The sequence below is a fragment of the Erpetoichthys calabaricus genome, chromosome 1 (assembly GCF_900747795.2).
Source record: "Erpetoichthys calabaricus chromosome 1, fErpCal1.3, whole genome shotgun sequence".
In the NCBI taxonomy this organism is placed as follows: domain Eukaryota; kingdom Metazoa; phylum Chordata; class Cladistia; order Polypteriformes; family Polypteridae; genus Erpetoichthys; species Erpetoichthys calabaricus.
The window spans coordinates 339,208,691-339,276,000 of NC_041394.2; the positions used below are offsets into that span (position 1 = coordinate 339,208,691).

At 41.6% G+C, this 67,310-nt stretch overlaps 2 protein-coding genes across 2 annotated transcripts; one reads left to right on the forward strand and one right to left on the reverse strand.

The window, feature by feature from the left end:
* Positions 1-2,644: 2,644 nt before the first annotated feature.
* LOC114667283 (tripartite motif-containing protein 16-like) lies at positions 2,645-26,380 on the reverse strand. Its single transcript, XM_028822536.2, has 6 exons — positions 25,750-26,380; positions 8,740-8,835; positions 7,512-7,745; positions 7,262-7,421; positions 7,088-7,147; positions 2,645-3,892 (listed from the first exon to the last, which is right to left on the reverse strand). The coding sequence occupies exons 1-6, from the start codon at positions 26,335-26,337 to the stop codon at positions 3,351-3,353; spliced, it is 1,680 nt and encodes a 559-aa protein (XP_028678369.2). The 5' UTR covers positions 26,338-26,380; the 3' UTR covers positions 2,645-3,350.
* Positions 26,381-40,563: 14,183 nt separating this feature from the next.
* Positions 40,564-60,026, forward strand: LOC114667303 (tripartite motif-containing protein 16-like). Its single transcript, XM_028822563.2, has 6 exons — positions 40,564-41,192; positions 54,246-54,341; positions 54,794-55,036; positions 55,110-55,269; positions 55,364-55,408; positions 58,882-60,026. The coding sequence occupies exons 1-6, from the start codon at positions 40,602-40,604 to the stop codon at positions 59,418-59,420; spliced, it is 1,674 nt and encodes a 557-aa protein (XP_028678396.2). The 5' UTR covers positions 40,564-40,601; the 3' UTR covers positions 59,421-60,026.
* Positions 60,027-67,310: the final 7,284 nt, after the last annotated feature.

Below are 67,310 nucleotides of genomic sequence, written 5' to 3' on the forward strand. Positions count from 1 at the left end.
TTTCCTATTGATGTAGCACCTTTGAAAACTCAAGGTGCTATTTTTTTATTTCTTTATAAAACACAGTGAGAACACAGCAGCAGAGACGCACACCGACTCCATCTGCATGGGTACTGACTCTTTCTTCTCTCTCCTGTTTGTTTTATTTTGTTCTCGCACTCCGTTCCTTGTTCCCTTTTTCTGTCTGCCCCCCTCTTTCTCTGTAGTGGTCTCACATTGATGAGTTTCCACAGACAACCGTACTATCTTGCTGTCTTCTCACATTACCCTCATTCCTTTTTTCTGATTTTTCTTTAGCTTTTAAAATCTTTAGATTTTACCAAGGCAAAAGATTTGCAATCCTCATGTAAATACCTCTCCCTGGACGCTAGATGGCCGGCCCCCTGTGTTGGAGCGGTGCCTCGGTTTCTAGCAGGGCTCCATGGGAATTGGAGTTGGGGGCAGCCCTGTTGGGTTTCGCAGGTGCCTGCAGCTGGAACTCCTGAGCCCTTCTGGGCAGTGTTTTCACCACACCCAGAAGTGCAGCCAGAACTCAGCAATCAAGCTTCTGGAGCACTTCTGGGTGAACTATTAAAGAGGCCAGCAGCCACCACTCGAGGAGCCAGAATCGGGAGATGGAGGACGAGGTTGCCAGGGAGGAGTGGTGGAGGAAGAGAGAGTGCTTTATTGTTTGTTTAATTTGGTGTTTGTGCATGGGACTGTGTACTGCCTGTGGGACACGGGGAAGACGTGCGCCAACAGGTGAAGAAAAAAAAGAAATCGTTTTGTTTATTTTACATGTGCCTCCATTTATCCAGTCTGTGTCGGGTCGGGCTCCTATATAGCACCATTTTGACAATGTGTGTATATATATATATATATATATATATGTATGCGTATATACAGGGTGGTCCAGATCTAATTATGCAATTATTGCATTAAAAGTTGCATAGTTAGATCTGGAGCACCCTAATATATATATATATATATATGATTGTGATCCAGACTACGAAATCAATGAATATAATTACCCCGATCTACATGCTGTCAAATGAACGAACCACACGCTGTAGCACAGCGTTAGGGGCTTCACCTCTGGTGCTGACGTTCGAGGTTCGATTCCCGAGAGGGGATGCAGTGAGTGTGTACGCCTGATGAGCCCAGAATTAGGGCGAAACACGTGTCGCGTACTCTTTGCATTATTTGACAGTAAAACTATTTCAACCATTCTATGATCATCTTCTCGCAAATGAAAGAAGGCACCGTGGCGGATGTTAGCCGACTTGCTGACTAACCACAAGCGTTACCTGGTAGGTAACCACCCATACAATCAGATTGTGATTCAGACTATGAATGCCATGCTTTTATATATATATATATATATATATATATATATATATATATATATATATATATATATATATATATATATATATATATATTTTGTGTATATATATATATATATATATATATATATATATATATATATTTTGTATATATATATTGTATATATACTAGCCGTGCTCCGCAACTCCGCCCGCATAGAAGTGAAACAGGTGATCAAGAATGGCTCTGCCTGGCTCCCAACTCCTGATGTCACGCTTCCCCCTCCCTTTTGGCCCACAATCTCTGTCTCAGTTTAGCGCAAATATATCACTCCTGCAAGCGAGCTACAATTCTTAGCACAATGACAGAAGTCGCAAAATCATCCAGAATGTTCAAGCAAATTATACAAAAAAAACCCAATCTAAATCCGTTAAGTAGTTCTCTCATTCGCTAGTTAAGTGGAGTTAAGGTTACACTCCGAGGTTGGTGCGTGACTGAGGAGGGCCCCTCCCAACTCCTGACATCATGCTTCCCCATCCCCTTGGCCCTCAACCTTTGTCTCATATTCGCACAAATAATTTGGTACCAAAAGCGAACTATGATACTTAGTGCGATGAGAGAAGTTGCAAAATCAATCGGAATGTTCAAGCAAATTCTAGAAAAAAAACTAAATCTAAATCCATCAAGTAGTTCTCTCATGAAAAGCAGACAGACATTACAGACAGACGTTGGATTTTCTATATACAAGGTGAGTCAAAATTATGTTAACACTAATGGTACTGCTATGTATATACTTTATATATATATATATATATATATATATATATATATATATATATATATATATATATATAATAATTTTTTGTGGAGAATTTGTGTGCCACATATAGTACATGTGTTGAACATGATGGTGAACAGGTTGAGACATTCCTGAAAATCATCTTGCACATATGAGGTATGTTTTGTAAATAAATTGTTTCCGCCATTCAAATGTTAACATAAATTGACTCACCCTGTGCATATATATTTACTTTATTAATCCCTGAGGGATTCCTTTGGGAGTCAAAGTGCAGGGTCAGGCCATTGTACAGCACCCCTGGAGCCATTTTCAGGTTAAGTTCCTTGCTTAAGGGCCCAACAGACTAAGCATTCTTCTGGCAATAACAGGATTTAAATCAGCAACCTTCCAGAAACCACTACAGATCTTTAGCCTCAGAGCCACTCTGTGGTGACATTTGTCATGTCATTTTGATGACGATCTTGCCGATGGCAGTGCTAAAGATGCATTGGAGACAGCAATGAAACTCGAGGCTCCAGAGTGCATGGGCCGTGTAGGAAAGGGCAGTTCCTAAGTAACAGAGGTGGTTTGAGGGGGACAAGCAGCTTTCTCGTGTAGTGAGCTTTCATGCTGAGAAACCCCAGTGATGTGCACAGTGGTGCATTTTGGAGAGTCTTCATGAGAAGAACACACAGCATGTCACATTTTAAGAAGAGAAGAGTGTCACTGTAGTGATGTGAATGGCAGGCATAAATAAACATTGAACTTGCTGGTAAGCAGCTAAACATATGAACAAGACTGTAGGGTGCTGTTATTTCTCTCCACCCCAAAAAACATTTCCAACCCCTCAAAAAAATCTATTTTTAGTGAGCTTTGTGTTTTGTGAAATTGCCAGGAAAACACATTTTAGTGTCAGCTTTACAAAACTGTACGTGAATCGAAACTTCCCTGTTTTGATCCTCACTATTCATGAACTCTGAAGCTTTTGGGTTCTCCTCCTGTTGTCTGTAAGCCTGTGTCTCTACGGGACTGAATTTGCACTAAAATGGCTTTGTGTTGTCATGTAACAACAGTGTGTGTTCAGCCACACCTTAAAAGAAGTAAGTACAAAGAGTAGGACTGACTTAGTCTTATCTCTAACTTGAGTCAAGGTGATGTTGTCCCTCCATAATTGCTAATTTTCTCTATACCAACAACCTTGAATTTTCTTCATTCCTAATATCATGAAAAAAATATCTGTGGTAAAGAAATTTTTGAGGGATGCTGGTCACTGGTCAAATGGGTTTTGATTGCAAATTGTGATGCTGGAGTCTGGTCCAACCCAAAACCCTGGATAGAGTGGCTCAGTGAAAGAAGCATTGAAACTGTGCAGGAGGATCATTTTGTATGAGATGCTATAAAATGACAGAAGGCCAGCAGGCCAGTCTAAATACACACCTATCCTGTGACTGCCGTGGGCGCTGAGTTGAATTGCCTTGTTATCGTGCAGCACAATGTAACTGGAATCGGAGCAGAACAAGCACCAGGACTTGTCATTGGATCCAAGAGGACACACGTCACTGTGCCCTTTCCTTTCTATTCCTTTATATGCGACTCCAATCACAGCCCTCTCTCCGCTCCACTGGACCTCCCAGTACCAGCGAGTCCCACTCAGAGCCTCTCTGCACAGAACTTGAGGCCAAAAGTCGAATCTGTCAGGGTGTGTGGGATAGGGGGTCACTGTCCTCTTGTCTGTCACCTTTTTGTTCTTTTCAGACAGGCGAAGGCGTCGATTTGCTGTGTTGGGGTCCAGGGTGAGTGTACAAAAGTCTGAATGGGGACAAGAGAGAAGAAAAGAAAATGAGCAAAAAAATAAATTAAACCTGCTGACATGGTGACTCCTGAGACTTGAACCTGAAGGAAGCAGAACATGAAACACAAAGAATTTCATTTGCTGATTTTGTGATGCGACTGCTCGTATATCACTCACTAAATCAGCGTTTCTCAACCTTTAAGTATTTGCAACCCGAGTTTTCATAACAGTTTTAATCGCGCCCCCCCAAATGTTTTTTTTGAAAGGAGCCCACTAATACCAATTTGTTCTTTTTTAATTAATGATATATCATAGATGCATGTTTTATTATACCTACTTAACTTTTATTGACATTTATCTAACTCTATATTTATTTTTCTAGTATCAGAATGTAGTTTAAGTTAATTTGTTTTGGTTTCAATAGATGTATTTTTCATATTTTCGATTCTTGTTTTCTTTTTTTCACATCTTCGCGCCCCACAGTTTGAGAACCACTGCACTAAATGATTCAGTTATACTGAAAATAGGCAAAACTGTTCGAATAAAGTGATTTATAATCCCTGATGCTTGTATAAATCACCTAATTGAATTAAAGTTCTCAGATTCAACAGTTTGGCTGTTAGAATGTGGAATGCCGTTTGCAGTCCCATTAGCTGTCTGTCAGGGTGTCTAAATAAAGGAATATTGAAGGAAGTTTTTGCTGCATTCCATTTACCTCGGAGGTCGGATATTGGAACTGGGATTGATGTCACACCCGAGTTGACCACGTTCTAGTAAAATGTTCAGGAAATCATTACAGATGCGTGCAGGAAAACCTTAGTTGTGCTTGCTCCATCAGAATAAATAGCAGTGGATAACAACGCCTTATGTGGTATTTTGCATATCTAAGCACTGTGATAACATGTCAGCTGATAGAAGTTGGACAACGCTGTGTGTACGACTGGTTTAATGAGACACAAGTGCTAACAAACAGTATAATACTTCAGTTTTCACCAGAGTTTGAGGTGTACATCATCACGTTAAATTGATGGCATGACCTCAAGTCGGTCAAACTTGGACTTTAGTGTCCGAGTTGGAAATCTGACTTAACTGGGGGTTCCAGTTGAAACTCGGACTTGAAAATTCTGACTTCCCACTTCAAATGGAATGCAGCATTAAAACCATAACAATGGCCATTAGGGGAACTGAACTCGATTACTTGCTGCCAGGACAAATAGATAAGAAAAGAAAAATTGGGTCATCAGCCTCAGGGGTTAGGGTTTAGTGAGTAGTGATGGAGCAGGAGCCATAATTAGAACATAATATCAGGACAAAAACATTTGTTTGTCTCTAGCTAGTACAGGTGCATCTCAATAAATTAGAATATCATTGAAAGGTTAATTTATTTCAGTAATTCAATTCAAAAGTGAAACTCGTATTTTACAGATTTATTACACACGAGTGATATATTTCACGCGTTTATTTCTGTTCATTTTGCTGATTATGACCTACAGGTAATGAAAACCCAAAATCCAGTATCTCAGAAAATTAGAACATTGTGAAAAAGTTCAATATTGTAGACTCGTGGTGTCCCACTCCACTCAGCTAATTAACCCAAAAAACCTGTGAAGGGGTCCTGAGCCGTGAAATGGTCTCTCAGTCTGGTTCAGTAGGCCACACAATCAGACTGCTCACTTGACAGTTGTCCAGAAGACTGTCACTGAGACCCTCCACAAGGAGGGGAAGCTGGGTGTTCACAGAGTGCTGTGTCCAAGAATATTAATGGAAAGATGAGTGGAAGGAAAACATGTGACAGCAGAAAAAGGTGCACAAGAAACAGGGATAACCACAGCCTTGAGAGGATAATGAAGCACAGCCCATTGAAGAATTTGTGGAAGATTCGCAAGGAGTGGACTGCGGCTGGAGTCAGTGCTTCAAGAGCCACCACACACAGACGTATGTATCGGGGACATGAACTACAACTGTCACAGCATTCCTTGTGTCAAGCCACTCCTGAACCAGAGACCACATCAGAAGCATCTTACCTGGGCTAAGAAGAAAACAGACTGGACTATTAACAGCTCAGTGGTCCAAAGTCCTCTTTTCAGATGAAAGTCAATTTTGCATTTCATTTAGAAATCAAGGTCCCAGAGTCTGGAGGAAGAGAGGAGAGGCACAGAATCCAAGTTGCTTGAGGCTCCAGTGTGAAGTCTCCACAGTCAGTGATGATTTGAGGAGCCATGTCATCTGCTGGTGTTGGTCCACTGTGTTTTATCAAGTCCAAACTCAGCACAGCCGCCTACCAGGACATTTTAGAGCATTTCATGCTTCCCTGTGCTGACAAGCTTTATGGAGATGCTGATTTCATTTTCCAGCAGGACTTGGCACCTGCCCACACTGCCAAAAGTACCAATACTTGGTTTAATGACCATGGTGCCAGCAAACTCACCTGACCTAAACCCCATAGAGAATCTAACAAGAGGAAGATGAGAGACACTAGAGCCAACAATGCAGATGAGCTGAAGGCCGCGATCAAAGCATCCTGGGCTTCCATAAGACCTCAGCAGTGCCACAGGCTGATCGCCTCCATGCCACGCCACATTGATGCAGTAATTCATGCAAAAAGAGCTCTGTCCAAGTATTGAGTGCCTACATGGGCATACTTTTCAGTATGCCAACATTTCTGTGTTAAAAATCATTTTTTATTGGTCTTATGTATTATTCTAATTTTCTGAGATACTGCATGTTCAGTTTTCATTAACTGTAGGCCATAATCAGCAAAATGAAAAGAAATAAACACTTGAGACATATCACTCTGTGTGTAATGAATCTATATAATATACGGGTTTCACTTTCCGAATTGCATTACTGAAATAAATTGACTTTTCTATGATATTCTAATTTATTGAGATGCACCTGTAAGACAGAATTCAAGGAGAATGAAATTTGTATGTATTTTCACTTTGACTTCAGCTTTTCGTGTTGGGCTTTGATGTTTTTGCACTGGTTTTTCTCAGATCACGCGTTTTGTTTCTTCTATTGGTTCTTTCCGTCTTTGTGCTTATTGCCAGCTGTTTTTTCCAGCAATGGCAGAACACCTTCATCTGGTCCATTAAGAACATCTGTGATCCGCTAAATACTACAACTCTGCAGAGCCCCAGTCAGGAAATGTAAATCATGAACTCCATTCATTAGCAACATTTTAACAGCGGGGAAAAAAGATTTTGACTTACATTGTAAAAAGTTGTTTCTACCATTCAGATTCGACAGAACATAACGTGGGGTGATAATACCTAAGGGCAGAAAGAAAAAAGGAGAATATCAGTCTCCAGATTTCATAGCAAGCAGGATAGCGCATTATTTCACAGAAAGTCCTCTCTGGATTCGCATGATTACACAACACCCACCGGTTTCATTGGTCTTCACAAACTCCCAGCCAACAATCTCCTCCAGACTTTTTTTCAGGTCTACCACGTCTTTCCTCAGCATCTCAGGCAGTAAATTTCCATTGACTTTGATGTCAGGAGAGTCTTCATCTTCAGGAAGATCAGGGATAGATGGGAACATCTGAAAGAGAAGAAGGAGAACATGAGAGAAAGTGACGTTGCGTGTCTTACAGACCTGCTGAGGTACCGTATTTCAGTTTTGCACTCTCACCTTTAGGAAGTGGATGTGGTCTTCTGTCTGTGAAAGCTCGGCCAGCTCAGCGTCTCTCCTCTTCAGCTCCATGATTTCCATCTCCAGCTGATCGATGACTTTTTCGGCCTTTCTCACTTCCCTAGTCTCGTGATCTCTGATCACCTTGGTGATCTCTGACCTCAGCCTCTCAATGGACTGAAGTACAGACAAGAAGAGGTCTTCGTGTTCCTGCATTTCACTATCTGCAGAACTCTGAATAGTAGACAGTGCCAAATATGAGAGGATTATGAATCTCTTACAAAGACCGGTTTGAGGGTAAGCAGGGGGGATAAGAATATGCATTTCAGTTTCCACTTCCACCCTTCAAGTGAAGGAAAGCTGCTAAGAACAAAATTAATGATATCACTTTTACGCCACAGCTAGCTCCACCTTTTCTGGTCACCAATGATAAAAGAGGACTTTGGGAGGAAGTAGATATCATTTGACAGACCAACATGTTTGAGACAACACTGGTATTCTGACAGGGTGTCATTTGTTATTTTTGTGCAAATATTTTCCATCATTGCCTATGGCAACTAAAAGGAGCTTCCACCTTGGGCCCCAGCTTTCTTCACTTTTTGTTTGTTATATTGTACAACAGTCATGCAAATCATCACTTTAGAAGAGCTCTAAAACAGGAAGACAACGTCATCAACTGTGGTATTAATCGATAACAAGACTAGAATGTCAGTACAGGTGACACAATGCTGCTCATTGGATTATCTTTACAATTTGTTCATTCATTTATTTGCTGAAGCTCACTTCACTCCATAGTCTGTACTTTGGAGATGCAAAGTTTGGTACAGAAACATGAACAATGCTGGAATTTTAACCTAGAGAAACACCTACTGTCCAATGTTGTTGGGTCTACATTTGCACATGCCTTAGTGATTCAGAATCTGGAAAATAGCCAAACAGACAGGGGGACAACATGTGGACTCTGAAGAACACCAACTGAAAGTGTTGTTTAGCTTTGGGCCACATGAAAAGATTTTGGAATTTAAGTTATCATTTTGGATAGAAATTAATCATTTGTGGACCTTTTCATACAGGATAGATGTCGAAATTATTTTGCAGGCCATGCCTTATTAATGTGCTTGAAGAGTATAATTAAATTTGTGTAATAGGGATCTTTTTAATATTTCCTCTTATTTTTTAGCACCTTTGAGCACTAACTCGTTTCTCACCTCTTACTAGGACAACTCACCTGAATCCTTGCTATGGTCTCCTTCGTGCTTTCCAGTTTCTTCTCCTTCTCCTCAATTCTCCTTTTTATTTCAGCCTTCCTGTTGTCCAGCTGATTCTGGGTGAAGAAAAAAGTGGAAGAGAAACAACTGAGGTAATGTGACTTGTGGAAGAAAAAATAGACTTATGGTACATAAAGTCTTATGGTATTCTTTCCATATTAAAATATAGCATCTATCTTAGAAGGTGTATAAAAGGTTAATGAATGTCAGAAACGTGTTCAAGCATATCAGGAAACCAGATAAAGGTCAAGTGAACAACAAAGACAGGGATGCACCAGGAGTAGGTTGATGTCGTACACAGGATGTTCAAGTAGGATTAAGAAATCAGAAGATGTCCTGCACCCAGCAAAGACCGGACAGTTGTCACAGACACAGAAATTTCAAGGGTAAGGGCTGAACCTGGGAGATATGAGAAGAACAAGAAAGTAGTGAAACAAGACTTTTATTTTGGGGGTATTTAAGCTAAGCTCTGCTCTCTGCCCAAAACATCTCATTTCTTTTAATTGGTTTGTTGGCTTACACACCCATCAGAGTAAATGTCAGGATTAATTCAGCACCATTATATAAATTCAATTGTTTATATATTGACCATTCATGATTTTAATGATTACATAATTCATAAATTCCATCCATCCATTTTCCAACCCGCTGAATCCGAACACAGGGTCAGGGGGGTCTGCTGGAGCCAATCCCAGCCAACACAGGGCACAAGGCAGGAATAATTCATAAATTACATATATTTATTACATAATGAATGATTACATCTTGCCTGAAGAAGGGGCCTCAGTTGCCACGAAAGCCTGCGTATTGTAATCTTTTTAATTAGCCAATAAAAGTTACCATTTTGCTTGACTTCTCACTACAAGAAAAATAAAGAAAAGATAAACAAGCAAGTGGGTATCCATCCATCCATCCATTGTCTCCCGCTTATCCGAGGTCGGGTCGCGGGGGCAGCAGCTTGAGCAGAGATGCCCAGACTTCCCTCTCCCCGGCCACTTCTTCTAGCTCTTCCGGGAGAATCCCAAGGCGTTCCCAGGCCAGTCGAGAGACATAGTCCCTCCAGCGTGTCCTGGGTCTTCCCCGGGGCCTCCTCCCGGTTGGACGTGCCCGGAACACCTCACCAGGGAGGTGTCCAGGAGGCATCCTGATCAGATGCCCGAGCCACCTCATCTGACTCCTCTCGATGCGGAGGAGCAGCGGCTCTACTCTGAGCCCCTCCCGGATGACTGAGCTTCTCACCCTATCTTTAAGGGAAAGCCCAGACACCCTGCGGAGGAAACTCATTTCAGCCGCTTGTATTCGCGATCTCGTTCTTTCGGTCACTACCCATAGCTCATGACCATAGGTGAGGGTAGGAACATAGATCGACTGGTAAATTGAGAGCTTCGCCTTGCGGCTCAGCTCCTTTTTCACCACGACAGACCGATGCAACGCCCGCATTACTGCGGATGCCGCACCGATCCGCCCGTCGATCTCACGCTCCATTCTTCCCTCACTCGTGAACAAGACCCCGAGATACTTGAACTCCTCCACTTGGGGCAGGATCTCGCTACCAACCCTGAGAGGGCACTCCACCCTTTTCCGGTTGAGGACCATGGTCTCGGATTTGGAGGTGCTGATTCTCATCCCAGCCGCTTCACACTCGGCTGCGAACCGATCCAGAGAGAGCTGAAGATCACGGCCTGATGAAGCAAACAGGACAACATCATCTGCAAAAAGCAGTGACCCAATCCTGAGCCCACCAAACCGGACCCCCTCAACACCCTGGCTGCGCCTAGAAATTCTGTCCATAAAAGTTATGAACAGAATCGGTGACAAAGGGCAGCCCTGGCGGAGTCCAACTCTCACTGGAAACGGGTTCGACTTACTGCCGGCAATGCGGACCAAGCTCTGGCACTGATCGTACAGGGGACTGAACAGCCCTTATCAGGGGGGCCGGTACCCCATACTCTCGGAGTACCCCCCACAGGATTCCCCGAGGGACACGGTCAAATGCCTTTTCTAAGTCCACAAAACACATGTAGACTGGTTGGGCAAACTCCCATGCACCCTCCAGGACCCTGCTAAGGGTATAGAGCTGGTCCACTGTTCCGCGACCAGGACGAAAACCACACTGTTCCTCCTGAATCCGAGGCTCGACTATCCGACGGACCCTCCTCTCCAGGACCCCCTGAATAGACTTTTCCAGGGAGGCTGAGGAGTGTGATCCCTCTGTAGTTGGAACACACCCTCCGATCCCCCTTCTTAAAGAGGGGGACCACCACCCCGGTCTGCCAATCCAGAGGCACTGTCCCTGATGTCCATGCGATGTTGCAGAGGCGTGTCAGCCAAGACAGTCCTACAACATCCAGAGCCTTGAGGAACTCCGGGCGTATTTCATCCACCCCCGGGGCCCTGCCACCAAGGAGTTTTTTGACCACCTCGGTGACCTCAGTCCCAGAGATGGGGGAGCCCACCTCTGAGTCCCCAGGCTCTGCTTCCTCATTGGAAGGCATGTTAATGGGATTGAGGAGGTCTTTGAAGTACTCCCCCCACCGACCCACAACGTCCCGAGTCGAGGTCAGCAGCGCACCATCCCCACCATATACAGTGTTGACACTGCACTGCTTCCCCTTCCTGAGACGCCGGATGGTGGACCAGAATCTCCTTGAAGCCGTCCGAAAGTCATTCTCCATGGCCTCCCCAAACTCCTCCCACGCCTGAGTTTTTGCCTCAGCAACCACCAAAGCCGCATTCCGCTTGGCCTGCCGGTACCTATCAGCTGCCTCCGGGGTCCCACAGGACAAAAGGGTCCTGTAGGACTCCTTCTTCAGCTTGACGGCATCCTTCACCGGCGGTGTCCACCAGCGGGTTCGGGGATTGCCGCCATGACAGGCACCGACCACCTTACGGCCACAGCTCCGGTCAGCTGCCTCAACAATAGAGGCACGGAACATGGCCCATTCGGACTCAATGTCCCCCACCTCCCTCGGGATGTGGTCGAAGTTCTGCCGGAGGTGGGAGTTGAAGCTACCTCTGACAGGGGACTCTGCCAGATGTTCCCAGCAGACCCTCACAACACGTTTGGGCCTACCACGCCTGACCGGCATCCTCCCCCACCATCGAAGCCAACTCACCACCAGGTGGTGATCAGTTGACAGCTCCGCCCCTCTCTTCACCCGAGTGTCCAAGACATGTGGCCGCAAGTCCGACGACACGACCACAAAGTCGATCATCGAACTGAGGCCTAGGGTGTCCTGGTGCCAAGGTGCACATATGAACACCCCTATGCTTGAACATGGTGTTCGTTATGGACAATCCGTGACGAGCACAGAAGTCCAATAACAAAACACCGCTCGGGCTCAGATCAGGGGGGGCCATTCCTCCCAATCACGCCCTTCCAGGTCTCACTGTCATTGCCCACGTGAGCATTGAAGCCTCCCAGCAGAACGAGGGAGTCCCCAGAAGGTATGCCCTCTAGCACCCCCTCCAGGGACTCCAAAAAGGGTGGGTACTCCGAACTGCTGTTCGGTGCATACGCACAAACAACAGTTAGGACCCGTCCCCCCACCCGAAGGCGAAGGGAGGCTACCCTCTCGTCCACCGGGGTAAACCCCAATGTACAGGCTCCAAGTTGGGGGGCAATAAGTATACCCACACCTGCTCGGGCGCCTCTCACCGGGGGCAAACTCCAGAGTGGTAGAGAGTCCAGCCCCTCTCAAGGAGATTGGTTCCAGAGTCCAAGCTGTGCGTCGAGGTGAGCCCGACTATATCTAGCCGGAACCTCTCAACTTCGCGCACTAGCTCAGGCTCCTTCCCCTTCAGAGAGGTGACATTCCACGTCCCAAGAGCCAGTTTCTGTAGCCGAGGATCGACCGCCAAGGTCCCCGCCTTCGGCCACCACCCAACTCACACTGCACCCGACCTCCTTGGCCCCTCCCATAGGTGGTGAGCCCATGGGAAGGGGGGACCCACGTTGCCTCTTCGGGCTGTGCCCGGCCGAGCCCCCATGGGTGCAGGCCCGGCCACCAGGTGCTCGCCATCGAGCCCCACCTCCAGGCCTGGCTCCAGAGTGGGGCCCCGGTGACCCGCGTCCGGGCAAGGGAAAACACCGTCCAAAATGGTTTTCCTTCATAGGAGGTTTGTTTAACCGCTCTTTGTCTCATCCCTCACCTAGGACCAGTTTGCCTTGGGTGGCCCTACCAGGGGCATAAAGCCCCGGACAACAGAGCTCCTAGGATCATTAGGACACGCAAACCCCTCCACCACGATAAGGTGACGGTTAAAGGAGGGGAGCAAGTGGGTATAAAAGAAGAAATAGATTTTAAGAAATCGAAAAAGACTGAATGACAGACACAAATATCGTATCAGTTTTTCTATCTTATGACAGATGGTGTGGACATTTCACAAATCCATTTTGAATTGGTACCAATCCAGTTCACATTTTTACAGCAAACTCTGTTCCAGATGTCTCAATCAAAATCTCTCTCTCACAAATGTCCTTGACGTATACGTGTTTCAAATTTCAAGGCCAATCTCTTTGACGTGGACAATCAGACAGAGATGACAATGACACACTAGGTGTTTTGCATATTTTGGACAGAGTTTCTCTTCAAGGTTTCAAATTGGTTCCTCCTGTTTGTGTCTTCTGATGGCTTCATGCTGTCCTGAATCTAGACCACCCTGGCCCGCTAGTGAAACCTTGACCTAAAAACCGTACTGGGCAAGACATGGGCTGGAGAGACTCGGATAAACAAAATGTGATAATACACTGTTAATTTGGGAAATTTAAAATTTGGGTCATTTTCTGAACATGAGGGATTTCACTGTCAGTTAAAGACCACACCACCATGTGAACTAAGGGACAAGGGACAGAACTTTTGAACCATTAAATTTTGGAGTAACAGACTGAAGAGAAGTGCCATACCACCAGAGAAGGGAAAGTATAGGGTGGGGCAAAAATTAATCAATGAATGGAAGGATCTAGGCACCAGGGCACAAATTATTTCTTATGTAATCAGAATGAGGTTTGTAATTAAGCAGAAACATAGCGAGGAAACTGTGTCATCGCTACTAAACTGCTGTGAGAATATCCTTTTCGCTTTGTGCCCTCCCCCACTATAACCTATTGTCTATGGAAGAGAAGCAAAAGCTTTAGATTCTTCAGAAATGTTGATCTCCGGTTTTTGATGGATGTCGATGTTTTAGGGTCCCCTGATAACGAAAAAGCATCAATATCTCGAAGAGTGTGTGTTTGCGTGTGTCACAGTTTCTTGAGATCGGTCTAGAGCAAAAATGACTGGATGTAAAAATACCAAACTGATTAGTTTTTGAGCAAAATCATGCAAGAGAAAGAGGCACTCTAGGGGAACCTTCAATTAATTATGAATTCTTCTTGTCAAATGCTATTGTATTGACATATTTTATGATCAGAAACGTCCGCATCGGAGCAGTAAATAATTACTGAAATGTTATAGAATAGTTCAGGTAACTTAGCTCCTAGGGCACAAAGCCTACTGATGCACATGTCCAAATTTTTTTCAAATTCAGTACAATCCCTATTAACCGGCCACCTCAGGACTGGACCCATGGCCGGTTGCCATTTTGGCTGGTTAATCCGACGCGTACCTATTTTCATGTAGAAAAATATTTCACAGGTATGTACTGTACCTCTTCGACGTTCCTGAAGAAACCATATCCACAAGGCTACATCCACGATTTTGCACACGGGTTTTTTTTCTTGTACAACGACTGGACAGTGGGGTGTAGCGGGTCCCCAGCTCAAGTTGAAAAGGCACTTTTTGTGACTTAGCGAGTATGTGTGGCCGATCAGTTCCCAGGGAATTTGTGATGCGGGCTATCCTAGCTTAAGTTCACAGGTGAGGAGTCGTCCGCATCCGTAATCGTTCCCGGGAACTGCTAATTGCCACATCTGATCCACATCCCCATGATAAATAGAAGCGCGAGGTGGATAGGGGGAGATCAGGAAAGAATGGGAGGGTAATGGAGAAGGAAGCAGATAGAGGAAAGCCAGCGCAGGAGAGCGAGCAAGAGAGAGCAGATTCGAAGGAGCAAAGGCAGGCAGCTGGGAGGTGAACCCCTGTTGATGAGTGTTTGGCCAACACTCGGTGGGGCTGAAGAAAGCGGTCGCTCCAACTGAGCGATCACGGAACTGGAGTGACCGATACTGAAGATGACTGGCCGTCGAAAGGCAGCGGCGGTCGTGGAGGCTTTGGGCTGGTTTAGCCCCAGTGTGAGCGCCCTGGCCGCTGGGGAAAGAACCCAAGTCTCGGTCCAGATGGAGCCCGACGTAGCCAGGGATCAGAGGGCTACCGGACCAGTGTGGAAGGCAGCTGCACCTGCAGGTAGGGCGACTCCCCTGTTGCAAAGCCCGATGGGAGAAGCAGGGGAGCCGCCAGGTAGAAAGAAGAAGGCACCGTGGAAAATTCATAAAGGAATATGTAAACAGAAATCACTCTGAAAGTAGGAGCCCTCTCACCTTCAAGAAAGAAGGAAGTGCATACATATAATATAAAGAAGAACTCAGGATTGAAAACATTTGTTTTATTTTATTTTATTTTAACAGGCCGGATAATGCGAGGCCAGTTAAGAGGGATTGTACTGTATTTACATTTTGCATTTAACCTTCTATTTTGTGTTTTATTCTTATGCTCTAAAAAAAACACTAAATGCATTAAATATGAATTTGGTCTAGATCAGGGGTGTCCAACTCCGGTCCTTGTGGCTGCAGGTTTTCATTCTAACTATCTTATTAATTAGTGAGCCATTTTTGCTGCTGATTAGCTTGTTTTGCCATTGGTGGTGGTTAAAGTGGTTCCCCACTCACTGCGTAAAGCACTTTGAATAGTGAGAAAATCGCCATATAAATGTAATAATAAGAAGATTGATTATTATTGACTATTATTAATAGCCAAGGTCTCTATGCTTTTTTATCTTTTTGTTCAGGTTGCTCCTCTTCATTGTCCTCAATAATAATAATAATAGTAATAATATTAATTAGATCGTTATTATTATTATTATTAATAGCCAAGATCTCTATGCTTTTTTATCTTTTTGTTCAGATAGCTCCTCTTCATTGTCCTCAATAATAATAATAATAATAATAACAATAATAGTAATATTAATTAGATCGTTATTATTATTTTTGTTATTACTATTATTATTATTATTAATAGCCAAGATCTCTATGCTTTTTTATCTTTTTGTTCAGATAGTTCCTCTTCATTGTCCTCGATAATAATAATAATAATAGTAATAATATTAATTAGATCGTTATTATTATTATTATTAATAGCCAAGATCTCTATGCTTTTTTATCTTTTTGTTCAGATAGCTCCTCTTCATTGTCCTCAATAATAATAATAAGATTGTTATAATAATAAATAATATTAATAATAATAAGCCAAGTTCTCTGTTTTTTTTATCTTTTTGTTCAGACAGCTCCTCTTCATTGTCCTCAATAATAATAATAGTAGTAGTAATATTAATTAGATCGTTATTATTATTATTATTATTATTATTATTATTAATAAAAAAGCATAGAGATCTTGGCTATTAATAATAATAATAATAGTAATAACAAAAATAATAATAACGATCTAATTAATATTACTATTATTGTTATTATTATTATTATTATTGAGGACAATGAAGAGGAGCTATCTGAACAAAAAGATAAAAAAGCATAGAGATCTTGGCTATTAATAATAATAATAATAACGATCTAATTAATATTATTACTATTATTATTATTATTATTATTATTATTATTGAGGACAATGAAGAGGAACTATCTGAACAAAAAAATAAAAAAGCATAGAGATCTTGGCTATTAATAATAATAACGATCTAATTAATATTATTACTATTATTATTATCGAGGACAATGAAGAGGAACTATCTGAACAAAAAGATAAAAAAAGCATAGAGATCTTGGCTATTAATAATAATAATAATAGTAATAACAAAAATAACAATAACGATCTAATTAATATTACTATTATTGTTATTATTATTATTATTATTGAGGACAATGAAGAGGAGCTATCTGAACAAAAAGATAAAAAAGCATAGAGATCTTGGCTATCTTTTTGTTCAGATAGTTCCTCTTCATTGTCCTCAATAATAATAATAATAGTATTAATACTAATTAGATCGTTATTATTTTTGTTATTATTATTATTATTATTAATAGCCAAGATCTCTGTGCTTTATCTTTTTGTTCAGACAGCTCCTCTTCATTGTCTTCAATAATAATAACAAGATTGTTATTATTATTAATATTATTTATTATTATAAGCCAAGTTTTCTATGTTTTTTTTATCTTTTTGTTCAGACAGCTCCTCTTCATTGTCCTCTTGCCCATTATCTTCAGACAAAATCAGGTGAAGGTCTTCTTGAGCAGAGAATCATGAACTCATTAGCTCAGCAAAAAATGGAATGAGGCCACAGGGATGTCACCTTCATTTAACTTAGGACCTGAGATGAAATACTTTTTGTCAATTAATTCTTGGTAACCTTTTTCCCTTGAATTGAAGCTCAACTCCCACAAGTTCTCTGACACACAGACTCGCGTACACACACAGACACTCATGATTACACAAGCAAAGAGTGAGAAAGACAGACAAATGCAAGCCCGGCCTTAGGCATAGGCGAAGTAGGCGACCGCCTAGGGCCCCGGCGTCTGGGGGGCCCCGGATCGACGGCGGCCAGGCCCCCGGCCCGCCCCTCCCCTCGCAATGCATTCCAAAAGTTTCAAATATCCCAAAAAATAAAAAAGGACAAAAAAACTAAAAAAAGAAAAAATACAAAAAAACTAAGCTGGGCTTAGCTACATACCGCCACGTGGTGCCCAGTGGAAACAGTTCAAACTGGCTAAATTGTAGCAGCTAACTACTCGGGGCGAAAAAGGGACGCAGGGTGATGACCTCGTAACGTTACAAGAAAACGTCTCCTTGGTCTAATTTTCACGCATTTCGCAGAGCTTCCAGGGGGCCCCTGGACCCCCCTTTCGCCTAGGGCCCCATAATAAGACCAGGCCTGACAGATGTTAGGAGTAAGAAATGCTTGTGAGAAACGGAACTCGAGGGAAAGAAAATTAAACGTTTCTCAAAATAGTTTAAATAAGTTATGACCCTGAGTAAATATTGTAATAAAAAAGTAAGAACTAAAAAAATTCATTGTATGACTGCTTAAATAATATATTAGGACTTACCGCCTCCATGAAAATATAGAATTGGAAGAGAAAAAATAATAATGACAAATCATTTCTTTGAGTGCACGCTCGGAAGGTGCGGACTCGCCGCTGCACCACAATAAATAAATAAAGTACTGTATTACAATTAAAAAGAGAAAAATAATAAATGCACACAATGCAAATAATCACGCAATAGAAAGAGTCTCTAACTCAGATTAACGTCTCTAATGATTATAATTAAGGTGCGACATGTGGAGGTCTCATGAGCTTCAGGATCTAAAAATCTGTGGACGCCTTCTGTGATGAAGGAGGGACTGCATGTGTGCTGAATTCAGGAGCGGTGGCGTCAGTCAGAAACACTTGAAGAGGATTGAGAGGACTTGACACAGCAGTTCAGTGGGACTGAAAAAGAATTTACTAGATGGTAGACCAGAAAAACATGTTCATAGATGTTTATATTTATAGAGATATATGCTCTGAAAATAAAATAAAGCATTCGGAATAAAATAAGTCAACTACAAGAAAGTCCACTAGATGTCAGCATTTCACCACAAAAGGTGTAGTTGGTTACGTGCCGGTAAACTGGTCAAGTTAAAGGACCAAGTATTAATTATTCATCACTCGCATGATTTAATGCCAACGAACTCGTGGCTAGGTATTGTGCAAACGTTACAACATTCAGTTACTGCTATTATAAACGTCATTGTTGCCCATAACACTAATGCAGATCTTATTTCTTATTACTGCGTGGAGTTTACCTGTTTTCACGGGTTTCCACCGGGTGCTCCAGTTTCCTCCCACAGTCCAAAAACATGCAGCTTAAGTGGGTTAGTGACGCTAAACCGGCCCCGGTGTGTGTCTGTGTTTACTGTCATGAGCTGGCGCCCTTTCCATATTGTTCATCGCTTGCACCCAATGATTTCTGGGATGGACTTCAGCTGCCCCAAGACCCTGACCTGCAGATAAGCAGGCTAGGGAGATAGGCGGATTACTGAAAGGCTTTAACATTACACTTTAAATAACGTAACCTGTTAAATATCTAATAAATATAAGGCGGCACAATTTCCTACTAAGTCTGTGCAATACAAACCCACACGGTGATGACTGCTACGCGTGCACAGCTCGCTCCTACATCATATAGGCCTACTCTTAAAAAGACTAGTTCTTGAATGGCACTTTAGGGTCCTTCACATGGTGTGTGGTTCCTTGTAGAACTATTATTATAAAACACCATTTAATTCTGGGAAGGATTCATTGCACATGAACCTCCTGATATGTGGAAGGAAAAAAACTGAAATATTCAATGTATGGAAGGCTACCTAGCAGAAGTCTAACAGATCAAGAAAACCTGAACGTAGCCTGTGTTTCTGTGTACAGCGAGAGTCCTTTTAAAATAGGACCCTTTGCATTTCACAAAGCTTTTACTATATTTTCATGGTTATTTACAGATCTAAATAAATTAACGGTTCTTTTGTTCCCCTATGGCATCTCCCGGAAGAACCACTCTGGCACCTTTATTTGTATGACTTTGAGACGTGCACCGTGATTGGTGCTGCCTCTCTAACACCCTTCAGGCTTGAAAATCATGATTGGGGAGTCGCTGAAAAATATTTTTTAAATGTTACATTGCTATAAATCGCTCACTATTCGTTTTTCGGTTTACAAAAAAATATTGTCGTAATTAGAGGCTTTTACGAAACGTTTTACGAACAAAACCTCTCGACGTTTTTCCAGGAGGTGAGCCTGACATGCAAATACGCTTTCTCGGTCAAAGAAACTGCTGAGGTGGAGGCGGAGACTTTCCGGCAGATACTGTGTGTGTGTGTGAGAGAGAGAGAGAGAGAGAGGGAGGGAGGGGGGTGGGGTATGTTGCGTCAGGCAAGACGCTGGTGAAAGCCGCACAGTTAGTGCCCGAGTTCGTCTTTTAAATTAAGAGTATTCTGCAAAATCAGCAGAGTTTCTTAGGAGACAAATACATCATGTCGGCATTCAGCCATTGAACAGTGTGATGCTCGCTGTTTCTTGGCCCCATTTCATATTTGCTGTTTTGTTCTTTCATGTGCCCCGTAAAAATCAGGAATGTGGGGTCTTCCGTCTCTAGACTCCTAGGTTACGGCGTCACGGTGTTACCTTGTATTGTTGTTCAGTGCAGGATGGACCTCTTGCTGAGAGGACTTCAATTCCCAGCAGGAGAGAGTAGGGACCGACGCAGGGATGAGGCATTGAGCCTCACTACCTACAGGAGCGAACTTTGGGAGTTTCTGGGCTTGAAACATTGTTGTTCTGGCATACCTAAGTGTTCTGAGGGAACCAAAAAAAAGTAGTATCACTATTGAGAGTCACCTAAACAAAGGATCAGCAAGAAGTGCAATAGTTGCATGACCTTTGAATCATGAAGACCTTTCAGAGACTGGTCCTGGATTATATGACTCCACTTGTGGTAGACCACCTGGACCCACTGCAGTTTGACTATCAGACAAAGACTGGAGTGGAGGATGCACTTATCTATCTGCACAACAAGGCTTATTCTGACCCTGACAAAGCTGGCAGCACTGTGAGGATTATGTGTTTTGATTTCTCCAGGGACTTTAATACCATCCAGAGGCGTAGCTAGGGTTCTCAGCGCCCGGGGACAACTGAAGATTTTGCGCCCCCTTCCTGTTTGCCAAAATGCAACGGGGAACATCAATTTGCCGCTCCCTGGATGCTGCACCCGGGAACAGATGTCCCCCCTTGCAACCCAATAGCTACGCCACTGATACCGTCCAGCCAACCATGACAAGGAGTAAACTCAGAGATAGGGGGGTGGATGTGGAGTCCTGGATAATGGACTATCTTCTGGGCAGGCTGCAATTTGTGACACTCAAGGACTGTGTGAAAAAACTTCATAAATGTGTCTCTTTTCTTGTACAGTTCTCTAAATTTAATAGGGATAGGGTTTGAGTGTTTTTTGAATTTGTGCCCTCCCCCACCATAACCTATCGTCTATGGGGAAAAGTGAAAGCTATTGATTCGTCAAAAACCTCTAAACCTAGGAGTCTTATCGTGCGCTTTGAAAAATTACAATTTAAATTACGTGTAATGTCACTTCCCAGACGGAAACAAGAGATTATATATGAAAATAACCACATTTGTATTTTCTCGGATTTCTCACCCTCAACAGCTGCTAAGCGTGCTGCTATTTACAGCGTTAAACAGCTCTTATGGAAAGCCAAGATCAGATATAGCCTCTTGTATCCTGCAAAACTGAAAGTGGACATTCAAGGCAAGCTCTACATTTTTACTTATACAGAGGAAGCCGAGAAAGAGCTAAGAAAACTGATCCCGACACTTTTTGAAGTACGATCGCGAGTCACATCCTGTCATGGCATGGCAAAGAAGATCTTGCCCGTTGTTTGATCCACTTGCAATGATACTGGTACTGTAACTATACATCCTTTTCCCTTCTCTGACACTTTTTGTTTATGCTTTAATTACAATTGTATGTGTATATGTATAAATATATCAAAGAAATTAATAATTCTTTTTTTTTTTTAAATTTCTAAAGGAGACTGTTTAACATCATACCTTTGGTTTATTGTTATTGTTATTATCGTATTAGGGTTTATATGCTTATCCAGGACCACTTTTTCACACCATTCCCTGGGCTTACTATTTTACAGTCTCACGATTGCTGAAGATTAAACTTTATGCTTATAGTATTTAGACTTTATCTGCAATCGATAGCTCTATTTTTTAATCCTCATACTCTGCTGCTAGGGTGCTTGTTTTGTTTTGGGCATGTTCTATCTCTAGGTATGTCAGAGGACCGGGACCAGGACAGAAGTGGGGTCCAGCCTCATGTGAGGGGACTAGGGGGAGACAGAAAGAGAGCAAGCTATATCTAATCCAGTGGTTCTCAAACTGTGGGCCGGGCCCCCCTAGGGGGGCGCGAAGTAACAAAAAGGGGGGGAAAAAAGAAAACAAGAATCGAAAATATGAAAAATACATCTATTGAAAGCAAAACAAATGAACTTAAACTACATTCTGATTCTAGAAACATAAATATATCCATCCATCCATCCATTTTCCAACCTGCTGAATTCGAACACAGGGTCACGGGGGTCTGCTGGAGCCAATCCCAGCCAACACAGGGCACAAGGCAGGAACCAATCCCGGACAGGGCGCCAACCCACCTCAGAGAAAAATAAATATAGAGTTAGATAAACTTTAAAGATTAAGATTAAGTAGGTATAACAAAATATGCATCTATGATATATCATTAATTAAAAAAGAACAAATTGGTATTAGTGGGCTCCTTTCAAAAAAACGTTGGGGGGGGGGGCGCAATTAAAACTGTTATGAAAACTCGGGTCGCAAATACTGAAAGGTTGAGAAACGCTGATCTAATCTCTCTTTTTAATCCTTGTAATTATAAATGCCAATGTAACAATAGCCTTCATGGCAGTAACACCTGGGAAAATTGGAAATTAAGGTTAAAGCTGTCTTATTTTCAGTTAAGACTAAAAAATGACAATAATAATCTCGATCTCTGTTTTTCGATCTAATCTTGACATTTTATGGACCCCTGACACCCAAAACATCGATGTCGTCATGATGACTGTGTGTCACAGTTTCTAGAGCTAAAATGGCTTGATGGAAAAATACCAAAGTCGAAATTTAAGCCTGTCATGAGATGGCGATGTGCGGATTAGTCTTTTGAGCCATGAGAAAGAGGCATTGTAGAGGAGCCCTTAAATATCGCAATTCTTCAATTAATTCTGAATTCTTCTCATTATTTCATATCGTAATGACCTTTTTTTATGATCAGAAAAATCAGCATCAGAGCGGTAAATAATTATTGAAATGTTAGAGAAGAGTTTGGGTAACTTAGGGTGGAAAGCCTACTGACGCTCACAGCTGAATTGTTTTTTTTTTTACTGTATTAATTATACAGTTGTATCTTAGACTGAATTGTTTTTATTGTCTTGATTTGTTTTCTTGAAAATACTCATAATTTACAACACAGTCTAAGGCCTGTAGCTGTTTGTACTGTAAGACTGTTGTGCTTCCATCAGAAGGAGGAAGGAGGACAATAGAAGGGACCAGGGGATTGTCATGTGCCAAGGCAGAAAGTCAGAACCTGGAAATCAGTGCTACTGCCATCTGCAATCCAAACAGAAGTCTTAGTCAAGGTGTGTAATGCCAGAAATCACAAAAGAAGCACACACTTAAAACAAGGCTGGTTTTGTTTAAATTATTTGCTAAATTAGAAGACCAGAAAGGTGATTAGGTGATTTAAAGGGTCTGACTCTTAAATAGCAAATCAATTATCCAACCTGCTATATCCTAACTACAGGGTCACGGGAGCCAATCCCAGCCAACACAGGGCACAAGGCAGGAAACAAACACCGGGCGGGGCGCCAACCAACCAAGCTCACACACTAGGGACAATTTAGAATCGCCTACATGCACCTAACCTGCATGTCTGTGGGAGGAAACCCACCCAGACACGGGGAGAACATGCAAACTCCACACAGGGAGTACCCGGGAAGCGAACCCGGGTCTCCTAACTGCGAGGCAGCAGCGCTACCCACTGCGCCACCGTGCCGGCCACAAATCAATTAAATTAAATTAATTATCATCAAAAACTGGTCACTAATTAAGAATATAGTGTGCTGATCAGCCCGGACACAGACAGAGACACACAAATCCCAAAAACACACACAATTTATTTTTCTTTCCACAATACACAGTGCACAAATCACCAGCAATGCTCCGTCCTTTCCTTTTCTCTCTTTCCTTTCTCTTCTGCCGCCTCCACCTCCCAATTCCTTTTTATGTTGCACCCAGATGTGCTCCAGGTGCACCCTGATGATTTTCACTGCAATCCAGGGTTTAATAAATGTCCAGGCGCTCCCTGGCTGTGGCCAAGGGCCCCATCAGGGTTGTGCTTCCAAGCTGTATTCCCATGGCCCCGACGCCAACCAGGATCAGGAGATATTGTTTCTCTGCTAGTCCTTCTCTTCTCCAGGTGTCCCGGCTAAGTAAAGGTCCCAGCCATCCACCACAATGGTTAGTATGAAAATCTGTAGGCACTGTGGACCTCCAAGACTAGATTTGAGTACCCCTGCCATAGAGTCTATGATTGATTAATAAAGTTGCTGTTTGGTGCTCCTCTACCCAAGTGCTGACTGTTAGGTGGATGAAAGTCAAGGAGGTCTACATTAAGGAGATGCTGGCTAATAATTTTATCCATTCATCCATCCATTTTCCAACCTGCTGAATCCAAACACAGGGTCACGGGGGTCTGCTGGAGCCAATCCCAGCCAATACAGGACACAAGGCAGGGAACCAATCCCGGGCAGGATGCCAACCCACCGCAGAATAATTTTATCTTTTTATACTTTTATCAAAGGACATAGTAACACTGGAAAAATAGGCTGATTCCAGGGCTACAGGGGACGAGTTATGAGGAAAGATAAAAAGAGCGGAGCCTTTACAGTTTAAGCAAAAGAAGATTAAGAGGAGACCTGATTGGAGTGTTTAAAATTGTGAAGGGAATTAGTCCAGTGGATCAAAAATGTGACTTTAAAATGAGTTCACCGAGGACACGGGGAGACAGATAGAAACTTGTAAAGGGTAAATTTCACACAGACGTTAGGAAATGTTTCTTTATACAGAGAACCACAGACACTTGGAATAAGCGACCAAGTGGAGTAGTAGACAGTAGGACTTTAAGGACTTTCAAAACTCCAGGTGATGTTATTATGGAAGAATGAAGTCAATAGGACTGGCGAGCTTTGTTTGGCTGAATGGCCTCCTGTTCTTGTCCAGATTGTTCTAATGTTCTTGCCATCTAGAAGATCAGACAGTGCCGGATTGTGATAGGGATTCAGGAAAGTGATGTATGGAAATATTTTTTTTTTATAAAACCGCTGGTCCTTCAGATTGGAAAGAACACCGACTACATTCTAGTCCACTGCCCATGAGTCTGCTATGCTGATTTGCTGTGATTTACTTAGATGATACTTTGATTGTATGTATTTATTCTTTATTTATTATCTAATCTTTAAGACTCAAGAGGCTAATTATTGGTGAGCTCAACAAAGATGAAGGGAAGTTGACCAGTTTGCCAAAGTAGAGAAATGTCTTCTTCACAAGTCCCATGTATTGTTCAGGGCAACATTGGGCTTGTGATGGATCTGAGATGAACAGATTTATAGAATTCACAACCTGTTACCATCATATCATAAAACACATTGGAAATATTGTGGCTTCTAATACTTACTATGCTACCAGACAAATGTAAACTGAACTTCAGAGAATCTGATCACTTAAAAAAATTCATAGCCATCCAGATTCTACACATTATTTGAACTGGGATACTGCTGACATCAGGAAGCGGCAACCTCTTGCCTAAACAAAATTATTATAATGTCAGTAATGGAGGGGTTATTGATGACTAAGCTTGGATTGGAGTAGAAGCACAGTTTTTGGAAGGAACCGTCTCACAATTTACAGAGTTTACGGACCACAAACATCTCTCATGCTTGAAAAATTACTAAACACAAAGGCCAGCTCATTGAGTTTAGTTGTTACGTCCGATCAGCTTTGTTGGTTTCTATCAAGTGGTGAGATGAAACTAACCACTTAACAACTGGGCATTTTGACTTATCGGTCATATAGAGCTCTCTATATAAGCAACACATGAATAACCCACAAATCCTGAAGACCAAATAAGCAGTCTGCTCCTCCTTTAGCTAAGCCAACCCATTCCTACTTGTCTCCTCACCTGTCTCTCAGCTCTCTCTTCTTCAGGTGTCACCGTGTCGTGACTCTTGTGTTCAGTCACCATGCACAGTAAACAGATGCAGCTTTCACTGGTCCTACAGAAGATTTCCAGTACCTTCTGATGTTTCGTACACATTTTCTCTTCAAGGTTTCCTGTTGGCTCTTCCAGTTTGTGAGCATTGAAGGCTTCAGACTGCTGGTGAGGCTGCAGGTGAATCTCACAGTAGGAGGCCATGCAGGTCAGGCAGCTCTTCACTGCTCTCATTTTTCTCCCAATACACACATCACAGGGTACGTCATCAGGTCCAGAGTAATTCAGATATGTTGAGACACACACCTCAGTCCCATTTAGTTGTGCTATAAGATCTTTCAACATTACATTTTTTTTAACCACAGGCCTCACATTAAATATTTGACTGCACAGAGGACAGTTGTAGATCCCCTCTTCGTCTGATATGTCCCAGTAGCCATTAATGCAGCTCAGGCAGTAGTTGTGTCCACATGTAAGGCTGACCGGTTCCTTCAGGACGTCCAGACACACAGAGCAGTAGTACTGATCAGCAGACAGAAGACGGTGAGCTGCTGCCATCGTGAAAGAAAATCCAGTCTGGCGTGCAGGTGTGTTGACGTTGAAGAAATGAAAGTGAAAGTAAATTCAGCCACCTCAAGAAATATGATCACACCTACTGCTGTGCTGTCGGTATCTGATGTCAGCTGCATTGTGATTTACAAAAGAATCCTTCCTTTCGTTTCATTCCACCTGTTTTCAAACTCAGTTAGTCAGGGTCAGCCTTTGTGACCCTTTCTGTTCAGCAGAACAGCTTGTTTCTCGTTTTCTCTTTTTTTTCTGGAATTCTAGAAAACCTGACATAAACTATTGTCCTGCTATAAACAAGTCTAAATATGAAATAGTAATTAAAAATTGATGGTTCCTGTAGTCTTCAGCCTTCAAATCCCTGAGCTGGTTATGCTTGTTTAATGGATGGATGACAACATGAAATGCTGCAACACACTGGACTTCAAAAAAATAAAAATTAAAAATTAAATTATAATTCTGCTATTCAAAAATTGTATAAATATGTAATACATATAGGGAATGAAGTAGCACTGAATGATTTTTAGCCGAACACTATGATGAATGACTTTATCAGCTGATAGAGCTGCAAGGTGGGACATCCTGAGACTTTGCGGGATCCCTGGAGGTTGCTGGATATCATGGCCGGCCTGCTCACTGGTACTGTGAGTGCTGTGCAGAGTGGAGGCAGGACCTCTGTGTTTTTCCCAGTTGATTGTGGGGTTTGTCAGGGGTGTGTTTTTGCTTCTACTCTGTTCAATGCTTGCAAGGTTGTGGGGTCCAGTGGCTGTGGGGAATCCGTTGGTGAAGAAAGATTCACTGATCTTGACTTTGCTGATGATGTTGTGATGTTTGCAGAGTCAATGGAGGCTCTGATCGGGGCTCTCAAGTGTCTGAGTGTCTGAGCTTGTGAGCGTCCTGGATAAAAACCAAGATCCAGGCCTTTAATGACCTCTTGGGCATGGCCATCAGCAGTGTGTCTGTCTGTAGAGAGAGTGTCAATCTTATCGAGAGGTTTACTTACCTTGGCAGTGACATTTATGTCTCTGCTGACTCTTCCTATGAAGTCAGTAGACAGACTAGTAGAGCATGGGGGGGTCATTAGGTCGCTGGAAAGAGGTTTGTGACACTCTGGATATTTTTGCAAAAGGACAAAGGTCCAAGTCTTTAGAGTCCTGGTGCTTCCTGTCCTGCTATATGGTTGACAGACATGGACGCTATCCAGTGACCTGAGACGAAGACTGGGTCTCTTCAGAGAATCCTTGGGTACCGTTGGTTTGACTTTGTGTCGAATGAGCGGTGGCTCAGGGAGTCCCAAATGAGGCACACTACTTGCATTGTGCGGGAGCATCAGTTACGGATCTACGGCCATGTGGTGCAATTCCCCAAGGGTGATCCAGCTCACAGGATCCTCATTGTTGAGTACCTGAGCGACTGGACCAGGCCAAGGGGACGCCCACTTAACACTTGAATGTGGCAGATACATGGTCACTTCTGGAGGGTGGGACTGCCTAGGGGGTTGTCAACGTGCTCTACCAGTGTATGCTCCCCAACCTGACCTAACCTAACCTGAATAGACAAAGGACTTGTGGTTCGTTGTAGCAGTCATTTTATAACCACACTCAGTAATCCTTGTTTCTCCTAAAGCTTGGTGTCAGCTTATAATGAACGTTTAATGAACTCAACAGGTACAGATAGACACATAACTTCCTATCCTCAGGAACACCAATAGGAAAAAATTTACCTCTCAAAGGTTGTTCTTTAATGGCTCATGAGACTTAAAAGAGATTTTCATTTATATTTTATTTAAATATCAGCATTGTCACATTGTCACAAATGTTGCTCCTAAAATAGCTTTAGAGAGAAAGAAGATACGAGATACAGCTGAGATAAAAGGACTCACAACTGAGAATTTAGTTTGAAAAGCATGGTACATTTTGTGAAATGTCTTTTTAATCTTGTTTTAATCTCATTCAAGACTTCAGCTTTGTTTTGTTGGACTGATTGCTTTATCCAAGATGTCTTGAAACATCTGAGATGCAATCGATTACATTTCTTTTGGGAAACCTGGAGCACAGGCAGATGAGGTGATTTGCTCATGGTCACATAGTGGTGTCAGTAGTGGGATTGGAAATCACAGCCTTCACAATAATTCTTTGCATTTATATAGTGCTTTTCTCACAGCACTCAGCAATCGCAGGTTAAGGGCCTAACAGAGCAGAGTCCCTATTGGCATTTACGGGATTCAAACCGGCAACCTTCCGATTGCCGGTGCAGATCCCTAGCCTCAAAGCCACCACTCCGCCTTAGAATTTAAAGTCCAGAATGAATATAAGCTAATTGGCGAACAGTAATATAAATTGGAGCAACTAATAGTATTACTGAGAATCAAGGATTACAGCTTTGTAATATTATTGAGCACACAATGCAAATACTTTCAAAATGGAAAAAAAGAAAACAAACGCTACTTGCAAAATCTAAGTACATTGTGAGATAGATAGATAGATAGATAGATACTATCTATCTATCTATCTATCTATCTATCTATCTATCTATCTATCTATCTATCTATCTATCTATCTATCTATCTATCTATCTATCTATCTATCTATCTATCTATCTATATTCAGTGGGCACAGCCATTCTGTTTATTATTGACAGATTTTGGCCATCTTGTAGTTTGTGTGCAGTGGCATCTGGCGTCAGAATGATCTCACGGTTTAAGATGGCACTGGGCAATAATCTGTGTCCAAGTTTTTGGAAAAAAAAAAAGAAAAAGAAAACTAATGTGCTTCAGAGTTATAGTTATGGGCAAAAGTTGTATGGTAGTGTTTAGAAACTTTCTTTTTAAGTTCATTTTGTGCTTTGTATTGTGGTTCTCCATTTTGTTGCTTTCCCTTCTGGCAAAGCTTTTGTTTAATGCTAGAAGACCTCTTCATTTGTTGATATTTTATTAAACGTTTCTTTCTTAGAATACTCCAATTTGCCATATCGGCTCTGCTAATCCCATATTAGCTTGTTAAATAATTAAAGAGTTTTTTTTATTTTTTTATTTCACCTTATACGATTTCTTGTATTAGGAATTTGTTAGTTTTTGCATACCCCTTGGGGTCAGAGCGCAGGGTCAGCCATTGTACAGCACCCCTGGAGCAATTATAGGTTAAGGGTCTTGCTCAAGGGCCCAGCAGAGTAGGATCTCTTTTGGCAGTGACGGGGATTCGAACCGGCAACCTTCGGGATACCAACACAGATCCTTAGCCTCAGAGCCACCACTCCATTGCACATTAAACTCAAAAGCAGAAAGATCTTTTCAGGCAACTCAGGGGTAGGCAACGTCGGTCCTGGAGTGCCACAGTATGTGCAGGTTTTTGTTCCAACCCAGTTCCTTAACGAGAACTCAATTATTGCTGATGAAGCACATATTGCTTAAGTGACATTTTGATGCTTCATTTTAGTGGTCTCGCTTGTTAAGGTTCTCCAACCTTAATTGCTTATTTCAATCTTAAACTGCTGCATTCAGTGTTTTAATTGCTCCTTATTAGCAATAAGATGTAAAAGACAAAGCAGCCAGCAGTTCTCCAGCTAGCTTTTTTCCAATTACATCTGTGTGTGTTCATCATGCACGGTTTGATTTAATAAAACACTTAATAGAAAAATGTGACAGACTGAAAATGATCTGTTTTAGGCTTCAAATCATTTGGATGATATCCTTGGAAAGGAAAAAAAATCTACGATATAAAAGCCTTACATTGCACAGACTAACAAGCCATAAAATTAAATAAGGTCTGAGATTGGCAATGATTGGTTTCTAATTAAGCAATTGGGTTGGAATGAAAACCTGTAGCCACTGCGGCTCACCAGGACCGACGTTGCCTACCCCTGAGGCAACTAAAGAAAACAGAAGATCATCATTACTAACTGAACATTGTAAACGAATGAGCTAAATAAGGCAAAGAAAAGAGTAAACGGGCAAAGCTGCTAAGTGCAGTGTTAGTCAATAGAAAACGTACTCTTGAAGGATAATACCACACAAACTTTTTTTTTATATTTCGTTAATATGTTATATACACCATGTACTTTATAGCGGTGGCCAAGAAAATGTTTTAATCTCATGTTTTCATGTAGAATGAAGAAAATAGTGTTTGATGTAATAGAAAACTAGTAATAGTGACCAATGCTGCACAGTGGCAAACATGTGAGAAACAAGCATGGAACACAGAAAAAAATGTATGTCACTCGTGTCAAATAATCCAATTCTGCACCCATCGTGAACAGGAAACAAATGGAAGGGCAGTGGGAGACAATGGATAATAAAACAGATAGTTCCCAATACCAAAGGTAGCAACAAGATAGCCAATTACATTTTACAGTATTCACAATACTGTTTGTAATGCAGATTATAGTCTGGATGGCCTTTTGGAGGAGATATACCGTATATACTTGCGGATAAGTTGGGACTTGATTCTACTGTATAATTTCTAGTATTTTATAATGTCTGTCGTATAAGTTGAATGCGGAAAACTCACGCTATTGGTCCAAGAGATTATGATCTGCTAACGCGCACCTGAGAGAGTAACCGTGGCGCACACGGCCTTTTTTTTCTATGTGGGTGTGGCAATGCGTCGTATCAGCGGGCGCGCCTAACCTCTCTCTCTCTCTCTCTCTCTCTCTCTCTCTCTCTCTCTCTCTCTCTCTCTCTCTCTCTTTTGTGCCTACGTGACCACACGGTGATACCCAAACTATTCAGAAGCAACATTTGCACTGTTTTTTGTATCTGACACCCTCATACACATTTATCGTAAAAACATCCCTTATATACGATGGAGTGTTTGATCAGAAGAGAATATGAAGCTGGTTTGAAATTAAACGTTGTTGAAGTAGCGAAAGAAATTGGTAACTGCGCTGCTGCAACAAAATTCGATGTGTCTGAGAAACTGGTGAGAGATTAGAGTAGGCAGGAAGGTATATAAAAAAAAAATTAAGTGTTGCATTTTTGAACGGGCGTATAAGTCGAGGTCTGATTTTATGATCGATTTTTCGGGTTTCAAGACCCAATTTCTACACGAGAATATGGTAGATATGCCATTAAAAAAGCTCCTGAGGCCATGAGGAAGAGTTCTAAATGCACAGCAAGTTACCTCCGTCATTATTGATCACAAAAGTGCTGTCTGGAAGTTGTTCCTGCTGGGTCTCGTCATCAGACATTGACGGAACTGAGTATGGAGTCATGATGAAGAGTCACATAAACACTTGACTGGGAGGAAAAGGTGAAGCCTGAGGCACAGAAGGTGAGTGAAGTCGTCTCTTTATCATAAGTGTACTGCCTGTCTAACACGCAGGAGATTCCTTATTGTTCAGTGAGGGCTTTTTGATTTTCTGTTCTTTTTTTTTTTTAACATTTATGGAAAATAAAAGGTCACGTATTAGCACAAGTAGATATAAGCTTAATATGAACTTCTATGGGAATTAAACTTAATATGAACTTCTGCACAAATCAAGTATACTAAGTAATTCATCAATAAAGGCATATGCTATATTTCTTTTTAGACAGAATTCAGAGAGAAGCCACCAATATTTAATAACCCAAAGGATCAGAGAAGGGGGAGAACGGTGAATGGGGTCAGCCTGATGTCAGAAAAGGGGGAACACATGCCGGTTGGGAAGTGATTAGGAAATAAGGGTTGCAAGGAATAATACTGAATGACAAGATACAAGAAATAGTGGTGGCTACAGGAATGGCCTGAGAGGTGCCAGCTGGAATGGGGAGTCAGGGTAAGCAGCGAATGAGCTGCTTCAAGCAAGGCCAGGGTGATAAGAAATGGTTATACATACGGTAACTTTTGGTTTGTTCGGGGCTCAACTTGCTTGGGTTGAGTCCACATTATTGTTTATTGCAATAAAACTAATTACTCTGTTTGCCTATCCTTCGACACCTAGAGCCTTCTTTCAAGATGAGAATCTCCAGTGCACTTTGCACTTCCACACTTTCTTCCCTCCTTGTTAGATTCCATTGATTTGTATTAACAATTCATGTAATCATTTTTTTTTCCATACTTTTTGCCCTAATTGGAATTTTTATGATTTTAAGTTCAACTCAAGGGCACCACCTACAGGCCATACTACAAAAAAGGGTCCTAATATTTTCTGATTGTATTAAGAAACCAGCATGTTTCTTTGTGCCAGTCCCATGCCTGGATGAACTGGGAGGGTTACATCAAGAAGGGCATCCAGTATAAACTTTATCCAGATCAGTTTGCCGACAACAATACAGGTTTTCATATCAAGCCCAGGTTAACAAAGGCAAACACCAGAACTGTTATCAAACAGGGATGAGGGAAATTGGGGTACAGTTGGCTGTAGGAGAAGAAGAGGGGGAAGGCATGTCCGTAGGCAAAGGGAAAGAAGAGGAAGGTAAACAAAGTGGAAGTGTGGGTAGGAACTTTGAATGCTAGCAGTATGACTAGTAAAAGGAGAGAGTTATCTGAAGTGATGAAGAGAAAGAAAGTTGATGTATTGTGAATGCAGGAGAACAATGGAAGAGGAGTAAGACCAGGTGTATCGCAGATGGGTTCAAATAGTTCTATTATGGTGTGGATTGGAGGAGAAATGGGGTAAGGGTTATTCTGAAGGAACAGTCTGTCAAGAGTGTTTGGGAGATGAAAAGAGTGTCGGACAGAGTAATAATGATTATGAACCTGGAAGATGAAGGTGTGATGATGAATGTTACTAGTACATATGCCCTCCAAGCTGGTGGTGCGATGGATGTCAAAAAAAGATTTCTGAAGTGAGTTGGATGAAGCAGTAGAGAGTGTACCCCAGGGAGAGAGAGTGGTGTTTAGAGAGGATTTCAATGGACATGTTGGTGAAGGGAACAGAGGAGATGAGGAGGTGATGGGTAGGTATGGTGTCAAAGGGAGGAATGAAGGAGGTCAAATGAGAGTGAATTTTGCAAAAGGGTGGACATGGCTGTGGTGAATACGTATTTTAAGAAGAAGGAGGAACATAGGGTGACATACAAGAGTGGAGGAGGATGCACACAGGTAGATTACACCCTATGCAGAAGAGTTGATCTGAAGGAGATTGAAGACTGCAAAGTGGTGGCAGGGCAAAGTGTAGTTAAGCAGCATAAGATGGTGGTCTATAGGATGGCGTTGGAGATCAAGAAGAGGAAGAGAGTGAGGGCAGAGCCAAAGGAGAAAAGGACCTTTACCAATTGTCTAGACAGAGAGAATGAGCTGGAAAAGATGAGCAGCAGGTTAGGGTGATAAAGGATAAAGATGGAAACATACAAGCGAGGAGGGTGTGTTGAGCAGATGGAAAGAGTACTTTGAGAGGCTGATGAATGAAGAGAAGGAGAGAGAGAAGAGGCTGGATAATGTGGCGATAGTGAATCAGGAAGTGCAACGGATAAGAAAGGAGGAAGGACAGCCATGATGAGGATGAAAAATGGAAAGGCTGTTGGTCCAGATGACATACCTGTGGAAGCATGGAGGTGTTTAGGAGACATGGCAGTGGAGATTTTAACCAAATTCTTTAGTGCAATCTTGGAAATGGGGAGGTTATCTGAGAAAAGATGAAGTGTACTGAAACCAGATATACAGAACTGAAGTAACCACAGTGGGATAAAATTGATGAGTCACAGCATGAAATTATGGAAAAGACCAGCGGAAGCTCGGTTTAGAAGTGAGGTGATGGTTAGTGAGCAGCAGTATAGTTTCATGCAAGGAAAGAGTACCACAGATGCAATGTTTGCTCAGAGGATGTTGATAGAGAAGTACAGAGAAGGCCAGAAGGAGTTGTGTTGCATCTTTGTGGACCTGAAGAAAGCATATGACAGGGTGCCTCGAGAGGAGCTGTGGTATTGTATGAGGAAGTCGGGCGTAGCAGAGAAGTATGTAAGAGTTGTATAGGATATGTGCATCGGAAGTGTGACAGTGGTGAGGTCTGCGGTAGGAGTGATGGATGCATTCAAGGTGGAAGTGGGATTGCATCAAGGATCGACTCTGAGCCCTTTCTTATTTGCCATGGTGATGGACAGGTTGACAATCGAGATTAGACAGGAGTCCCCATGGACTATGATGTTTGCTGACGACATTGTGATCTGTAGCAATAGTAGGGAGCAGGTTGAGGAGATCCTGGAGAGGTGGAGATATGCTCTAGAGAGGAGAGGAATGAAGGTCAGTAGAAACAAGACAGAATACATGTGTGTAAGTGAGAGGGAGGTCAGTGGAATGGTGAGGATGCAGGGACTAGAGTTGATGAAGGTGGATGAGTTTAAATACTTGGGATCAACAGTGCAGAGTAACGAGGAGTGTGGAAGAGAGGTGAAGAAGAGAGTGCAGACAGGGTGGAATGGGTGGAGAAGAGTGTCAGGAGTAATTTGTGACAGACGGGTATCAGCAAAAGTGAAAGGGAAGGTCTACAGGACGGTAGTGAGACCAGCTATGTTATATAAGTTGGAGACGCTGGCACTGACCAGAAAGCTGGAGACAGAGCTGGAGGTGGCAGAGTTAAAGATGTTAAGATTTGCCTTGGGTGTGACGAGGATGGACAGGATTAGAAATGAGGACATTAGAGGGTCGGCTCAAGTTGGACGGTTGGGGGACAAAGTCAGAGAGGCGAGATTTCGTTGGTTTGGACATGTGCAGAGGAGAGATGCTGAGTATATTGGAACAAGAGTGCTAAGGATTGAGCTGCCAGGGAAGAGGAAAAGAGGAAGGCCTAAGAGAAGGTTTATGGATGTGGTGAGAGAGGACATGCAGGTGATGGGTGTAACAGAACAAGATGGAGAGGACAGAAAGATATGGAAGAAGATGATCCACTGTGGTGACCCCTAACGGGAGCAGCCGAAAGAAGATGAAACTAGACAATGAAAAGTTTAATGCTGACCTGACATTTTTTGATGCCAGTGTATCACAAACATCCAGAGGTTGCTTTGTGTTACAGCGAGATTAATATAAAAGAATAAGATTTACAAAGATTAATATCTGAAACTTTTAAAAGTGACAAAGACAGTGAAATAAGAGTAGGCTGCTCTGTCCTCAAATGCTGACATTTCCTCCTTGTTTGATGTGTTCACGGCAATATTATGAATACACAATGGGAGGTCGGTAAATCGAGAGTACACCTTACAAGAAGGATTTAGGAGTCACAGTGGACTCTAAGCTATCAACTTCCCAACAGTGTTCAGAAGCCATTAAGAAGGCTAACAGAATGTCAGGTTATATAGCGCCCTGATGTGTGGAGTACAAGTCACAGGAGGTTCTGCTCAAGCTTTATAACACACTGGTGAAACCTCATGTGGAGTACTGAGGACTTTTAGGGAACAAATTCTTCAGCAAAAGTGTATCAAGAAACACTACAGGGGCTCCTTCATACCAACAGCAATCTTGCATAATGCCTCACTTGGGACTGTGACAGCCAAGTCAGAAGTTTTCTTTCTTTTAATTTTCTTGCTTTAAAGTCATTTTGGTGTGTGTTCAGACCAAAGTGTGTCCATATGTTTATTTATTTGTCTAACTATTTATGTATTTATTTATTTAAGCCGCTTCTGTCGTGGCGAAAAATGATCACCACAAGGCTTTTTACCTGAAATGAAGGCTATTAGGAGACTCAGGGTAGGCAAACAGAGTCTACAGTTTTATTGAAGTAAAATAACAATAATAATAACACAGACTCAACACAATACGGCCAAATTGTGCTGAGCCCTGAACAATTCAGGACTCAAAACTTTTATAGTAATTTCTTATCATTCTGACCTCACTCATATTAGCTCATTTGCTAATTTCTCTGACTCCCCTCTGCACCTCCCCAGCCTGTACCTCGAGTTCCCATGGGAGCCATTATCTCCTGACTTCTCTGTATCTGGCCTCTGGTACTTTTACTTGTATATTGTTCATTTTTAATTTCTGTTTTGCTTATTTTTGATTGGTCTTCGGCTGGGCAGATGCTCCTTCTTCCATATTTGGTCACTCTCTTATCACTTCCCTTTTCCCTTGGCCTTCATGCTATTTTTTATTTAGCGGCTGAAGCTAAGCTTTAATTAAAAAGAAATATAGCATGTACCTTTATTTGTTTCTTTGCGTGGCAGGCGTGACTTGCATTATTTTCTGCACTAAGGTTAATGCTTATATATTTTTCTATATTTATTTATACTAGTACATGAATATACTAATTTTATTTTTCATGCATCACATCATTTTGACCTTGTTAGTAGCAATGCCTTTTGCTGTTTCTGCTGATTCACTATTCCAGCTGGCTTCTCACGCACATATCATGACCATTTTTTCTTTCTTGTTATGTTCCTTGCTTCCTAACCTTGAACACAGGTGTCCATGTTTTCCCCTTCTTCTCTCCTCGATAGTTTCTGTACGTCATTCTCTTTCTGTTCTATCCTTTCTTTCCCAATATTGGTAATTTTCCTTCAAGCTTTAACTAGAAAATGCAATGTAACTAATGTCTTTATTTAACTATTTGCTTGCCATATCTTATTAGCTTGTCATGTCTAAATTAAGCTAAATCTAATGCTTTAAAAGCTGTTAATTACTTTTATGGCTATTTATGCTAATATATAAATTTTTTCTCTTCCATATTCCTCCCTTTGAGGCTAATTTAAGCCTCACCACCTAATCTGAAATTCCAAAAGAAAAGTAGGGGATGTTGGTTCAAATCTTTCTCGGGGCCTAATACAGACCCCTTACAGTTCTTCTCAATCTTCAACACCCGTACCTCTCCTCTGGTGGCACAGGAGCCAAACATCTCCCCTTATCAGTCAACAGAGAGGACTAAAAGACTTCCTGGCCCTATCCTTACAGTCAATATGTGCCTACTCAATCATGAGTACAGATAAAATTGAATAACATGGGAGTATAACATAATCCATGATGGTTACAAGAAAATAAGATAGATAGATAGATAGATAGATAGATAGATAGATAGATAGATAGATAGATAGATAGATAGATAGATAGATAGATAGATAGATAGATAGATAGATAGATAGATAGATAGATAGATAGATAGATAGATAGATAGATAGATAGATAGATAGATAGATAGATAGATAGATACTTTATTAATCCCAGGGGGAAATTCACATACTCCAGAAGCAAAAAATATTAAATTAAAGAGTAATAAAAAATGTAGGTAAAAAACAGACAATAACTTGAATAATGTTCAACGTTTACCCCCTCTGGTGGAATTGAAGAGTCACATAGTTTGGGGGAGGAATGATCTTCTCAGTCTGTCAGTGGAGCAGGACAGTGACAGCAGTCTGTCGCTGAAACTGCTCCTCTGTCTGGAGATGACACTGTTTAATGGATGTAGTGGATTCTCCATAATTGACAGGAGCCTGCTGAGTGCCCGTTGCTCTGCTACGGATGTCAAACCGTCCAGCTCTATGCCAACAATAGAGCCTGCCTTCCTCACCAGTTTGTCCAGGCGTGAGGCATCCTTCTTCTTAATGCTGCCTCCCCAGCACACCACTGCGTAGAAGAGGGCACTCGCCACAACCATCTGATAGAACATCTGCAGCATCTTACTGCAGATGTTGAAGGACGCCAGTCTTCTAAGGAAGTACAGGCGGCTCTGTCCTTTCTTGCACAGAGAATCAGTATTGGCAGTCCAGTCTAATTTATCATCCAGCTGCACTCCCAGGTATTTATAGGTCTGCACCCTCTGCACACAGTCACCTCTGATGATCACGGGGTCCATGAGGGGTCTAGGCCTCCTAAAATCCACCACCAGCTCCTTGGTTTTGCTGATACATAAGGCTTAAAATAATAAAACAATTGTCCATAATAAGTGCTTTTTCTTCGTCTGTAGAAATATTTTTCCATTGAAATAACATTTTTTCTTCAACCTTGCGCACCATATTTTGACACCGGGACAAATAAAGTTCTTCCTTATCTTACCTTTTCTTATTAAGGTTTTAACTGTGGCCTATTTTCTTAACCAGTCATCAGTTAATAATGAGGTGCAGCAGCACCAGTAGCTCTCCAGCTAATGTGCTTCCACTTAAAGGTATAGATGAAGTTCTCAGAAAAAATATACAATTTACAACTAACAAGCCATATAAATAAATACCAGTTTCATTAAAAAGTTTCATTATTCTGCTAGGCCCAACTTCCAACTAAAAAACTGGCTGGAATGAAAACCTGCAGCCACTTCAGACCTCCAGGACCAGAGCTGGGGACGCCCTGCCCTGTGGTATCACTTTAAAGAGCCACTTCGGCACTTTTAATATTCAGTAAGGTCTTGAAACATCAGTCATATCACAAAAAAAAAGATGTTAAATGTGACAATAAGTCTTTGTTTGTAATAAAAATATTATTTGAATATCACAATTATTGAATACGGATGGTAGATTATACTCTTGCATTGAAGTTTTAAAATGACTTTTCAATTCCTGTTGCTTCTTCTGAATTTGCCTTGGTCTCTACTCCCATTTCTGATGTAGCAGTAACTTTAATCAACCGCAACTTAAATTTGAGAGATTTTCACATTCTTTCATTATTTTCCTTTGAATTTCTATTTGAATATCAAGACAATAACAATCAGAAAACAATGTTGCTTCTCTTCATTGAATTAAAAAAGACATATTTTAAAGTGGAAACGTTTTTGGACAATCTGGCATAGAAACTCTTTAAAAAAGAGATAAAAAATACTTTATGCATTTCATTTGATTCTTTTCAAAATTTTTAATAAAAAAAACTATATGGATTTTGGGAAAGTAGTAGTGAATTTCTAATATTTCTTTATATTTATATTTCTTTAATTGCCATCTGCATTTATGCAAATTAAAAAAAATAATCATAGATTTTTTTATATTGATTCTATACTTAAGAATAGTAGTAAGTTTTTAAAGGATGAGTTTTTTCTAGATAGATAGATGGCTGAAAGGCACTGTATGATAGATAGATAGATAGATAGATAGATAGATAGATAGATAGATAGATAGATAGATAGATAGATAGATAGATAGATAGATAGATAGATAGATAGATAGATAGATAGATAGATAGATAGATAGATAGATAAATTTAAAGTAAATAAGTAAGTAACCAAGGATTTGTAAAGAATATAATTATTTTTTACATCATGTTTTTTGATGTTGATTCTACTTTTAAACATAGTGGTGTGTTTTTAAGGATAGTGATGAGATTTTCGAAGTAAAAAAAAAGTAAGTAACCAAGAATTTGTAAAGAAAAAATTACCCTTTTTTTAAAAAAATATCATAGATTCCTGATGTTGATTCTGCTTTTAAGGATAGTAGTGTGGTTTTAAAGGGTAGTGATGATATTTTTTAAGTAAAAAAAAAAGTAAGAGATAAAAATAAAGGATAGATAACATACTCACAAGGGCAAATGATCGAACAATATTCTGTGTCCCAACTTCTTTGAAGGTGAATTACAGTTTTGTTCAAATTTCAAGCATAATTTAGAAAATGGAAATGTAGGAAGAGTAATGAATATTGGAAAGACAGGACATAAAGTCATCTTAACGCTGTAAAAATGTTTGGTAATATTTGTTGTGTTTTGTTTTATGCCCTCTTTCTTCAGATCTATTTTGACTTGTTTCTGTATTGTCTCCAATTACATTTTTAAAAATTTAATAATCCTCGTCGAGTTATCATACTTCCACTTCTCGTACATAAGAGCAATATTGCAATGAATTGAACTTTGAATTTGTAAAGAATATACTTAACCATTTTTTATCATTGATATTACTTATGTTTTTAAAGATAGTGATGTGTTTTTCTAAGTACACGTGATGTGATTTTTTTAAGGAGAAAAGGCATTTATACGACTTCTTTCTGCTGATCTGTTTTCTCTTATTTCTGTATTGTCGCCGATTACATTATTAAATGTAATAATCCTCGTAGTGTTATTGTACACCGAGTTCAGAACAATATTGCAATGAACTGAAGAAAGACTTTGTAAAGACTTCTTTTAGCATCCACTCAGCTATTCGATCATTTCTGGTTGTTTTCTTGTCATTATATTTCTGCCCTTTAATCTCTAGTCACAGCGCTTTTGTTTCTAATTCCAAGGCCAGCGATTGAATTTCTTCTGTGCTGAGCGCGGCACGAGCCGTTAATCGGCGAAAGAGATAAAAAAACAAAATTAAAATGTTAGTGCGATCTCTGAGGAAGGAAAATGTAATTTTTCTATAAACGGGACAGCCTTAAAACTCGCATCGACGTGTCCGGAAGTGCTCGGCGTTCTTTCACTTTCATTTCTTCCCTGTTAGCTCTCGGCTGTCACACTGAATCTCGGTTTATGATGGCAGCACCTAAACTTTCACTCTGCGCCGATCAGTACTGCTGTCCGGTGTGCCTGGAGGTTCTGGAAGAGCCGGTCACCATCCCGTGTGGGCACAGCTACTGCATGCACTGCATTCACGACTACTGGGACCAGTCTGACAGAGTGGGAGCCTACAACTGTCCTCAGTGCAGACGGACATTTAACGTAAGGCCGGAGCTTAATAAAAGCACCGTATTAACAGAACTGATAAAGCAACTGAAGGAGGTGTCAGCCGTCGTGAGTCCCTCCGAGAGTTACGCTGGACCTGATGATGTGTGCTGCGATTTTTGTGCAGGGAGAAAACTGAGAGCAGTGAAGACCTGCCTGACATGCATGGCCTCCTATTGTGAGAATCACCTGCAGCCACACAGAGAGCATGAAGCTCTGAAGAGACACAAACTGGAGCAGCCGACTATAAAACTGGAAGAGAAACTCTGCACGAAACATCAAAAAGTTCTGGAGATCTTCTGTCGAACTGATGAGACCTGCATCTGCCTAATGTGTGCAGTGACTGATCATAAGAGCCACAACACGGTGACAGCTGAAGAAGAGCGAGCTGTGAGACAGGTGAGGAGAGGAGTAGCAATGGGAAGGGTTAACTGGGAAAAGGAGCTGGGATTGGGACTGAAGTATGTATGTGTGTTCAGACAGGATTGACTGAAATTTCCTTTTTCTTTCTTCCTATACTGAACGTTTTCTTGTGGTCGCCATATACGTCTCAAAGTCCAGCTTTCAAATAGTCTAAGAAATAAATGGGAGAAAAGAAGTAAACTGGATGAAATGGTCAGCCACACATGTCGGACAATGTTGATTTAATTCACTGCACCCGTGTTCTTCCCATCATATTTTAGTTTTAATACTATAAGGATCTAGACGTTTGGTTAATTTCCTGACTTGAACCCAGCCCTTTATGACGCCGTGTGTGTATGTGAGTGAGTTTCTTGCTGTCCCGTGACAGAATGTCCTTCTGACCAGGGCTGATTCTTGACTTTTGACGTGAGATTGTTTAAAGTCCTACACTCCTCTCAACCATATTCCAACAGGCACACAGTACAGTACTCTCACCTCTCATTCGTGTGAATGCTTTTGTCAGACAAAGTTTCTGCTCTCTCAGCTCTCTCTAAATTATGTCCAAATCTTATTGAAGAATTTCATCACAAAGGGTTATTGACAGAAAAAATGAGTACACAGGCAATCCTAGCAGTGAGAAACAATGAAATCAAACGAATTTACGCGATCAGTTACACGGCATATTGGTTAACCCTTTAACCGCCAACTCCCTAAATATTCCCCAAGCCAGGCGAAATCTGAACAATTTTCGTTTTTTTACTTTTTTACATTTTTTTTACATTTTTTACATTTATTCAAGCAGTATTGACCAATAAATGTTGTGCAAGTTGCCAGTGTATACACGAAATCTATAAATGTAACCTGAATTCTCAGCTAAGCAAAACATCTTGATACCAAACCGTGCCCTTTTCAATGGTAGATACTGTCGAAACTGTAAGCGGCCCTTCCACGACAATAAACTTTCATCAACTGCAACTGACGGTCCTGGCATGTAGGGCAACTGAAATGCTTCAAATAAATGATCAATCAAAGGACGTAGCTTGAACAAGTGGTCGCGGTTTGGATCTTTCTTATCTGGCTCATTTCTGTTGTCATTCAAATGAAAGAATTTCAGCAGCAAAGAGAATCGGTTACGTGTCATGACAGCTGCAAAAATAGGTGTTGCATACATAGGATCTCTAGACCAGTACATCTCAATATCTGGTTTTCTGATTATTCCCATCAACATCAAAATCCCAATGAATTTTTTCATTTCGTTTTCATCAGTGTCAAACCAAGCACGAACACGGGAATGTGGAGGTAAATTGGGATTTTTCTCAATAAACTGTGCTGCATACAGATTTGTCTGATGAACAAAATGTCTGATCAAATCAGGTGACACAAACAGCTCATAAAACTGCTCAGCAGTGTAATTGTTTACATCAACAATAAAGCCACACGTTCCCTCAAACGAATGCAGAAAAGGTAGTTCACCACGGGCAGCAGCCCAGCTGAGATGCTGGGGATACACCCACTCAGCGCCGTCATCCGATGCGTCTTCATTCACAGTATCATGCAGCGCACGTTGCTGCTCATCACTGTCGCTAAAATCTTCTTCAGAACTGCTACAATCATGATCAGAACTGTCCAAAATCGCCTGCAAAGCCTCACTTGAAGTCAGTTTACGTTTCGCCATATTCACAGCTGTTACATGCGAATCACGTCACATGACCGGCCAAAACAACCACAGACTTGTCGAAATACAACGTAGTAATAATACCCACGCCAAACCGTCAGTTATACTACTTGCCAGGCATTCATATAACCACAGGCAAATGTGCCGGATAATTCCGGCAGTATGGCGTTAGCAATAAAACAACGGTGCCGGATATATCCGGCAGAGGGCGGTTAAGGGGTTAAATGCGTATCAATAGGCTATGCTGAAACAGTTGGTAGTGATGGTGTGGAAGATGGAAACATCAACTTACAATATCCTGTAGAATATCTACAACCATTAACACCGTCCAGTCTTCCACCATACAAATTACTGTTGAAAGAAGGATGTATCTAAGAAAGGTAAGGTTAGGGTTAGGGTCAGGGGATAACATTAGACACCAAAGGAGATCTTGATATGCCATTCATATTAAAATGTTTACAGTTTCCTATTAGAACAGAGTTTGCAAAGACAATTAACAAATCACAGGGACAAACATTCAAAAAAGTCGGTTTATTTATTAGAGAGAAAGAAACGAAATTCACTCACAGGCAGTTATATGTTGCGTTGTCAGGATGTACTTCCAAACACAGAATCAAAATTCAATTCGATATTGACAACAATTTAATTCCAAATATTGTTTTAACTGATGTTTTAAAGTAAAAGTTTAAAAAGTAACTGTGTATTGATTTCAAAGCCAAACAGAACGAAAATGTATAATGCAACGAATAACTCTAACGCAACATGAAACATAAGTTATTTTCAAATTATTTTGTTTTACTATTTTTTACTATGGTTAATTACTCGGTGTAATGTAAAATAGTTAGTTCTATTAGACATATCTAACAATTCCCACGAATATAACAATCTTTTTAAATTGTACCTCCGCATCCCCATACAGGAGGGGCAGAACTGCAGAGAGGCTAATGTGTAGCGCCTGTTCGGGGGTTGGAGAGCGAAGCGATAGATATATACATACATAAGTAGGTGCATAAGTGAGTGAGTAAATAATTAAATATATACATTGTGAGAGACGGCTGGCAGCTCAACTTAGATGAAACCCCCAGGACGCTAGATGGCGACTTCCCTGCAGCTTAGCGGTGCCCCAGATTCCTGCAGGACACTATGGGAGATGGAGTTCGGCTTCACAGCCCTGCTGGGTATCGTGGGTGCCGTCAGGGTACGCTGCAGGGAGACACAGGAATTTCTGTTTCCAATATAGCCCGGAAGTACTCCCAAGTCATGGGGACGGAAGGACAGAAGTACTTCCGGGCTGAAGAAAAATGTAATTCTCCATCTGACCCGGAAGTGCTGACAAGTCATGTGAACAGAAGAGGAGAAGCACTTCCGGGTCAAGAACTATATAAAGGACTAGTAGTGACCCAGCAAGAGAGCCAGAGTTGGGAGGGAGTGTGACAGAGCTGCTGGGAGGAGAGGAGGAAAATTATTGTGTTATTTTTGTCTTTGTATGGTGGCGAAGGTGTTTCAAAGCACCACTATATTTAAAGATAAGGAATAAAAGATCCTTTTGGTGCATTTACCTGGTGTATTGGGCGTTTGTCTATTGGGTTTGAGGAGCAACAGCGCCCTCTATTGTCAAAATATCTACTTTCCTTCTATGCTCTCATGTGATTTCCTATTGATTTCTTTTCCTTGGTTTCCCTGGCGCTATTCATTCCATCTTAAGATTTCAGCCAGCAGTCATTCCAGTCCCTGTCTTGTCCTCATTTTCGTCACCATCATAAACTACAATGGACTCTGCTGAACTCCCCCATCCATCTCCACTTCATTCCAATGTCTTCACTCATTGACTTCATCTACCTATCTTTCTTAAAACTCACCTCACTTTTTAAATTCTCTTACCTCCTTCTGACACTTTGTATATCTTACAATTAAAAAAATGTCCATATCCTTTTAAGTAGCCGCTAATGCCCTCGCTCTTCTACTAGCCCTAATGGTTTGAGCAATTTGTACTGCTGTATCTGGTCACTTTTTTATATGTTCCACAAGTTCTCCACAAGTTTCCTGTACTTTGACTCCTCTCCATTATTAATACATTATTAATGGACAAATCATCTGAAAATTTCTGTCGATGGCAAGCACTGGTATTGTGCTGGCAGTCTGTTGTGAAGAGGATAGACAGGAAGGGAGACAGGACAGTTTCCTGAGGTTCTCCAGTATTATACCCCACCATTTCTGAAACACAGTCCTTCAGCCTCACAAACTGCTGTCTGTTAGTCAGGTAGTCCATGATCCGGGAGACAGTAGGGGCTTTAAGATTCAAAGCCTTGAGCTTTTCCCCAGTCCATGAGACATTATCCTGAGTGTAGTGCTGGCTTTGTCCAAGTGGAAGTAGACACAACACCTTTATGTGTCTGATAGGCAAACTGCAGAGGATTCAGATGTTCTGAAACCAGGGGCCATAGCTTTCTTAGGACCAGATCCTCAAAGGTCTTCATGATGTATGAAGTAAGGAGACTGAAGTCATTGAGATCACTGGAATGCTCTTTCTTTGGCAATGGGATTACACAGGCTGTTTTCCACAGCTATTGAACATTCTTCAAATTCAGGGAAAGGGAGAACAGGTGCTGAAGGACCCACAGAGCTGGCCGGCACATGTTTTCAGCACCCTGGGGCTGATTCCATCTGGCTCTTAAGTCTTGTTTATGCAGAGTCTTCCCAGCTCTCTCCTTGCTTGACCAGCAGAGACACACAGTCCAGGGAGTGAAAGGGGGGCTGGAGACCACAGGTGTGATGTCATTTTAGGGGAAAGTTATGCAGGGTGCAGATGGCAGTTGGGATTCAGCTTGCATACTAGAGGCTAGTAGTGTTGGGGGAGGGCTGGACCTGATGAAGAACTGATTCAGTCCTTTAGCTCTGGTCTTGTGCCCTTCCTCTGCAGGTTTTACAGCCTCCTTATAGCCAGTGACAGTCCTCATCCCATTTCAAACTTCCTTCATGTTGGTTTGTTGTAACTTGTGCTCAAGTTTATCTCTGCACAGAACCTTTTCTTCAGTTCTGAGTGGATCCTTATCTCCAGAACTGAAGGCTCTCTTCTTCATATTCTGTAGAGCTTTGAGCTATTTTGTGATCCATTGGTTTTTGTTAGGAAAACAGCACATTTTCTTTTTATGGCCATGTTGTCTGTGTTATCCACACAAAACTTGATGTAGTCTGGGATACAGCAGTTGAGACCCTCCTAGCCATGTGACTCACAGAGCATATCTCAGTCAGTATTTTCAAAGGCATCCTTCAGAGCCTCCTCAGCCTCCATTGTCCATTTCTGCACGGTCCAGGTAGTGGCTGACAGATGCTGGACAATGGGTTTAACTGCAGGTAAACAAAAAACTGTAAAACCAAACTCTTTTCCACTCACTTTCTCCTTTGACTTTCTTTACTGTAACTCTAAATTGATGGATAGAACATTTATTTGTCCCCAGAAGGTGATTTGTTTTTTTACAGAGGCTTTTTAAATAAATATATACATATACTAGCAAAATACCCGCGCGTCGCAGCGGTGAAGTACTGCTTTAAAATGTTAAATAATAAACTGAGGGAAAATGTACCAATAATTATTTGTTAAGGATCTCTTTGGATACCACGTTGTCAGTTCGCCCCTCCGGTTGTAATATGACCAAGCTGTGCGCTGAGCTTACTCTTGAGCATGCAACGTATAGCTGGCCATGTGAAAAGCAATCTTGCCTCAAATCAATGCCAACCTTTTGTAGGGTCTGTCCCTGCGACTTATTAATTGTCATTGCGAAGCAGAGCCTTACTGGAAATTGGAGGCATTTGAATTGAAATGGGAGATCAGAGAGTATAACGGGGATGCGAGAAATAAAAACTCTCTCCCCTGAGCCACCGCCAGTAAAAATAGTTGCCTCAATTAGGTTCTTTTGCAGGCACGTGACCTGAAGTCTTCTGCCATTACAAAGTTTCAGTGGCTGTAAGTTTTGCAGTAACATTATTGGTGCCCCAACCTTCAAAATTAGATTATGCTCAGGAGTGCCTGGAGGATTCAGAGTGTGGACCGAGCTGCAGGCTATGGACGTATATACGAGTATGTACGTAAGTAGGATTCAGTTAGCGTTGGGAACCCGCTTACCAAATTTCTTGAAGATGGGCCCATTAAATAACAAAGACTGTTGGAAAGTTCAATATGGCGGCTGACAGTGGTGTCATACCACCGAAATAAGTACGTACATCAGTTTCGGTTAGCGCTGGAAAGCCGCCTACCAAATTTTGTGACGATGGGGCCATAAATAAGAAAGTTTAACATGGCAGACGTTGTCGACCGTTATGACCGTTATGTGTAGAATTTCGAAATGCAACCTGCTTAACTTTTGTAAGTAAGCTGTAAGGAATGAGCCTGCGAAATTTCAGCCTTCTACCTACACGGGAAGTTGGAGAGTTAGTGATGAGTGAGTCAGTGAGGGCTTTGCCTTTTATTAGTATAGATGTATATGTATATATGTGTGTGTGTGTTTGTGTGTGTACATATAAATATACTATATAGATATATATAGTTATATATATATAGTTATATAATATGTGTGTATGTGTATATATAGTGTATATTATATATATATATATATATATATATATATATATATATATAGCTGTACCCAGCCACGCGTTGCTGTGGCTCAGTCTGGTTAAATGGAAAAGAAAGAAAAGAGAAAGCGCACGTTTCTAATATGCTTCATTTCACAATGCTTGTGGGTATACAATATTTTTTGTTGTTCCATTGTCTGTGCAGAATGTTAGACTGAATAATATTGTTAAGTTCGTAGACGTCTTTGTTTTTGGCCGCAAGAATAGCTCATTCATTCAGCCAATCGTGATTCTTATAATTGGTTTGAATATTGGGAAATACTTTTTCAACCAATTCTTCTTTTGACGTCACTAAATTGCAGAAGTTATGAGGCAATAAAATTCGTCCTGAGGTCAGATCAACCGGCACCTTTCCGTTCCTAATTTCCAGATTTCTTCAACCCCATTATTGACAGTTTGCATTATTTGATCGTAAATGCCTTTTTGCTGAAGCGTTAGCTTAGGAATATTTGATTGCACATACGACAAAAGATCACCCGTGTTGTAATTTTGTTCACGACGCAATTCTACATCGAACGAAGCAGCAGCAGATCGATTTGGTGATGGCATTCCCAATTGATTGAGAACTTTGTTCGCGATTTCTAAACACAAATCTTCAATCAACACTTAGTTGTAGATGTCTGCTGTGAAATCCATGTTTATATTTGAATTTTACTTGCGTATTCGACGGAAAATATCTTCAGCCATGTAGGCCTACGATTTATATTTCTCCCATAACTGTGTTGGAGATGAAGGAGAGCAGGCGGTCAATATGATTGCAAACAATGCACGCATTTGATTTGGATGTGACGTGTTGCACGCGTCATTAATGTATACATCCCAGTGTCGGTCGTTCTCCAATAAATTCAGAGCTTGACATGTACTTCAGAAAGTGGCATGTGTAACGCCGTTGACAATTCTCAATTGCTGGAAAGACGTTGGACCGGGCACATTTACCAACAGCATGTGAACAAAGAAGCATTCATCTTGATTGGGATGCATGGTGTACAGTCTGCCTATCGTAGTTTCTTTGAATATGCCAGGTTGTCCGTTAACTCACTCTCCTCGTTTGCGTTGTTCAAATGATTTTCTACTCGCATTCCATGTGTAATACGTAGGCACTTCCGAATACAGCAGTGTTTTAGCAAACACGTCATTTTGACATAACGTAAAGAAAGCAGTTAACGTTGTAGCCGGTGGATTCAGGGCTATTTGTTGCACATTTGCAGCTGTGAAATAAACGCGTTGTCCATTTTCTACATGTACTGCTAAGTGAACAACATCTGGACTTCGTTCATGTATGGGAAATGAAAGACTTCGCCATACAGCTTCATTGCTACTTATGTATCTTCCAGCCTAATACTGTGCGATTTCATCGATATATATGACCGTATTCCTATCACTTCTTTCTGGTTGCACGCCAAAAATTGCCATGTCGCTGCCTTTATTCACGTACTTACAATTGTATTTGATCGAAACTTTGAAACAGAATCGTAAAATATTTAGTATGGCGTGTGTTGCTTTTCCGTCCAACAGATGGCGCTGTGTTTTAAAAAAAAAGCATGTTCTTACCAGTCACAGGTGTGACATCTATATAATATGTATATAAAAACACGCGCGTATTCGAATACAATGTTGTGTCAAAATGTCAAAGCAATCGGTGAAAAACTTTTGGAGATTTAAGGTTTTGAACAAACGAACATTTACATTTTTATTTATATAGATGTATGTGTATATATGTATATAGTTTTACTGTCAAATAATGCAAAGAGTACGCGACACGTGTTTCGCCCTAATTCTGGGATCATCAGGTGTACACACTCAATGCATCCCTTCTCGGGAATCGAACCTCGAACGTCAGCGCCAGAGGCGAAGCCCCTAACACTGCACTACGGCGTGTGGTTCGTTTATTTGTCAGCATGTAGATCGGGGTAATTATATTCATGGCATTCATAGTCTGAATCACAATCTGATTGTATGGGTGGTTACCTGCCAGGTAACGCTTGTGGTTGGTCAGCAAGTCGGCTAACATCCGCCACGGTGCCCACTTTTCAGTTGCGAGAAGCAGATCATAGAATGGTTGAAATAGTTTTACTGTCAAATAATGCAAAGAGTACGCGACACGTGTTTCGCCCTAATTCTGGGCTCATCAGGCGTACACACTCACTGCAACCACAAGCGTTACCTGGCAGGTAACCACCCATACAATCAGATTGTGATTCAGACTACGAATGCCATGAATATATGTATATATATGGTTTTGGCAGCCAAGCGCTTTTTTTTCAACCTAGAAGACATCTCTTGAGATCCGTTTAATCGCCTCGTTGATTGCATGTCTTCCAAGGTACTTTCGATACCCATTTCCTGCACAGAGTCATCTTCCCTTTTATGAGTGACTGTGTCAGTGGCCGTACTTCATACAGGTCTTTGAACGCACTGAATACTTGTAACTGGTTTCGCCTGTCAGCTTCTTTTGACAGGGAATGGAAGCAATTGTCGAGTAACAAATTATTTGTAAGTGATTTCGCATTGAAGAAATAGTAAAAACTTGATCACTTGGGTCAATACCTAGAGAAATACACACAGCAAATGCAATTGAGAATACACCAGAATCTGTATGATTTAATTGTTGCTGTGTGTCTTCATAAACTATGGGAGGTTTGTAAGGAAACAAAGCATGCTGATCTACTCCCGTTTCATCTTACAGTACTCTACGACTGGGAACTGATCTGATGTTCATACTAACCTGGCTTATGGCTCCGGGGCGATCACGCCTGAAATTACCAAGCGTTACTGTTTATGGCTGTGTATTGGAACATCCAAATCCTGCTTCCTCCTCCAGCTGCTGCGCTTTCTGCTGCTTGCTATCGCCGCTCACCTACGCTACCACACCCGCCTGTCCTACCGGCTGCGTTGTGCTGTGCTGCTTCTACACTGCTATCGGTTAAGTATCACTCACTATTTTAGCACTTTGAGTACTGAGAAAAGCGCTATATAAATGAAATGAATTATTATTATTTATTATTAAACACTAAAGTACAAAAACGAAGTAGAAAGTAACACTAAACCGCAACACCGCCGGGAACACCGGCACACCGCGTCTACTAAACACTAAGAAACACTAAAGGAACAAATACTAATCAGTAAGTACCGCGTCTACTAAACAGTAAATCAGTAAAGGAGAAAGGACTAACCGCTTCAACTGCGGAGCTCAGCTCGGAGCGAAATGAAGTGAATGAAATCAGGTGAATGGGAGGGGAGATGATCACGTGACTCCCCCACCTGCCTTAACTCTTCATCCCTCCACAAACATAGTCTCTCAGATCCCAACTCTCCTTTCGCACACCGCGTCTACTAAACACTAAGAAACACTAAGTAGAAAAAATACTATTCGGTAAGCACCGCGTCTACTAAACAGTAAAGGAGAAAGGACTAAACACTATGGAAAAAGAACGGCATGACCGCATCAGTTGCGGAGCTCAGCTCGGAGTGAAATGAAGTGAATGGAATGAGGTGATTGGGAGGGGAGATGATCACGTGACTCCAACACCCGCCTTAACTCTCCGTCCCTCCACAAACACACAAACACAGCCACACGGATCCCAAATCTCCTTTATTGATATAGATGAGAAGGATGTCATTTCCCACATTAAAGGAACACAGTCTCCTACGGAAGAAGTGTCTGCTCTGCCCTTCTTCTCCAGTTCGTCTCTGTTATGAGACCAGTCCAACTGTTATTAATTTTGGACCCTCAAGTACTTGTAGGAGTGGACCACCTCTACATCCACTCAATGAATAGTGTCTGGACACAGAGGCTCTTTGGTGTGGTGAAAGTTATAAGTTTTATTGATGTTAAGATGCAGACAATTCTCTTTGCATCAAGAAACACACTTCTCCAGCGGACTCCTCTCCTCTATCTCATCCACATATTACTACACACCATAAGTGCAGAATCATCTGAGATGAAACTGAGATGCACTGAGTGAAGAGAAAAGCAGACAGGACTGTTCCTTGTGGTGTTCCAGTGTTGCTCACACAGTCCTTGAGTCTCACAGACTGTGACCTGACAGACAGTCCATTATCGAGGACCCAGTAGGCTCATCCACCTGCATATCTCTGAGCTTACCGCTTAACAGGGGTGACTGTATGGTATTGAAGGCCCTGGAGAAATCAAAAAACAGAATCCTCCAGCTTTGTCCTGGTGAGAATAAGCCTTGTGGAACAAATACTGTAATTTTATGCTCCACTCCAGTCTTTGTCCGATTGGAAAACTGCAGTGGGTCAAGGTGGTCTGCCATAAGACAACTCATAATGTCCAGGACGAGTCCCTCAAAGGTCTTCATGATGTGAGAAGTGCTACTGACCTGGCAGTCTGGCATTGCAGTCATTAGGTGAAGAGGTGCCTGCCGTCTTTGAAACAGGAACAGTGCAGGATGTTTTCACAGCAGTGACATTTTCTGGAGCCTTAGGGACAAACTGAACATGTGACCGAGGATACCGTAAAGTTGGTCAGCACAGGCCTTAAGAACTCAAGGACTAAATTCATCAGGTCCCACAGCTTTTCCTGTGTGTAGCTTCCTCAGTTGTCTCCTTACTTGGCCTTCAATTATGGACAGCCCACACAAATTATTATTATTTATTATGATACATTTTATTTATGTACCCCCTTGCCATGCTCAAGGATGGTCACTGATGGTCAAAGGTGGACTTAGAACATCAGAACAAAACCAAGATGAGAACAGGCCATTGAGCCCAACAAAGCTCGCCAGTCCTATCCACTTATTTCTTCCTAAAAAACATCAAGTCAAATTTTGAAAGTCCCTGAAGTCTTGTTGTCTACCACACTACTTGGTCTCTTATTCCAAGTGTCTATCGTTCTATGTGTAAAGAAAAACTTCCTAATGTTTGTGCGAAATTTACCCTTAGCTTCCAACTGTGTCCCCATGTTCTTGATGAACTCATTTTAAAATAACAGTCTTGATCCACTGGACTAATTCCCTTAATAAACATAACTTGTCACTAGCCATTCCAGTTGACGGGGTAGGAGTTATGGATGTAGCAGGGATGGTATGAGGAGACTGGCCATTGGAAGAAGGTAGCAGTGGGGGGGAAATTTATTAAAGAATTGGTGTTAGCTTTGTCCACATCCCCTTCTAGCACCTGAGCCCTGGATTTTTTTAAGTCCAGTAATTAGGCCAAGTCCATTCTAGATATTGTTTATGTTCTTCTGAATGAGTTTGTTTTCTGTTTTAGCTTTGTATGCTGCCTTTCCTTCACTCAGCTTTTTCTTTAGCACACGCTGTACGTCCTTCAGAGCCTCTATGTCACTGAATTTAATTACTCTCCTTTTTCTCATTCAGTAGACCTTTTAGCTTCTTAGTAATCCGGGGCTTTTTGTTTGTAAATTAACGCACTGTCTTTGTGGGTACCACTGTGTTGACACAGAAGTTAATATAGTCTGTGATGAAGTGACAGAGTCCCTCAAAATTGTCCCCATGTGACTCACACATCATTTCCCAGTCTGTCATTTGGAAGCAGTCATTCAGAGTCATATTAGCCTCCAGACTCCACTTCCTGGCTATTCTGGTGGTAACAGGTTGCCATCTAATATCAGGCTTATAGCTGAGAATACAATGAATCAAGTTGTGGTCAGATTTGCCTAAAGGAGCCAGTAGATTACACTTAAAGGTATCTTTAACATTTGAATACAGCAGATCCAACTTGTTATTTTCTCAATTGGAACCAGTCACAATCTGATAGAAAGTTGTCATTGTTTCTTCCGAAGTCACACGGTTGAAATCCACACGCATTATATCTACAGGGTCGGATTGAGTAATCATTAAAGTATTGGTAACAGAATGAATCATTTCCATTGCTAGCTCCCTGTTTGTGGAGAATATCAATATTTAATTTTACATTTAATTTACATTCCTGGACAAATAACTTGGACAAATTCCGACAGCCAGAATTTCAATGTCTGGATTACAAACTGTAGTTTTAGATAGATAGATAGATAGATAGATAGATAGATAGATAGATAGATAGATAGATAGATAGATAGATAGATAGATAGATAGATAGATAGATACTTTATTAATCCCAAGGGGAAATTCACATTAACTTTTACAATTTTAAAATTTCATACAATTTTAATTATAGTATCCTCCCTTTTACAACATTCCTCATTCACATAGATGACCAGTCCCCTTCCTGTCTTTTTTTCACACCGCACTGGGTCTTGATCTGCTTAAATAAGATGATATCTGTCCAGCACTAAAACAGCATCAGGTATATCAGGTTTAAGTTGAAAACACTACAGTACTTGTATGCTCCATGGCCCTCTATAAGTGTAGAAAGTTCATCCATCTTATTTGACAGCGATTGAACATTTCCCGTTACAATGGATGGTAGACCATTTCTGAAACCTTTTCATCAGTGAGAAATACAGAGCTCAAGTTGAAGTCTGCTGCTTGTGCAGCACCTACAAGTTATTACCTGATAAATAACTGACCCGTCATTAAGGCCCTCACCCTGATGGTCTGTTTCTACTTTAACTCTTCTTTTCCAGACATACCCAATCCTCCCTCCAGTCCACTCTCTCAGGTCTCTCGCACGTTTGGCTCCAGGATGCTCAGCTCTTGTCCACTTGCTCCGTCGGCCTTCCTCCTTATCCTTATCTTGTTTTCTTTCTAATAATTCCATTGGGCTGCTTTTTTAAATTTCTACCCACTCAAACCTTTCTTCTGCATTGTGTGTCCTCACAGAACCTACTGGAAGAGAGAATGGCTGAATTGAAAAAGAAAATTGAGGAGAAAGAGAAGAAACTGATGGAGGTGATGGAGACCATCGATAGGATTCAGGTGAATGACGTCCTGTAAAGACATCACAACTGGAACTGAATGAGAAGTTGAGAACCTGATTAGGGTCAAAGTGTTGGGAAATGGGGACCATAATAATAAATTATATTTATATAGCGCTTTTCTCAGTACTCAAAGCGTTATCCACACAGGGAGAAACCAGGAAGCGAACCCACAGTCTTCCACAGTCTCCTTACTGCAAAGCAGCAGCACTACCACTGTGCCACCTATGAGGACAATGATGAAATGTTGAAAATAATACTTTAAGTAAAGATATCAATACTTAAATGAGAATCATAAACACTTTGATCAATTTTAATGAACAAAGTTCATCTATTTTCCTTTCTGGTAGCTAAGGTTGAACACATTGACTGCCTCTTTCTTCTTTGCTAGTTTGAGATTCCATTGTTCTAAAACGCATGACTGGACTTCTTTTCTGTCTTTTTTCCTATCAGAGGACTTCAGAAAGAGAAGTGCGGGAACATGAAGAAACCTTCAACTCTGTACTTCAGGCCATTGAGAGGCTGAGGACAGAAGTCACTGAGGTCATTAAAGATTACGAGAGGAGGAAAGTGACAAAGGCCAAAGAGGTCATGGAGCAACTGGAGCAGGAGGTGAAGGAGCTCAAGTGGAGAGAGGCTAATCTGGCTGAGCTGGCTGAGCTTTCACAGATTGATGACCACATCCATGTCCTAAAGGTGAATGACACCAGCAGGCCTTTGTGGCACTCGCAAGTCATTGTCTCACATGTCATGTCCTCTTTTTGTGTAGAAGTTGCCATCTCTCCCTTTCCCTATTGGAAACGAAGACACAACAGATGTCGGCATCAGTGGAGATTTGCTTCCCGAGACTCTGAGGATGAGTCTGTCCGAACTGGAAAAGAGTCTACGGGAGTTGAGCAGCTGGGAGTTTGTGAAGGCCAGTGAGGCGGGTGAGTTGTGTGATCCTCCAAGCTGCACTCCTTGTCCCAAGTGCTGCAGGCTCACATTCTTTTTGTCTTCTTCTTCGTTTTCTCTCCTTTGCAGGCCACATTTTGCAGAATCTGAGGACCAAAAATGGACTTTTAAAATGTAAGTCTAGGGATGCTTATGTTGAACTTGAGTAAACAAGATGGAAAGTTTTTATAATTTACTAGCTGTGGCAGCCCGTACTGTAAAAAGCCTGGACTCCTAGAAATCATTGATTCTGGCACTTCAATCAATCAATCGCATCGGTTGTGCGTTAGCGGTTAAGCGAGGTTCTCTTTTCTCTGCGGTTTTGTTTTGCTGACCTGCTCACCTCCATTGTCTACCAGTGGCTAAGTGAGTTTCACTCTCCTTGGCAGTTTTGTTTTACCGATGTGCTTGCCTCGCTTGTGTATTAGCAGCTAAGCAAGTTTCTTTCTTTCCTTGGTGGTTTCACTTTGGCGACAGAGTCGCTTTCTTTGAGCTTCATGCTGTCGCCTTGCACTTCCGGGCCAGAGAGACAAACACACACACTTCCACGTGTAGATGTTTATATTTATGATTTACTATGTGCTTAGTGGAATAACAGTGTCTTGTAGAAAATATATGCTCAAAATGCACTAGGGATTGAGCAACTGCTTTTCTTGTAGCCTTGTCTAGAGTTCACCAGGCCGCACTGTTACACACTAACCGTGTTATGTGGTCTGATGGGATCAGCTTAAATCCAACCTCACATTGCGCAGAGCAGAAGAAGCAGGAAAGAAATGAGATGTATCTGAGTGGAGACAGGAGGATAACCATCTCAGAAAGAAGCAGAAGAGTTTCTATCGCCTCAGTAGTCCGAGTGGCCACTTGGCTAAAGTAATAAACTATAATCCACAATCGTCACCACTTCAACTGCTGGTGTTCATATTGTGCAAATCTGAAAGAATTCTACAAAATATTTACCACCTCCAGATGGTTCCTGATCTCATCTCCATTTTGCCTTCCTTTATGGTTCCTTAACGTTTGACTTATTGTGTATACTCGCATATAAGTCCAGTCTTGAAACCCAAAAAATCGATCATAAAATCAGACCCCGACTTATACACCCGTTCAAAAATTTAAAAGAAAGAAAACAACTAAGTGACTGGCTACCTAACTAACTAACTAACTAACTAACTAACTAACTAACTAACTAACTAACTAACTAACTAACTAACTAACTAACTAACTAAACAGATTTATTCTCCTCAGGTATTTCTAACATGTCTCTTAAACTTAAACTTGTAAGTCCTTGAATTTTCAAAAGTTCTCACCATATTCAGGCCGAGCCTCGTCATCAGGTCAATTAAATTGTCAAAAAACAATCTGCATCTGATAAAGTAAATTATAAAGACTCTTGATTGAAATCAAATCGAACGCCAGTCTTAATCTTGTTGTGCTTCTTGTTCTTCTTTCAGCTGCTCCCATTTAGGGGTTGCCACAGCAGATCATCCTTCTCTATCTATCCCTGTCTTTTATGTCATTTTCTGCCACACCAACTCCCTTCATGTCCCCCTCACCACATCCATAAACCTCGTCTTTGGCCTTCCTCTTTATCTCTTACCTGGCGCTCCCATCCTCAACATTCTTTTCCTGATGTACCCCTCCTCTCTCCCCTGCATCTAGCCCCTCTTACTTATACTCTGAGTGAAAATCGTAGAATTGTCAGCATTGCCACTTCCAGGTCTGTCTCCTGCCTTGTAGCTGGGAGTAGCAGAAAAGTATGTGAGGGTACTAGAGGATAATAATAATCTGTCTAAGTGAATTAACATGGAACGGGGCTCCGTACTACTGAAATAATTAAATTGTACGAGTTACTAATTCATTCAAACTGATTTTTTTTTTTTTTGGCTTGACACCTGTGGGGCTCTGTACAACGTCTTTCTACTAAACAGTACCTTTTCTTTTAGGAAATAACCACAATGTTATTAGTAGTTTAGTTAACAGATTAAGCTAATTGAAATGAACAACAGCATAAAACCTTGAACAATTGAACGTTTTATTAATTAAAATGCAATTTTATTATGATTACTAGACACAAAAACAGGTAATAGAATGCATTTTAAAAATGTTTGCTGTCTCTTGCCCTACGTGTTCCTTCAGCACCTTTCCTGAGTACCCTCGTGTGTCTCTTCTGTGGGCCTCCGCTTGTCCAGCGTGTTCCCAGGAGGCCTGATTCTCAGATTCTCTCCTTTTGAAGCACCTTACTTGCTCTCCTGTTCACTTTTATACTTTAATACCCTCCACACCTCCTCACCACTTCTCTTGTCCAGATCTCCATGACAGGATGCCCAGATTCATTGATCCTCTTGTGTAGAGGACTGTTGACATTGTGGTCCCCAGCACAGCATATGAAATCTCAACTAGCAATGGGGGTCTATTGGAGAGCCTGATCTCGTCCCATTCACATAATCTCCCCAAGGGAACAAATAATGTTTGTTCATTTGTTCTATCTATCTATCTATCTATCTATCTATCTATCTATCTATCTATCTATCTATCTATCTATCTATCTATCTATCTATCTATCTATCTATCTATCTATCTATCTATCTGTCTATCTGTCTATCTGTCTATCTCTGTCTATTATATAGTCCCTTTCTATCTGTCTATCTCTCTCTATTATATAGTGCCTTTCTATCTGTCTATCTCTCTCTATTATATAGTCCCTTTCTATCTGTCTATCTCTCTCTATTATATAGTGCCTTTCTATCTGTCTATCTCTCTCTATTATATAGTCCCTTTCTATCTGTCTATCTCTCTCTATTATATAGTGCCTTTCTATCTGTCTATCTCTGTCTATTATATAGTCCCTTTCTATCTGTCTATCTCTCTCTAATATATAGTGCCTTTCTATCTGTCTATCTCTGTCTATTATATAGTCCCTTTCTATCTGTCTATCTCTCTCTATTATATAGTGCCTTTCTATCTGTCTATCTCTCTCTATTATATAGTGCCTTTCTATCTGTCTATCTCTCTCTATTATATAGTGCCTTTCTATCTGTCTATCTCTCTCTATTATATAGTGCCTTTCTATCTGTCTATCTCTCTCTATTATATAGTCCCTTTCTATCTGTCTATCTCTCTCTATTATATAGTGCCTTTCTATCTGTCTATCTCTGTCTATTATATAGTCCCTTTCTATCTGTCTATCTCTCTCTATTATATAGTGCCTTTCTATCTGTCTATCTCTCTATATTATATAGACCCTTTCTATCTGTCTATCTCTCTCTATTATATAGTGCCTTATTATCTGTCTATCTCTATTATATAGTCCCTTTCTATCTGTCTGTCTCTCTCTATTATATGAAAAGCCTTCTGTCTTCATTCTCCTCAATATCATCCTTCCTCCTCCCTTCCATCTTCATTCTTCTTTCTTTTCCTCTTTCTACTGTTTCTGTCTTCCTCTGTGGTTAACTGTTATACTCCTGATCCTTTTCCCATTTTAGTCCTCACTTTCCTGTCTTATGCTTTCACTCTCACACCTCCTTCTACTCCTCGACCCTTCAGGTTCAAGTCCCGTGTGTCTCCATGTCAGCAGATTTCTTCACTTGTTTTCTTTTCTGTCCACTCAGACTGCTGTCAGCCCACCCTGGACTCCAACTCAGCACACAGATGCCTCCGCCTGTCTGAAGGGAACAGCAAGGTGACACGTCAGGACACCATGAGCTCGTATCCTGCTCATCCAGACAGATTTGATTTTTTCGTCCAAGTTCTGGGCAGAGAGGCTCTGAGTGGAAGTCGCTGCTACTGGGAGGTTGAATGGAGTGGAAGAGGAGTAGGCATTGGAGTGACGTATGGTGGCATAAAAAGGAAAGGAGACAGTCAGGAGTGTCACCTTGGGCGTAATGACAGGTCCTGGAATTTGTTCTGTTGTCATTCCAGTTACTCTGTGTGGCACAATAACTTGAAGACTAAAATCAGAGCTCCCTCCGCTCAGAGAATAGGTGTGTATCTGGACTGGCCTGCGGGCTCCCTGTCATTTTATCGTATCTCGGACACAATGACGCTCCTGCACAGGTTCAGCGCCTCCTTCAGTGAGCCTCTCTATCTGGGGTTTGTGGTCAGACCAAACTCCGGTGTGACAGTCTGTCCTCTGAGCTCACCTGACTAGGGACGGGCCGGGGTGGTCTGCAGGTGACTTCATGTCTACTCTCACACAGGCTCTCTTGTTATTTAACTGTAAGGAAAAAAATCTGTGGACCTTCACAATATTGAATATTAGCTTGGGGGCTTATGTTAAGTACACTTAATTACCACATAGTGGCGCTGTGTATAAATTTAAATCTAAAGTCAGCCTCAAGTAGAATAGAAAGCAAACGTGAGCACACACATGACATGAAAGTCAAGTCCCCCCTAACCCCGAATATGAAATATGAATTTGGTTTGAATGAGATGGGAATATTAAAGAGCGAGTCAGAACTGACAAGTGAACTCATTTTAATCCACTCTAATGGCAAACGGGTTAGCACTGTGGCCTCAAAGCTCCCAGTGACCCTCTTCAAATCCCAGGTTTGTCCCCGTGCCGTATTCCATGTTCTCCCAGTATAGGTACAGATTTTTTCCTTCAGTTCTCCCTTGAGATCTCAGAATCCTTCAGTTTTGTTAACTTGATGTTGTCATGAATTTATTTTCAATAAATGTTCTGAAGTTGCTCTGCAAATGGTTTAGTGTATATATGAAATATGAATGGGCGGCATGGTGGCGCAGTGGTAGCAGGGGCAGGGCACCAGCCCACCACAGTATCTGATCATTAATAATATAATATTTGATATGTTCAGATCCACAGGTGGGCGGCACGGTGGCACTGTGGTAGCACTGCTGCCTCGCAGTTAGGAGACCCGGGTTCGCTTCCTGGGTCCTCCCTGCGTGGAGTTTGCGTGTTCTCCCCGTGTCTGCGTGGGTTTCCTCCCACAGTCCAAAGACATGCAGGTTAGGTGCATTGGCGATCCTAAATTGTCCTGGGTGTGTGTGTGTCCTGCGGTGGGCTGGTGCCCTACCCAGGGTGTGTTTCCTGCCTTGCGCCCTGTGTTGGCTGGGATTGCCTCCAGCAGACCCCCGTGACCCTGTAGTTAGGATATAGTGGGTTGGATAATGGATGGATGGATGAAATAAGAATGGTGTGTAAGTTTTAATTGACTTGTTGTTACACTGTGATGATTAAAGAGCATTAATGTTCAAATAAAAATGAAGGGAACACTTTTTGGGCATTAATGCTCTTTAATCATCACAGTGTGACAGCAAGTCAATTAACCCTTACACACCATTCTTATTTCATTCCTTCACAATTTTGACCCGAACCAAGAATTCCCTCATAATAAGTACAGTAATCCCTCCTCCATCGCGGGGGTTGTGTTCCAGAACCCCCGCGAAATAAGAAAATCCGCGAAGTAGAAACCATATGTTTATACGGTTCTTTTTATATATTTTAAGCCCTTATAAACTCTCCCACACTCTTATAAACATTTCACGCACAGTTATACAGCATAAACCCTTTGTATTCTCTTAGATATTAGGTAAGATTCGTTGAAATTATGTATGTAAACACAGTTTATATACAGTAAAACCTAAACATTATTTTAAAGATATCGAGCATCTCCGATATCACATATGTTACAGCCATTACAACAGACAGGCCACCAGCAATAAATACGTACAATGCAAGAAAAATTGTATACAGTAAAATGTGTGTACAGTGACGCTAAACTATGTACATGCAATAAGTACTGTACGTAAATAATTAATTATGGTTACTCACCAACAATGACACGACGACTTGTCCGATAACGATGAGTTTAATTTTACTGCACAACAAAGGATAGCGTTACAGCTCTTCTAAAGGAGCCTCTGCAGGCGACTGTGTAGCACCGCCGTTGTTCTTCTTCCAGCACTCTTCAATCCAAATCCCTAAAGCAGATTCCATCCAGACTACTGCCTTATCACGTCCACTTGCAACTCGTTTTGCACCCTGGTTAAAGGACACTGCGGCCGTATATCTTATATGCTTTTCCTCCTTTTTAAATAAAAAGAATCGTGGACTCATTGATGCCGTAATGGTGTCCTGCGGCGGTGTAGCTGTTCCCTTCCTTCAACATATCCAAAACTTTTACCTTTTCTGCAATCATTTGCATCTTCTGTTGGCGCTTGGACATGGCCCCTGAAGCAGTAGCAGGAGCATGTTAATGCTGAATGAGTGAGATGAGACTTCCTGGTTAATGCAGCACTCCGTCGCTGAGCCAATCAGCACACAGGAACTTAACCGTGTGCTCTGATTGGGTAGCTTCTCAGCCATCCGCCAATAGCATCTCTTGTATGAAATCAACTGGGCAAACCAACTGAGGAAGCACACGTACTGTAGACCGCAGACATCCGCGAAGCAGTGAAAAATCTGCGATATATATTCACATATGCTTACATTTAAAATCCGCGATGGAGTAAAGCCGCGAAAGACGAAGCGCGATATAGTGAGAGATCACTGTATGCTGAATTTTGACCTACAGATCTATTTAGAATACATAAATAGCCTATCTGACATTAATAAATGTATGATTAATCCTTAATTAATGTTTGAGAGCAGGAAGAGTGTATTTTTTTTAGGATTTACAACACTTGTTTTTTGAGAAAAACCTTCTACTCTCACAAAATATCATGTCCTGTTTTACCTAAGACATGAAAACATAACCACTGCAATGATTTAAATATGTTTTATTGAAAGTAAAAATGGCAAGAACATTCTGGAACTGTTGCGATTTATTATATGACCATGTATAAACTTTACAACCGTTAAACACTGTCCTCCCTGCACTGTCATGGAAAAAAATTTTAGAACTTCCATCTATAATGCTGAAGGCCTGTGCGCTGGAGCTGGGGAGTCCTCTACAGCACATCTTCAACCTGAGCCTTTGGAAAACATCTTGCATCACCCCAGTTCCAAAGGTATCACGTCCTAGTGAGCTAAATGACTTCCGGCCTGTCGCTGTGACATCGCACGTAATGAAAACCATGGAGCGACTGCTGCTTCACCACTTGAGGCCACAGGTCCAACACGCCCTCGACCCTCTGCAGTTCGCATACCAGGAGAAGGTGGGAGCGGAGGATGCCATCATCTACATGCTACACCGATCCCTCTCTCACTTGGACAGAGGCAGTGGTGCTGTAAGAATTATGTTTCTAGACTTCTCTAGCGCCTTCAACACCATCCAACCTCTGCTCCTTAGGGACAAGCTTACAGAGATGGGAGTAGATTCATACCTGGTGGCATGGATCGTGGACTATCTTACAGACAGACCTCTGTATGTGCGTCTCGGGAACTGCACGTCTGACATTGTGGTCAGCAACACAGGAGCGCCGCAGGGGACTGTACTTTCTCCGGTCCTGTTCAGCCTATATACATCAGACTTCCAATACAACTCAGAGTCCTTCCACGTGCAAAAGTTCGCTGACAACACTGCTATTGTGGGCTGCATCAGGAGTGGGCAGGAGGAGGAGTATAGGGACCTAATCAATGACTTTGTTAAATGGTGCGACTCAAACCACCTACACCTGAACACCAGCAAAACCAAGGAGCTGGTGGTGGATTTTAGGAGGCCCAGACCCCTCATGGACCCCGTGATCATCAGAGGTGACTGTGTGCAGAGGGTGCAGACCTATAAATACCTGGGAGTGCAGCTGGATGATAAATTAGACTGGACTGCCAATACTGATGCTCTGTGCAAGAGAAGACAGAGCCGACTATACTTCCTTGGAAGCCTGGCGTCCTTCAACATCTGCAATAAGATGCTGCAGATGTTCTATCAGACAGTGTGGCGAGTGCCCTCTTCTACGCGGTGGTGTGCTGGGGAGGCAGCATAAAGAAGAGGGACACCTCACGTCTGGACAAACTGGTGAGGAAGGCAGGCTCTATTGTAGGCACGGAGCTGGACAGTTTGACATCCGTGGCAGAGCGACGGGCACTGAGCAGGCTCCTGTCAATCATGGAGAATCCACTGCATCTACTGAACAGTATCACCTCCAGACAGAGGAGCAGCTTCAGCGACAGACTGCTGTCACCGTCCTGCTCCACTGACAGACTGAGGAGATTGTTCCTCCCCCACACTATGCGACTCTTCAATTCCTTCCGGGGGAGTAAACGTTAACATTATATAAAGTTATTGTCTGTTTTTACCTGGCATTATTATCAATCTTTAATTTAATATTGTTTTTTGTATCAGTATGCTGCTGCTGCTGGAGTATGTGAATTTCCCCTTGGGATTAATAAAGTATCTTATCTATCTAATCTATCTATCTATCTAATATTCAACATTAACTAACACTTAGAACACAAAACATAAAAAATTGCGTGTTGCATTCAAAACAGTGGTAGGAAACCTTGTGTGTGTTTCCCAAATTTGCAGCCGTCCTTGCGTCTCCTTTTCTTCTGTCCCTTTGTATAATTAATAGCACGTGTCTTTTGAAGCAGAGATCCCTTCATCTAACAATAAAAGGCAGTTCTTACCTCTGAATGGGGCCAGTCTTTGGACCAGGGTTGTACATGAGAGGCAGCCGTTCCACCCTCCTTGTCCCAGATGTCCCCGATTGCTGCCAGTTTACCAGTGACACACCGTGTTAGTTCTTGTCTCGCGATTGTCAAAGCTGAGCACCACCAATGTGGCATTGAACATTTCCATGGACAAGGTGGCATGAAATATCGACCTTCTTGTCTCAGCATTCCACAAACTAGAAGCAGCCTCACCTCAGCCAGTATTAGAAGCCCCATGTAGGCATGTAGGTCAGTCACATCCATGGTCTTCCATACTTGACCATACCATTTAAACCCCTCTATGTCTGTCATTTCAATGACAAGTATTTTCAGTGTCTGAAAGGAGGTGTATCCAACAGGGGACGCTAGCTCCCTTGTTGGAATGAGTTCATTTGTAATTGCGGCATGTTACATAACCCGAAACTATATAGATATAAAAAGGCGATACCCCTCCCTTAGTGATACGGCAGTAAGAAATCACATAGGAGAAATAACTTAGCTTTCTACAATGATGGCTTACGCTGCATATCAGACAAAGGAAGCCAATGGCAAGAACCCAGTCTGGGAGTGGGGGCCCAATGTGTAGAGTCTTCCATTTTCATCACTGCGTGGGAAGGATTTCAGGATCGGATGACGTTATCTCCGATCTGTCCGTCAGCTTCAAAGGTGCACCGGGCAATGTTCCAAGGCTTTATACTCTTTCTCCATGTGAAGGTCCCCACTTAGGTGAATCATGCCATTCCAAACATGGAAAAGAAAATCCAAAGTCATGCTGACTCTGACACACAGAAATAGAATACAATGGTCACCTAACTTGTCTTGTCTTAAAATGCTTGCCTAGCAGTTTAAAATGATGAGCCCCTGGGCTAAATCTGGCTCAGCTGTGCATGTGAGTAGAAAGAAAAGTAGATTTATAAAATTATATTTGTACAGAGCACCGTGAAATATTAAACATATACGCTTATTACAGGAGGAATGTTGATAAAATGTGGGATACATGACAGGTATCCAGTCTTGTGGGTCCTGGAGTCATTCAAATGACATTTTCTGCTACCATCCTGCCTGCACCATGATGTGGAAGTGAGGTCCAACTGATACCACTGTTGTTCAACATAAAAGTCTCAGAGTCATCTTCATCAGAGGAGCTACAATCAGATCATCTGCTCTGATCCATCCTCCTCCAAATCACCAGCTGCTTCCTCATCTTGAAAGATCAGGTCAAGGGCCTCTTGCACAGCAAGTCTTTCTGCCATAACCTCTGTCACTAAAATGGCAGCTCAGCTCTCAGGTGCCTTTTTAATCTTATGACCCTGTTGAAATCTCGGTTAATTGGATTCTAATTTGTTAATTTTTAGATTATTTTGTTACATTACAGGAGCTTGTGTTTACAGGTGCAGATCTCGTGTCCGTGTCAAGGCACCCTGCGACCTTTCTATGACGTCTGTTCCTTATGTGCACCATATATGATCGCTCCTATGTTGTTCACAGTTTTGAGATTCTCCCATGACCCTTCGGAGACCAGTACGTGTCAGTCTCAGCGGAAACCCGGGAAAATGTAATGGGAACACCGACAATTCTCATGACAGTGTTAAGGTCCCCATTGAACTCTGTCACCACTGTCCCATAAAAATGGGACACAGACATGGCATGTAAAGTTTCACAGTTTCAAGATTCCTTAACACTAGAATTACCAGAGCCTACGAAAAAACTCGTAGATCCGGCCCACCTTAAATCGCTTCTTAAATCCGTTCACAACTCTCCGCCAGCGTCTTTTGTCCTCTAAATGTGCTGATAAAAGACAAGCTGCCAGCAGCCAGCTATTCCATCCCCCCACCGACTTAGAACGTGCGCGAAGTTTTCCAGCTCATGCCTTGATTGATTATCTGGGAGTGAAGTGGAGTTTTAGACTGGAAATAATAGATCGTTATTTGGAACACACGCATTTCATGTGTGTACCGTTTCTACAATAATCTGTGTAAACACATTGTTAAAACAGAAACTTTTTCATATTTTAGTAATAAATGTTACAAAATGTAGGCATAAACTATAGAATGTGTAAAGCCTGAGTTCCAAAGATCAAATAAACACTTTCACAAAAGCTTCAAGGAGGATACAACAGTTTCCGTAGCGTAGCGCACTAAGATTTGCCTCTCAAAGCGCAGTATCTTTGCTGTTCCTCTCAGACATAAGTTCAATTCCCTGCTGGGGATAAAGTGTTACTTCTTTTTTTCTTTTTAACCTCAAACGGACATAAAATTTATAAATTGGTATGCACTGTCAGTTAATGAGATCGTTATATTTTCATATGGGATGCTCCTTTTAAAATATTTTTTTAACAATTGAGACTGCAATTAACATGAACAACTGTCCCTATAACTGTTATTTTTAAGATCCATAACACACAGACAGACAGAGCACTGCGTAATAGAGAGACAGACAGGCAGAGATATATAAATAAACAGGGAAGCCACACGTACTGAAAGAAAAAAAAGATCAACATGCGCGTTGTTCCTGCAGCACTGAATAAGCTCACAAGCTCTAACATCACCAATCCCCCCGATCTGACTCTCTAAGTTACACATTCTATAGTTTATGCCTACTACATTTTATAACATTTATTACTAAAATATGAAAAAGTTTCTGTTTTAACAATGTGTTTACACAGATTACTGTAGAAACGGTACACACATGAAATGCGTGTGTTCCAAATAACGATCTATTATTTCCACTCTAAAATTCCAGTTCAGTCACTCCCAGATAATCAATCAAGGCATGAGCTGGGAAAACTTCGCGCACGTTCTAAGTCGTTGGGGGGATGGAATAGTCGGCTGCTGGCAGCTTGTCTTTATCAGCACATTTAGAGGACAAAGGACGCTGGCAGAGAGGTGTGAACGGATTTAAGGTGGGCCGGATCTACGAGTTTTTTCGTAGGCTCTGGTAATTCTACTGTTAAAACCACCATTTTCCTTGATTTGACACACACTGGTGGATCTTAAATCCACCTCAACAGATAAGGGTCAAATTTGACCCATAACAGCTTCAATGTACAAAAATTTGTAGCACCTGTACAACAGTATACAATTTAAAAATATTTTAGTTTTTGTGTATTTTGGGTCACTTTAGGAAAAGTCAACAAATTTCAGGCTAAAATAATGATATATAGGGTATTTTAACTGTTGTCAAAATGGGCCAAATTTGACCAAAACAGTATGTAAGGGTTAACCTTCAGGGACAATCAATCTGTCCAGTTAGGAAGCAAAAGCAACTGTGAATCAATGTCACCTGCTTTGGTGCAAATGAAAGTAACAACAGGTGACCTGGAGAGGCAACAGCAAGACAGCCCTCAAACAGGGAATGATGACCACAGACCATTGCTCTCTCTTTATCCTTCCTGACTGATTATTCTCCAGTTTTGTGTTTTCCTAGTCTCCTTGTCACTCCTGGTAACGGTACCTGCAGCTGACTCAGGTTGCACAGGTCCTCCAG

What these genes read in the sequence shown, in the direction of transcription:
- LOC114667283 (XM_028822536.2), bottom strand. Translation starts at nt 26,337, where the DNA reads ATGGCAGCAGCTCACCGTCTTCTGTCTGCTGATCAGTACTACTGCTCT. An exon ending in AGACCATAGCAAGGATTCAG is followed by an intron (nt 7,746 to 8,739) that starts GTGAGTTGTCCT and finishes TCTACTATTCAG; the next exon opens with AGTTCTGCAGATAGTGAAAT. An exon ending in TGTGAAGACCAATGAAACCG is followed by an intron (nt 7,148 to 7,261) that starts GTGGGTGTTGTG and finishes TTCTGCCCTTAG; the next exon opens with GTATTATCACCCCACGTTAT.
- LOC114667303 (XM_028822563.2), top strand. Translation starts at nt 40,602, where the DNA reads ATGATGGCAGCACCTAAACTTTCACTCTGCGCCGATCAGTACTGCTGT. An exon ending in AAGAGCGAGCTGTGAGACAG is followed by an intron (nt 41,193 to 54,245) that starts GTGAGGAGAGGA and finishes GTGTCCTCACAG; the next exon opens with AACCTACTGGAAGAGAGAAT. An exon ending in AGACCATCGATAGGATTCAG is followed by an intron (nt 54,342 to 54,793) that starts GTGAATGACGTC and finishes TTTTCCTATCAG; the next exon opens with AGGACTTCAGAAAGAGAAGT.